At 51.1% G+C, this 69,716-nt stretch overlaps 2 protein-coding genes and 1 long non-coding RNA gene across 3 annotated transcripts; 1 reads left to right on the forward strand and 2 right to left on the reverse strand.

Moving 5' to 3' along the window:
• Positions 1-314: 314 nt before the first annotated feature.
• On the reverse strand, positions 315-13,733 carry SASH3 (SAM and SH3 domain containing 3). The gene is made up of 8 exons (XM_021685815.1): positions 13,537-13,733; positions 6,704-6,799; positions 5,891-6,037; positions 4,337-4,478; positions 3,019-3,167; positions 2,659-2,868; positions 2,370-2,520; positions 315-1,803 (listed from the first exon to the last, which is right to left on the reverse strand). Exons 1-8 carry the CDS (start codon positions 13,591-13,593, stop codon positions 1,613-1,615), a joined length of 1,143 nt encoding a protein of 380 aa, XP_021541490.1. The 5' UTR covers positions 13,594-13,733; the 3' UTR covers positions 315-1,612.
• Positions 13,734-23,186: 9,453 nt separating this feature from the next.
• XPNPEP2 (X-prolyl aminopeptidase 2) lies at positions 23,187-48,482 on the reverse strand. The gene is made up of 21 exons (XM_021685828.1): positions 48,361-48,482; positions 46,055-46,131; positions 44,201-44,311; positions 42,992-43,055; positions 42,003-42,107; positions 41,671-41,757; positions 40,622-40,768; positions 37,830-37,931; positions 37,111-37,192; positions 36,595-36,790; positions 35,746-35,835; positions 34,463-34,572; positions 33,692-33,769; positions 32,483-32,554; positions 30,419-30,479; positions 29,070-29,139; positions 28,449-28,553; positions 27,959-28,018; positions 27,407-27,483; positions 24,033-24,122; positions 23,187-23,419 (listed from the first exon to the last, which is right to left on the reverse strand). Exons 1-21 carry the CDS (start codon positions 48,407-48,409, stop codon positions 23,225-23,227), a joined length of 2,028 nt encoding a protein of 675 aa, XP_021541503.1. The 5' UTR covers positions 48,410-48,482; the 3' UTR covers positions 23,187-23,224.
• A 5,275-nt stretch (positions 48,483-53,757) lies between these two features.
• On the forward strand, positions 53,758-63,920 carry LOC110576623. The gene is made up of 3 exons (XR_002480066.1): positions 53,758-53,840; positions 58,941-59,048; positions 63,442-63,920. It is a non-coding gene; the product is annotated as an uncharacterized LOC110576623 (long non-coding RNA).
• Positions 63,921-69,716: the final 5,796 nt, after the last annotated feature.

Below are 69,716 nucleotides of genomic sequence, written 5' to 3' on the forward strand. Positions count from 1 at the left end.
GGAGGCCCTCAAGGCTCTTCTTAAATAATCATTCTAGGAAGAGACCACTCTCAGAGCCCAGCAAGGCCTGTGGCCCTGGGAGCCTGTACTCAGGGGACAGCTGGTTAGTGGGAAGAGCAGAGACCATTAGCGCTTCAAACTGGAGCTTTAGGTCAGCAGGATCAAGGGCACTGGGCATCTGCAGGGAAGGGGTAGATGGCCCTGAAAGGATAATGGAGGTCATTTTGCCAAGTCCAGCTTCGAAGGATATTGGTCTGACCCTCCCCCAGCCCTCTCTCCATAGGAAAGATAACTGGAGACTGTAATTAGTTCTACCTATGTTTATTGTTGCCAACTTATCCCCCTCCATCCCCTCATATGTACACCCAAACCCTTCCCCCAAGCTAGCTTTTACCAAAGTTCCTCGTAGTAGGTCCAGAAGTGTGTTCACTAAGCAGGCAGTCCTAGATGTAGTGGGCACTGTCCCCAGGCCAGCTGGGCCCTGGGGAAGGGTTACTCTGCAAATTCAGGGCACAGACTTGGTACTGAGGTCAAGGGAGGCCCCCACCAACAGATACACTTCCTCCCTTTCTGGAGCTCAGGGTACATCAAAACCTTTTGCAAAGCAAAGTTGGGGTAACAGACTCCCCAGTGTCAAGCTTTGTGCTTTCTTTGCTTGTAAGAACCCATACAGGTGGCCAAGTCTGAGTTCAGACTTGCATGTGACTTCCGAGGGGCAGTTCTGTCCTTGGAAGCCAGATCTGACCATCTGCCATCAGCGTTCAGGGGAAGTGTCATTGGACGGGGCCAGGAGTGGAAGGGGGGAGTGCATGTTGCATGAGGTCTGGGCATTGTTTTAAGCTGGGGGGAGCTGCAGCTTGGCTTGAGTTATGTGGGGAGGTATGGAATGAATGAGCGGGAGGAGCCATTTCACTTGGGAGCCCAAGGCCCCTTCAGCTCCCTCAGTCAACCCCACTGGTGTCCTGGGCCACAGGTAACAGGAGAGCAGACATTTAATGTCCCAGAATGTCAGAGCTGGCAAGGCCCCCAGCAGTATCCATTCTAATCCCCACCAGTTAGTGGCCAAACCTCCAAAAAGGTTAAGGAGAAGGAATGTGGGAAAGGTACATGCAGCTTTCCTCAAGCCTTATTTGGGGAAATCTGTACCTACCCATGATCCGTTAGGGTCCTTTTAAAGGGCCAGCTTCCCTAGGGTTTTGAAACCGTCCCGAAACACTGACTTGGCCTCCCTTTCAGGAGCAGTGTGCCAGGGGAAAGTGGTGTGGGGCTGAGGAGGATTTGGGGGCCTCGGTGGTGAGGGACATGGGTAGGGCGGCCCCTCAGTGTCCCACTTGCTGTGGCTGGGAGCAGGTGGGGCCTGGAAGTTCTGTGCTGTCAGTAGCTGGTGGAGGGAGGGGGCTGCGCGGGTGGGATGTGCCTTGGGTGGCTCCCCATCCACTCCAGCCAAGCCTACGGTGCCCCGGCTGACCCCTGCCGCCCTGGGCGCGCCTAGGGGAGCAGGGCCCGGCTCAGCACCAGTCCTCCAGGGAGTGCGCCACCGTGGGAGTCCGGGCCCGTCCCTGCAGTCTTTGCTGCTGGGGCCCCGACCTCGGCCCGCGCCTCCACCTCTGCCTCAAGGCGCCCCAGCCAGGGAGAGGCCTTGCAGCTGCTCCTCAGCGCCTGCCAACTCGGCCTCATCACGTCCGCTCTCTGAGCCTTCGAAGCAGCCAGAGTCTCGAGGAATGTCCACCTTGGGTCCAGACACTGTGTTTGCAGCTGGCTCCTGGCTGCTTTCCGCACCCTCTTCCGCCTCCTCGCTGCCGGCTGCCGGGCCAAAGGAGGGGATGGAATATGGGTGGGGGGGGTGTTGGGCCTTAGCTGGGAGGGGGCTCAGAGGCCCCAGGGGGCCCCTGTGTGTGGGGGGGGGGGGGGTAGGGACTCTGGGAAGTCCACTGTGGGCAGTCTTTCCCTCTGGGCACCCACTACCACCCCTGCCCCTCTCACCCTTCCCAGCTTAGAACCAGGTGGCGTGGTTTCCAAGCCAGCAACCCAGCCCCGGAGCCAACTTCTTTAGCAGCCAGCTAGGGGCCGGGAAACCTGCGCTTGATTGCTGGCTCTGCTATGACCCAGCTTGGAGGCTGCGAGTATATGCTTTACCTTCTCCGGCCTTAAGTCTCCCCTTTCATCCCAAAGGGAGTTGGACCCCATCATCCCTAAGGCCCTTCTGTCCGCAAACTTTGCCTGAGACTGGAATTCAAGTGTGGAAAGTGCCTTCCCGCTGCAGAGGGGTGCCGGGGCTGAGTGTGGTCATTGGGCCGGGCTGGGGCAGGCCTTCCCTCCCCGGAATACCTGGAGGCACCCCCCCAAACCCGGCTCCTAAACCCACTCACTGTCGTAGTCCAGCAGCAGCTCGGCGGCCGTGAGCAGCTTGGCCCGGTGCTGTGGGTCCATGATGTTCAGCTCATTGAGGTGTGTTTCCCGCAGCTCTTTGAAGTCCTCCAGTGTCTGGTAGCCATTGAGCAGCAGGGTGGATGTGTGTTCCTGCGGGCAAAGGCAGACCCCCAGTGGGGCCACTTACAAGCCACCCCCGCTTGGGATCCCTCCCTTCCCACATAGCTGACCATGCCCTAGCCTCCATCCCTGGGGCAAGTGTGCCTCCCTGGAGGTCCCAGCTCCAACCTCCAGGCCTATGCGCTCCAGCAGCTCATGCAGAGTCTTGGGCTTGGGCCTCTTGCCCTTGCTTTGTCGGCGACTGGGGCGGGCGGGCCCTGCAGCCTCCTCAGGCAGCACATCCACGTAGATGAACTTGAAAGATCCCAGCCTGCCATTGAGCAGGCCCAGCCACGTGCCCACAGGTGGCTTTTCAATGATCTGGATCACATCTCCTTTCTGTGGGAGGACAGGAGAGCAGAGTGGAGCAGGGGAGAGGAGAAGGGTATTCCCTTGGCTTCCATGGACACCGTCTTATCCTGGCTCAGTACAGCCTTCTTTATGGGCCCAGCCTGCCAGGCTCAGGAGAGGCCTAGACGCCAACCTTACCTGCAGTTTCAGCGAGTCACGGTCGTAGGGGCTGGGAGTAAAGTCGGTGTGGACTCGTGCCCTGCCACAGAAGGGCCCTGTGTACTGGGGGGCAGGTGGTTCCTCTCCGAAGCTGCTAGAACCTGGGCTGGGGCTGCAGAGCTCACTGCCTGCAGGAGATGGGGCAGGGAGGAGGGTCACCTTTGTCGCAAGACAGCTGGGGGAGTACCCAGCAGGTAGCTGCCAGGGGCTGTGGCTCGAAATCCCAAGGCCACCCTGCAGGAGCCCAGCTTCACCTTTGGGGCCTCAGACATGAAAACAGTTGACCACAGAAGGAGAAAGGGCTCACAGACCAAAGAATGAGCAAATTGGGAGGACCTCTACAGACCAACTGGGCCCAATGAACAGATAGGGAAAACTGAAGCCAGACAGGCCAACTGGGCACCCAAGACCTCTCACCTTATAATTGGTAGCCCTGGGTCCATTTGACTCCAGGTCTCCTGACTCCCAGTCCAGTGCTCCTGGAAGCCACCTTCCACACAGGAAACCACACCCTAAACTAGTATTTTACTTTCTGTATGTAATAAGACTCAGCATCTAGTTACAACATCACATGAAAACTCAGAAGGGCTCTTTCTCTCTGGGAAGGGCGGGATGAAGGGCATTATAAGTGGCTTTCAGTGGGGGCAGGGAGGTGTCTGTGGAGCCAGAGAAAGAGCACGGAACTTAGAACTAGCCTGAGGGGTGAGAAGGCCAGTGCCTCCGTGGGTCTGCTGCTCAGAGCCTGCAGGAGGGGCTGCTGGAACCTCCTGTCCAACCTCATAGGCACCTAGAAGATGCCAAATGGCGCCCTGAGCCCAGCAAACCAAGGGCTGCAGTCTAAGAGGCTGAGACTTCCCCGCGGGAGACCCTCTAGCCCCACCCCCAGTCTGGGATGTCAGAGGCCCAGGTGGCTGGAGCCTCCAGCTCCCCTTGGAAGGGTGGCGTTGGGCTAGTCCAAGAGTGCAGTGGGGCTCATCGTCTCCCTTGGGCCCCTCCAGGGCCTGGCGACAGCAAGTGGCAGCCCCTCCAGGGTAGACCTCAGTTCAAGACTGGGTCATCTTGGGCAAAGTGAAAAACCTCCCTGAGTCTCAGTTTTCACATCAATAAAGTGGGGATGATAGTGCCAGCACCGTGAAGTTATTGTGAAAATGTAATGTGAAGACGGCCGGGAAAGTTCCCCGAAGGCAAACTGCTAAGGTTCATTCCTCTTACCTTCCTCCCACACAGCCAGCTTCGAGGCCCTAACCCAGTCCTTTTCTCCAGACTCAGCAGATGTCCCCTTCGGTCGCCTACTCACCCGTGGAGGCCTGGCGGCTAAGTGCCGGGAGCTCACGCTCCTCCTGCTCAGAAAAGGCCAGTGCCATCTTCTCGGGGCCGGGGCTGTCCAGGCTGCAGTCTGGAGATGTCGGGGAGGCGGAGCCCTCCTCCAGAGTGTCTCCCTGCAGGGGACGGAAGGCAGGGGACCCTGAGCAGCCCTGGCTGGGACGCCCAGGGGCGCAGAGGAAATGGGCCTGGGCTCTCCGGGGGGTGGGGGGGGGGGGGGCTCCGAGGCTGCGCAAGCTCCCGCTTCGCTGATGTGGGAATGACCGTCCTCAGGCGGCGACCTCCTGCAGCAGGAATGTGCGGGGTCCGCGTGGAGAGGGCTGCGGCGCCCCAGCTGGGGCTCAGAGGGGCCGCCAGGGCCTAGCTACCTTCGGCCGTGCTCCTGCGTGCCAGGCGGGCCTGTCAGGTCCTTGCACCCTCACAGTGACACTTCAGGGTAAGCGCTCTGATGGTCCCCAGTTCACAGAGGAGCAGTCACGGAGGAATGTCCCCAAGGCCGCACAGGAACCCACAACCGAGCTGAGCTGGCCTGACTCCAGAGCTCCTCCGCCTCACCACACACCTCAGGGCGGGGGCTGCCCTTTCACAAGCGGCCCGGCTCTCTAGGAACCAAAGGCCCGATTCCTGCGTCGTACAGACTCCCCTCCGTGGAGTCGCTCACCGAGCCGCACACCCTGGGGGCCAATTCCGCCGCACGGAGACTACAGAGGCAAATAACCTCAAGAGCCCAGAGAACAGTGAAAGGTAGTATAAGATTCAGGAAATTATGAGTTTTGAAGGTTGCCCGTAGTCTCTTTATTTTCAATAGAACTTACTTAATTCTAAGTTTATAGAATGTAATTTTTGGTAATGGTTGGGTTTCACCCCTGGCTCACCAAATTCCTCAAAATTTGACCAATTGCTGTCCTGAGCTGGTAGGAGCCAGTAAGAGCTGACTCGGGCACTCCCCCTCCCCTCCCCCCCCCCCCCCCCCCCCCCCCTCCCCCGGGCCCCCCCCCCCCCCCCCCCCCCCCACCGCCGCGAACCTTCGGTCAGAGCCATGGCCACAGCCAACTCACTGTGTGACATCAGCTACTTGCACGTGCCTGCCCCACAGCTGTCTGTCCCACCCTCTCTCCCTGGGCCCAAGCCAGCCTTCTCTATTTTCTCTCCTAGGGGCCCCTCTTCCAATCCAGTCTTCCCAATCCCAGAGGCTAGTTCCAAGCAAAACTTTGAGGTGGATGAATTTGCTTCAGGCAATTGCATCTCCCTTTCAAGCGCCGCCCCTCCTCCTCAGGCCAGGCTTCCTCGGAAGCTTCTGTTACCCAGACTTTCATCCCTCCTCAGACCCCACTCCTGCTCCCTCAGGACCATGCCTTGCTGCCAGGCTCATGGCTGAGTGAGCTCTCTTCCCTTATGACCTTCCTTCTCATAGTGAATCAGGCCCTCAGGCACAGTACCCGAGCTATGGCCTTCAAGGTGGCTATGCTCACAGGCGGCCAGAGCACTGCCTGCCCTCCCTGCCCCCCACCCCTCCCGCAGGCCTCACCATCTCTTCTGACAGCGCCTTCACCATCATCTTGCCCATCTTCCTGTTCATGGTTCTGGAAATCACGGCCCTCCACTTTTTCCCCAGCTTTTTGCCACTCTTCCCAGCATCTTCTGCGGTAAGGACACCTGACTCATCTTCTGGAATCTGTGACAACAAAGGAGGAGGTCCGGGATTTAGGGGCAGAAGGAGGCCTTCAGGTCCTGGCAGAGGATGGGGGTGAGAATGAGAGGCTCCCATCCCCTTCCCTCCTAGCCCCAGTCCCGTACTCAGCCCCATTAATCTGTAATTAATTTGACAATTACAGTTGACCCTTGAACAACGTGCGGGTTAGTGGCGCCAACTACCCCCGCCCCACGCAGATGAAAATCCACGTATAACATTTGACTCCCCCAAAACGTAACTATTCATAGCCAACTGTTGACCAGAAGGCTTACTGATAACAGGGGGTTAATACATATTTTGTGTGTATATGTACTATATTCTTACTATAAAGTAAGCTAGAGAAAAGAAAACATTACTAAGAAAATTATAAGGAGGAGAAAATACATTTACAGTCCTGTACTGTATTTATTGAAAAAAAATAAATCTGCGTGTAAGTGGACCCATGCTGTTCAAACCCGTGTTGTTCAAGGGTCAACTGTAATTTGTAATTGAAAACAATGTGGGTGATTTCTAGGGGGCCCAGAATTTTGACGGGTGGGAGGGTTGGCCTTCTGTGTGTAAGCAGGCTTTCCTCAATAATCCCCAGATCTCCTCTTCCCCCCACCCAGGGCCTGCAGCCAGACCCCCCTGGGAGGCTCTGCAACTCACATTATCATCCAGATTAAATTCCTTCTCGCTCACCACGGGGGAGCTGGGTTTGGATTTGGCAAAATCCTTGAAGCTGCTGGAGCGCTGAAGTGAGATCTGGAAGAAGCAGAGGTGTGGCCCTCAGTGGCTGGAAAATGGCTGGCGGAGTGAGGAGCCAGGAGTTGTCCCCGGCTCCGGGCACAGGCACACCCCCCAGGGCTAGGCAGCACGCAGGTGCCCTGTGGAGCCAGGGCAACTGAGCGGAAGTGTCAAGGTGTCCTTGGAGCCACCTGGCTTCCTGCTCTCCTTCAGCAGAGGGTAGCCCCTAATGCGGGCCCCAGAGCAAGCTCCGGACCTCAGGAGCCTCCAACCTCAGCCAGGCCTCACACGAAGCCCACATGACCACCAGCACCTGCAGTTTGGTCCCCAGAATTCTGGAGGCAAAGAGTAAACTAGTCTGAGCAAAAGCATATCTCCTACTAGAGACGTACCTCAGCAGGACGATAGCATCACCTTTACCTAATAGAGCAAACCTTCTCCAACCCCGCCGCCGCCTCTTTGCTCTGGACCTGAGGCAAGCATGGTGTCCCTGTCGCGGTGATAGAGCTGAACACACTGAGGTCGCCAGCCTGATGAATCTGTGTCCCCAGAAGAGCAAGGCAATCCCCCCAGGAGTCAGTAAGACCTGGCATTCTGCTTTCTGGAAACCCTCGGGAGAAGCTTATTAAGAGAAGGTGCCAACAGATTTGGGACATGAATGACTGGGGCTCATTTCATAAAAGAAAGTTGCTGTTTTAAATTCCTCCATCTCGGCTTTTAACCTTAGCCACTAACGTGATGAGCTGGCTACTGCTGATGACATGTGCCAGAGCTTGGACTTTTAAACCCCGCCGATTGTTTGCGCTGATGAGACTGTTTTCAAGAAATGAGCTTTCTTAACTGCATATGCATGCGCATGGCAAGATAGCAGCCAGAAGCCAGGGCCCGGCAGGTAAGGAGTCAGGCTTTACACGCAAGAGGTAAGGCTGAGCCTGCATCAAGATCAGCAGTGAAGACCAGAGAGAGATACACACAGGAACCAGGGTTCACAGATGGCCAGACAGATAGAGCGGGATAGACTGCAGACACCAGAGATAAGGGCTTGAGGAACCGAAGCCCCAAAGCCACACAAAGCTGAAAGTTTCACATCCTCTTTCCTATGAAAGGGGGGTCCAGTGACAACCCCCCAGGGCCGGGGCAATATCACCTGCCCCCCAACACGCACACAATTGGCCCCAACTCCTGGGGACTCTGGTGGGGACTCCTGGGGACTTTGGTTCTCCTGGTGGGTCTTGACCAAGGCAAGTCAGCACTCAGGGTCAGGGGCTACACTTTCCTAGAGGTTGCGGCAAGCTAGTGGGCCCAAAACTAGGTCAGCGGTCAGGCCATCAGATGCTGCTGCCACAGGGGCCTCCCGGATGGGGCACCTACGGCCTCCGTCAGAAAGCCTCTTCTGTGCTACACTGGGGAGTTGGAGAAGGGGAGGCCATGAGTGGGCATAGGCAGGGGAGAGCATGACCGTGGGGCGACCGCTCGGATTCTCATGCGTCTCCTCCATCCTCCTTCCTTGGTTTTCCCCACCCACTATTCTTTCCTCTTTTTCCCCCTTTCTCTCCCCTTCTTTCCTCCACCTTTTGTTTATTTCCTCCTCTTGAATGGCTAGGATGCAGCTGCCTGGGTAACTTCCTCCTCTTATTGCCTGGAAAAGAGAGAGGGTGGGCACCAGGCTGGCCTGGGCCCAAGGAGGGCAGGTTGGGCTGCTATTTATAGACCGATGGGACCTATTACGGCCTTCCCTTCACCGCCCCTCAGCTTGGTCTGCAGACTGGGAGGCTGGGAGTCGCCCCAGAAGCCCCAGGGACTCCGAGCCTGGAAAGTATGCAAGAGGGCAGGCCCGGCACTGGAAGTGGGCTTTGTTGGGGAGAGTAAACTCACCACCGGGCCCCAGTTCTTTCCTTTTCCTGTCATTAATCTGCAGGCTGGGGGCTGGGAGGGGGGCCTTTGGCCCCCAGGGACCTTATGTCAGGGCCCCTCTGTCCCAGCTTTCGCTCAAAGCGGGAGGAAACAATCCAAAATGCCGTGGGGGTGGCGCTGGGACTTGGGCCCTGCTGGCCACTCCTCGGCCCAGGGTTATGGAAAGGACTAGACATGTGCTTCGGGTGACAAGGGTTGGGGCCAGCCAGGGTGGCCTTTTGCCCGGCCTACCTCCAACCTCGGGGCCAACCCCAAATATCCTGAAGGTCTTTGGTGACCCTGAAATGATCCCCCTCCCAGGTATGAGTTAAAATCCTTGGGTCCCCTTGGATTTTCCACCTGGTTTCCCTTTGGAGCCAGGCCTTCCTGGGGGTCCTGCACAAGGCAGCAGGTAGTACCCTACACTGTTGGCCCCTTTTCCATGTCCAAAGGGGGTATGTGGGCCTCTTGGAAAGAGCTACTTTTCTGGCATCAGACGTTGGTGAGTTCAACTTTGGGATATGTGACCTTCGGGGAGTTATTTAACCTCCTGACCTTCAGTGTCTATGAGCTGACAGGTGGTCACATCTTGGTTCTGCCATTGACCAGCTGTGTAAAGTGGGGAGAGTTCCACAACTTCTCTGGGCTTCCATTTCCTCATGGGTAAAACGAAGACAAAGGCAGCTACCTCGTTGGTTGCTGTGAGGATAGAAGGCCCGACTGCTAACACAGCAACCCCTCAACGAATGTCCGTGTGTGCTTAGCCTTTCCTCTGACCCCCTCCAGACTCTTACCCAGGGCATGCCCCACCTGGAACACGCCACCCTTCTCTGTCAACCATAGTTTCTCCCTTCCTTCAAAATCCAATGGAACTGGAAACAGCCCACGTGCCCACCAACTGTAGAATGGATATAGGAATTGTAGCAGTCGTTGAAGGGAATAGTACATAGCGATGAGCTTGTACAGCTTTCCCTAACAATATGGATGAATCTTGCAGATACACTGTTGAGCAGAAGGAGCCAGCCACCAGAGTACATTATATGGTTCCTTGTATAGAAAGTTCAAAACCCGGCAAAACTAAGTTATGCCATTGGAAGTCAAGATAGTGGTTACCCTTAGGGAAAGGGAGCATGTAGTGACCAGCAGGGGCATGAGAGAAGCTTCTGGAGTGTTGGGAGTGCTTTTTTTTTTTTTTTTTTTAAGTAAGCGCTATGCCCAACATGGGGCTTGAACTCATCACCCTGAGATCAAGAGTTGCGTGCTATACCAACTGAAGCAGCCAGGTCCTCCAAAGTGCTTTGTTTCTTGATCTGGGTGTTGCCTATGAGGGAATGTTCGCCTTATGGAAACTCATTGAGTGGAACACTTGTAATTTATCCACTTCTTTGGACAGATATTATACATCCAGAGAAAGGCTTTCCAAATCCAGTTTCAAAGGTGCTGCCTCCTGTAGGAAGCCTCCCCTGATCACCCCCTCAGAGCCTCACACTGCCCGCCGTTGGCATCTTCTTCCCCTGCTTCCTAAGCAAGCTTGGCTTTCACCGGGTGTCTCTGCAACTAGCCCCCCAGCTCCTTCAGCGGACCAGTCACATACCCGGCACCCTCTGGGCTCCAGGCACTGGCCTGTGCATGTGTGGGGATCCGGGAAGAAAGGGGTTAAACACCTCCCATGTGCCCTGCACCCTGTCCACCCCTTTGTGTGTGCCAGCTCACTCCAGCCTCACTCCAGCCCCGTCTTAACACCCTTCCTGCCCAGCTGAGGAGCCTGAGACTCAGAAATGAAGTGTCTGAGGCAGAGTTACACAGCGGGCAGCAGCAAGAGCAGGGGTTTGAACCCCGTTCTGTGACTCTGGAAGCCTGTGTGTGTTGCTGTGCTCAGAGCTCACTAAGTTGTCTCCAGTATAGAAATGCACTGAGTGTAATGGAAACTGTGGGTGGTGTTTGGAGGGAGCCTCCTGGAGAGTGAGCGGGAGCATGGAGGAGGAAGGGCTCAGGAGGGCTTCAAGGAGGAGGAGACACATTTAAGCTGGGCTAAGCAAGGGAGCCAGGATTTCTCTGGGAGGAACTGGGAAGGGTTTAAACAAGAATCAGAGTTAGAAACAATCTAAGCATAGTCGGTGTGGTGTGAGGTGGAGCAGAAAAGGCCATGGAAGGCCCTGGCCAGCCATGCTGAGGACCTTGGGCATTAGCCTGCGGGCAACAAGGAGCCACTGGAAATGCAACGTGTATGCTGGTGGGGGTGTCACGTAGAGGTGTGCTTTCCTACTCATGGGTTGAGTCTCTTATGTTCATCAGATTCTTCTAGTGCTTCTGGGATCAGTAGGGGGACAAGAGAGTAGAGGAAGAAAGGGTTAAGACTCTGGAGACTGATAAGTCTTGGCTTGGATCCCTGCTCTGCAGCTTACTAGCTGTGTGAACTTGGGTGAGTCACTTCACCTCTCTGAGACTTGGGCATAAAATAGAGGCAATATCTGCCCCTGCTTCACAAGGTTCTCATGAGGAGCCAAAGAGCTCCAATACAGGTAGAGTGCGTGGCACCTGGCGCCTGACGAGTCCTCCCTTAGTGCAGGCTCTTAGTGCTTTTAAGTCTCATTTCCTCCACCTCAGGGCTGGGACCCAGGCTTGGTCTTCTCTGCAGTGCGCGCCCCGCGCCCGCCCACGCCTACAGCATGCACCCTACTCGTGTGCACATGCCTGCTTGTGAGGGAGCACTCTCATGTTTATTGTCCCAGGCCATCTGCACAACCTCCTGAGATGGGCAGATCAAGAGCTAGCCTCTTTTTCCATGGTGAAGGAACCGAGGCCCAAAGAAGGTCAATGAACTGTCCAAGGTCCTACTGCTAGAATCCATAGGCTTTCACTCCCCTGTCTTGCCTCCCGCTCAGCACATTCATCCTGGCAGACCTGGGAGGAGGAGCAGGGGCAGGTGAGAGAGGCCTCACTTGCCTTTGTGCTTTCCCTCCACTGTGTCACCTCAGCCACTGAGAAGAAGGGACTTGCCCAAGGTCACGGTGCTGGAGCTAGGCTGCTGTCTCTGGGCGTGGGGAAGATGCTATCTCTACCTTCTGGAAGCTTGGCTTCTCCAAGGCCATTTCCACAGTATTGGGGCTTGGAGAGTGGCTCTTGAGGCTGGCCCAGACTCAGGCGGGGGGGGGGGGGGGGGGGTTTGCCTGGATGATCCTCCCTGGAGGGAGGGACATGGACCTCAGAGTGCCACACGGGCTTTGCTTCTCCTGGGAGAAGCCTGGGGGGACAATCCCAGAGGCCTAGCCACCAAATACAGAATCCAGATAAAGGAAGTCAGGGAAGAAGACAGGGACTTCCGGCTTCTGTGTGCCCCTGGGCACCTCCGCCTGAGATGGCACAGGGTCCCAGTGTCAAAGTGTCAGCTCTTTCTCAGGCTCTTTCCCCCACTCAGCTCCCCTGTGGTTTGGGGCCCAGCAATGTCTACAGTAGTCTCTGCTTCCCACCCCCATCAGCCAGAGAGCAAGGGGAAGTGGGACCTGCTCACCCCGGAGTGGCAGCCAATGGTAAATCTGCTGGGCCTAGCACCAAGCAGGGCTTAGATGGGGGTGACGAAGCCCGTGTGAAGACTCATGAATCTCTACCCCCCTCTGCCCACCTCCACTGCAACTTAGAGAAGCATCTGGGGTGGGGAGAGTACAGCCGGAAGTGGCAGCCACCCCAGGACCTGAGATGGGGCAGGATGCACACCCCAGTGCCCAGGGGCTCAGCCTTTCAGCTGGCTTGGCCTCCGTCTGGGAGCTGCTCCCCTGACAAAGGGGCTCCCCCACAGGGCACCTGGGCTGAGCTCCCGGGGAAAACAGCAGGACACACTGAGGGCCTGGAGGTCCCCCGAGTGTGGCCTGGGGCTAGGCCTAGGTCTCTTGGACCCGGTTCAGGCCTGCTTGGGGATGGTCCTAGGATCCTGCTGGATGTGTGGAATGTACTTAGCTGGTGTCCTGGGAGAGTCCTATAATCAATTCAAAGAATAAGTCTAGAAATTCTCAAACCCAACTAGAGAAATCTAGATCTGGCAGTCTTCAAGGAATCTTCTGGTCTGGTCTCTGCTCCAGGAAGAGGAATATTTCAGCTGTCCACGATAGCTGCTTTTCCTCTTGGTCTTTAGAGTCCCTCCACTGAATTTTTCCTCCTCAGTCCTTATTTCCCATCTCGCCAGCTTCATTTCTCATTCTTCACAAATAATTTCTCCCCGCCTGGGGAGAACCTGCATGCCCCCTGCATCCCGCTGCAGGTTTGGAGAGCCTTTTCCTGAGTCTAGAAATCCCCTGGGCCCCCTCTCCAGGTTGGCCACCTCTCCAGGAGGGCCTGGGGAGCTGCAACAGAGCTGAGCCAAGTGGGCAGAGTCTGGCTATGGCTAGAGGGCAGAGGCCCCAGGAGCATCATGGCGTCTATCTGGGTGGCCCAGCAGGTCCCTTTGAGTGAGATGTCTCCTGAGAGGCCGTGCTTGGGCAGAAGCAGTGGCAGGACTGGCGTAGGGGAGAGAGAATTGAGTACAGTCTTGGGATGCAACTCGAGAAGTATATTTTGTGATTCCTGAATTCTAGTCTAGGATTCTACCCCCTGATTTTAGATCTCTATCCCATCATTGTAGGGTTGAATTCTGTAACTCTAGACTTCTAAGGGTCTGGAACCCTGACTCTCTAGATTTTGAAAGTCTCTTCTGTACTTTTGTTACTCCAGTAAACTTTGGGGCCCTGTCCCAATGCCCTTGGGAGAATGGCCCTTGCCTACAGACACAACGTCCGGCCTTTGGCTCTTCCCACTTCTAAGAGTCCCGGAGGGGGTGGGTTGAGAGAGCAGAGGGAAGGAAGACGCGAATTCCCAGAGATGCTCCTCACCTTTCTCTTCTGAGTGGGCTCCTTATCGCTGGCGTTGGAGGGTTTGCGGCGCAACATGGTCCTCTGCCCTGGTGACACTCCGTCCCCGCAATCTTAGGTGTCGAGATGCCGAGGCCTCTTGCTCAGCCTCACGAGCACCGTCCAGGGGGCACGGCATGGACCGAGCCTCTGGCTGCCACTCTGCGTGCTGGAGTGGCAGCTTGGGGGCACGGGCCATGGACACCCAGCGGCAGCAGCATACAGGAAGCCCAGCCACGTGACCTGCTCTTACAGCAATCGCAGCCCCTGCCGGCCCCGAGGGAGGAAGGAAGTCCCAACTTCAGTCTCCAGAGATTCTGATACAGACGGCTCTTAGGTTGAACAAGCAGAGAAAAGTCCCTACCCTGCCGTCTCGTGTCAATCATTACCTGCCCTGCTCCATCTCCTTGGAGGTGGCCCATCGACTTGACATGATATGGCCTACTCGAGCCTCTTCTCCCGCCGACCAGAAGCCAGAAGCCAGAAGCGGGGCCATCTCTGCCTGTTAGGCCAATGCTCCTGGTCGTCTTGCATCACCAAGGTCATCACTATCACCGCTACCACCCCTACAACCATGACCCTACAGTCATCCCCTACAGCCTGTCGTCACGACAGCAAGCACCCTACAGCCAGCAGCCTCGGATGTCACCCCCACAGTCATCATCATTGCTGCTAGCACCCTCACAATCAGCAGCCTCATGGCTGTCACCCTTATGGACATTCCAGCTAGTCACCGACAGTGATCTGACCCCTACAACCATCAGCCCTACAGTCATCATCCTTACAGCCATCACGACATCCTTGCAGGGGTCACTGGGGCAGTCATCCCCACTGCCACCAGCATGCCCATAGCCATTCTTACCAGAGCAGTCATGCTTGCAGTCAAAACACCTTGGCTCCCCCGCGCCCCCCCCCCGTATATTTATCATCACAACAGCCGTCACCACGATAAAGGCATGTTCTCGCAAGCAACTGCATACCATCAGCAAATGTCCCAGGCAAGAGGCATTTCTTAAATGCATGTGTGGTTTAGAATGTTCGCTTTGTGGGTTATCTGTAACAGATATTTTAATAACTTCAATGATCTTATTACAGAAGCAATTCATATTCATAACATAATTTAGCAAACACAAATACACAAAAAGAAGAAAATTAAAATTTTCTCCATAATTATACTGTTTGGATAAATATCTTTTTCTATTTTTTAACATTTAACTACCCCTCCTCTCTATTTTACAAAAATCATACTGTGCAGAAAGCAGACCTGCGGTTTGAGAGGTCAGAAAGGGCACAAGGACCCTTTCGGGGGTGATAGATATGTTCACTATCTTGGTTGCCATGATGGTTTCATGGGTGCATACGTATGTTAAAACAAATCATACATTTTAAAAATGTGCAGTTTCTTGTAGGCCAATTACACCTAAACAGAACCATTTTTAAATTTTTAAAAATTAAAAAAAGTCATACTTCACAAACTGTGTTGATATCCACTTGTCAAACTGAATACAGTATCATTGAGATTTTCTCACGCTGTGAGCTATTTGTCAACTAATGCCAATCGTAATGGCTGCCGAGCAGCCCACGGCACACGGGTACCATGATGATTTCAACAGGCCCCCACCGATGAACTTAGGATGGCTTCATTTTTTTTTTTTTTTTTTTTACTCTTCGTGGTACATCCTTAAGGCAAATATTCACATCCACATTTTTTTCCTTTGGATAGATTTCCAGAAGGGGAATCCTGGGGTAAAAGTTGTGCATCTTTTTAAGGCTTTCCTTTCTGTGGCACTTGTGAAATCCTGGGCTGGCCCGCCCCTGTTCCCAAGATGTTCTTGTGACTTCCTCCCCGCTGTCCCCCAGCCTGCCCCACGCCCTTTGAACATCCATCCCTCGGGCTGAGCTCAGGGAAGACAAGGTCCTTCTCCCCCAAGCTGAAGCCATACTTCTTTGGCTCTGTCCTCCTCAGCCGGCCAGGCCGGGGGTGCCAGCACCCCAGTTCGCTCCCCCACGGGCCACGCTCCCCTCGTTGGCAGCCGGGGGTAGGGGCTGGCGCCAGGGCTCCCACTGCCCGGGCTTGGAGGCCTGGGAAGGAGCCTGCCCAGGTTGGGGACGAGGTGGCGGGAGCAGGGGCGGGAGGGTGACCCCGCGGGAGGCGAGGGGCGGGCACAGGGCTGCAGCGGCTCTGGGCACTCGGGGCTCGGGCAGCGGGAGCGGTCGGAGCCGGAGCCCCCCACAGAACCTTCTGGGCCTGCGCCGTGACGGCACGTCCGTGGACCGGCGTGCAGGATGTGCCCCGCTTCCTGTTTGCTCAGCCCCGGCCGCGGGCGCAGCTCACACGCTAACCGCAGAGCCTTCAAAGGCAGCCAGCTAACCAGGGTGCTGGGCGGCCACCTCGCCCAGGCCTGGGAAAAGGCGGCAGGGCTGGAGAGGAACCTCTAGTAAAGTACAGAGAGGTCCCCAACGCCCCCAGGACAGAAGGGAGCGAGTGTGTTCAGCGCTGCCCTTCTGTCTCCTTTTCAGATGTGCCTCCTCCCCATCCCCGCTCTGGGGGTCCAGGGGCTCCCCCATTTGGACTGGCCTTCCCCCAACTTATCCCTCCCAGCACATTGCCCTGGCCTGAGTCCCTTGAGGTCAGGCCCCAGCTGGCTAATGGGCCTTAAACACGTTTTAAACAGGTTCCCCTTCCGGGCCACACATCAACATTTTATAGGTCACTTCCCAGGTACACAGAGCCCTCAGCTAAAGAGGTGATTCAGATCAGTAGTGCAGTGAACGAGGCCACCTCAAACTTGATAATGGGCTGGTAGACAGGACCTAGGAGTAGCTCTGGGCAGAGCCTTGTGCTAAGCACTATGAAGAGATGCAAAATAAATAGTTGTCCAAGTCCCTTGCACCTGGGAGCTTCCGTCTCGGCAGGGAGGCAAGCTTACATTTGCGCAGCATTGTTCTTTGCCAAGCACTACGTTAATCCCAACACAACCCCCTGAGGTAAGCAGTTTAAATTGGGATTATTATCGCAAAGATGTGTCCAGTATAAATGTGGGACGGCAAAGCTTTGATTTAGCAGCAATATTGCTATTGTGTGTTTTGGGGTGCAAGGTGCCACAGATAAGTGAGATCCGTCTGAACCCTCAGAGGGTAGACAATAGGGCTGCCAAAGACACAACGGTTATCGTAGGCTGCATTCACACAGAGCAGCCCCTCACTTGCACCCCTGAAGAGATTCTAATTTGGTAGAAGATCATGGGTGGGATATTTGGGGCAGTTGGGACCCAGATATGTGTGAAAGTGTCCTTCACTCTCCGAATGGGTACAATCCTGGTTTGAGAGAGTAAGAGTTTGGCTATCGAGGGATCTATATTTGGATAATCCTCCCAAATGATTCTTATTCTCACCTCTCCCAGCCACACACGCACATCCCGTGGAAAATAATACACTGTGGCAGGCGGTGGGAATGAAGAGAAAGGGGAGGGCATCTGGAAGTCTGATCCCATGCACAGAAGCTGAATAGCTAGGGCTGTGTGTGTGTGTGTGTGTGTGTGTGTGTGTGTGATCTGTAGGGGAGCCCCACCAACCTGAGGAGTACTCGACACCTGTAGTATTTGGCTTAGAGGGTTGGGGTGGGGAAGCAAGTTGACTTTGAAGAGCTGTCATAGAGAGGAAGGGATGTATTCTGGTGGCCAGGACTGACGGGAAACATAAATGGAAGGTTTGGGTCCCTTCCTAGGAAGACATTTTATATATATACATATATATATATATTTTTTTTTTTTTTGAGAAAGAGACAGAGAGTGAGTGGGAGGGGGAGGGGCAGAGGGAAGGAGAGAGAATCTTAAGCAGGCTCCACACCCATTGTGGAGCCCCACACAGGGCTCAACGCAGGGCTCGACGCGGGGCTTGATCTCACAACCCTGAGTTCGTGACCTGAGCAAGTAGCAAGAGTCGGAGGTTTAACTGAGCCACCCAGGTGCCCGGACACTTTTGATATTTAGATGGTACTAGTTCAGCCCTGGTTAAGTAGTAGAACTTCCTGTCTCTGGAAACGTTCAAGCAGAGACCACACAGTCGCTTGGAAACACTTGGGCATTTCCGAGGTGAAGTCCACTTTGGAAGGCCCAGCCCATTAGCAGATTTCATGGTGGTAGTCTTAGGCAGGGAGGACGAGAAGAGTAAAAGCGCAGGTAGGAGAAGGGCAGAGGAGGGCAAGAACCTGGGCGGGAAGCACCCATTCCTCGGGCACACAGTACATGCAGAACGCTCAGCTCTAGGAGCATTGGGGAGTCCCTGGCAGCAGGGGCTGATGGGAGGGAAAGTCATCTCTGAATCTCTGAACCCGTGATAAGGTCTTGGTTTAAAAACAAAGAACACCTGCAGGCAGCTATGGCAATGACCGCAAAGAAGAGGTCGGGCTTTAGTGCTCAGATAAAAACCCTCACTACTCACTGCAGGGCCTTTCTATGGAGACTGGGAGGACCAGGCTGCTCTGCCTAGGACTGTGTCCCAAGGTTACAAGGACAAAGGTCGCTGAGCAGTCTAGGGGACAAGTGTCTAGGGAAGAGGAAGGGCAGGAGACCGCTCCCAGAAATCAGGTCAGGTAGAACTGGATTCAAATCACCATATATCACTTAGAGGCTGCGTGACCTTGGGCAAGTGACCTTGAGCAATGAGCTCTTGTGGAGACAGTGATAATGTGGGCCTCGTTTGGGGAGAGTGTGTGTGTGTGTATGTGTGTGTGTAAGTAACCAGAGTTACCCAGATGACATGTTAGACAGAATGCTGTCAGTCCAGTGCACAGCTCATGCAAAATGCTTGGTACCTGGTGGGGGACTATATCCGTTCACTCCAGGCTCCACCCACAGTGTCTCCTCTTACCTTGGCACCTGCTTCTACATCTCATCTGGACCCCATCTGAATCTCTGCTACGTGACTCTGTCCCATATGCTGTGTGTCTCCACCTCGCCAGGACAGGGTCCCTCAGCCCAAGCTATTCTAGAACATGGAAGGTGTGACAAGCGAGAGAATCTAGAACTACTCAGGACCCGCTGGGAGGGAAATTAACTTTTCAGCTTCATGGCCTTGCTATGGACCACTGGGGTTTTCTCAACCACCCATCCTACCCTACTTGAGCTGCTTGCTCAGTTCCTGTTTCACAAAGAAACAAGGAAGTGAGGAGGTGGGCCAGCCTGAGGGCAAGGGCAGGCTGGGTGTGGTCGGGGAGCGCCTCCCACTTCCAGCTAAGAGAGCCTTGGAGGGCAGAGATGCACGCGGGGGAAACAGTTGCTACTGATTCTTTCATATTTCCAGATATTTTTTGGCACCAAGAGCGCCCAACCACTGCTTTGAGGAAGTGCGCGGTGAGTTGGTAAACTGCACTGCTGACGTGGTTTGGGGGGCTGAAGGCAGCCAGCTCCAGCCCTCCTGTGGCCCCAGCTCATGAAGCCCCCGAGCCAGCTGGCTGGCAAATGAGAGAGGACTGGCTTCGTTGTCGTTTTAAAAACGAACCATTTAGACTCTTTGTGTATATACGTAAGTATGTATGTATGATCTCACCCAGGCTCTTTCCTATTCCAAAAAGGATTTAAAGCATCAAAAAAATGTAGCTCAAGCCCATCATCCCCGCTGTTACCGTGGCCATGTGACTGGCAACGGGTCCCCTTGGGCTTCAGTTTGCTCCTTCGAGGCAGTAGGGAGTGACAGAACACACTGAAAGCAAGAGAGGAGTCCGCACAGTTGAATCAGGATGCTGGGGATTCAATCCTCGCTTTGGCCCCAACGGGCTGTGTGACCTTGGACCAGTCCCTCCTTTTTCTGGGCTGCTGTGGCGTTTCCCCATCTGTACATCAAAGCATGAAACCCGTTTTTTTCTTAGTTTTTGTTTTGTTTTGGTTTGGTTTGGTTTGGTTTTGGTTTTGGTTTTGGTCATGGAGCTCCTAGTGCAGGCTGGCTATGGGATTTGTGGGACCTGGTACAAAGTGAAAAGGCAGGGCCCCTTGTTCAAACATTTTTAAAAATTTCAAAACGGTGACAGCGGAGCTCTTCTTTTTTTAAAGATTTTATTTATTTATTAGCAAGAGAGAGAGCGCGCACGAGTGGGGGGGAGGGGCAGAGGCCGAGGGAGCTGCAGACTCCCCACTGAGCCGGGAGCCCAGGGCCCCAGGATCATGACCTGAGCCAAAGGCAGACGCTTAATCGACTGAGCCACCCAGGCGCCCCTGTACGGGGCTCTTCTAAGCACCAGGCCCTGCGAGACTGCACAGGCCCATCACCCGGAAGTTGGCCTTGCAACTACTTCCCATACAATTTTATGGGAAGCCCATGCAGGCTGCTTCTGGCTGGAGCTCTGCTTTTCATGGCAGTCCTTGTGGTATTTCTAAGGAGCCTCGGGCTCTTAGGAAGCACAGCTGGAAAAACACAAATTAGATACTTGGTCAAAAGCCTGTGTAGTTTCGATGATGTATATATAAAATTTGGATCCCCCGTTTTTTCCTTACCTACCTCCAAAGGTGAGGCAAGAGTTGAACTCGTGCTGAGCGGATAATAGCATTATCATCTCCTGTCTGTGTGGCTTCCTGGCTCACAGAGTGCTGTCACATCCGGATCTTAGGAGCCTCTCACTGTCACCTCATGCGGAAGGTGGTACAGGTAGTTTACAGAAGAGGTAACTGAAGACCAGAGAGGTGAAGTGACTTGCCTATAGACACAAGCTGGCCCAGCTGGAACTGGAACCCCAGAATCCGAACTCCTGGGAAAAGAGGCTTTTCCAAGGGGGCATTCATTTATCTTCAGTTCCTACTGACGTCTCCAAGTGCTCCTGCGTGGGTTCGCCTTGCTGTGTATGCTTGAATGTTGCCCTGCCTGGTGCAGAGTGGAACCCTTCAAGAGGGCTGCTCAGTGTGCCGATGATCTGGGCCCCAAGGAGGGAGGAGCTGAGGTGGCAGCCCCCCCTCCCCCCTGCAGCCATGCTGTCAACCCCACCCCGTGCTGGTGGATTGGAAGGGGTAGTTAAGGGAAGCGATGAGGCAGAGCCCTGGGTCTTGCACCGAAGGAGGAAGGGGGATCACGTGAGCTGCCCTGGGCTGAGAGGCCTGTGAGCAGGTCCTGGTCAGGTTATGGCCTGCCTGAACCCCAGGAGCAAGCATCAGGGATCAAAGGGAAAGACCTGGGTGGGCAGGCCCTGGGGAAGCAGGCTGGTGTGGAGAACAACAGCCGGGTCTGAGGCCCAGCTCACCGGCTGTGTGATCCTAGCCGAGCCTCAGTTTTCTGAGGTAAGTGAGAGCCGTACCACCTGCCCTTTTCTGAGAGGGCGGGTTCTGGAATCATCGGACTGGTTTGAGTCCCGCTTTTATCATTTCCTTGAGGAGTGACCTTGAGCGAGTTGGCTAATCTCTATGAGCCTCACTCATTTTCTTCACTTGCAAAACGGGAACAGTAAAAGTACCTTCTCAGAGGTTGTGGAGATTAAGTGGGAAAATGCAATAATGTATTGTACACTTAACAATGTATGAGAGGGTAGATCTCATGTTTACTGTTCTTATCACAATAAAATAAAAAATATATATATATTTTTAAAGATTTTATTTATTTATTTGACAGAAAGAGACACAGCAAGAGAGGGAACACAAGCAGGGGGAGTGGGAGAGGGAGAAGCAGACTTCCTGCCAAGCAGAGAGCCCGATGTGGGGCTTGATCCCAGGACCCTGGGATCATGACCTGAGCCGAAGGCAGACGCTTAACGACTGAGCCACCCAGGTGCCCCTAAAAAATATTTTTAAAGTGCATATGAAGCACAGTGCCTCAAATATATGAAACACTCAGTGAATGGCAGTGATGATGATGATCGTGATGATGATGACGGTGATAACTTTAATTTTATTGTTAGTAGCTGTCTTTGTGGGGTGACCAGGTGAGAGAGTAAATGAATCAGCAAGTTGAGGCCCATTGCTGGGTGCCATAGGCTCGCAGTGAGGATGGCTCAGAGCAGGGGCCTTTGGATACAAGCCCCAGTGGTGATAACTGTCACAGGTCACCCTCACTCAGCCAACCAGGCCTGGTGGTCCCAGGCCGGGGGGGGGGGGGGGGAACTCCTCTGCCTGGCGCCTCTCCCCAGCACTCTACCTCGGAGGCTTGGTTCTCTCCTCTCCCTGACCCTGCTCAGCAGAGCACAGGTGCTGCTTCCAACTTTCCTGGACTACACTGGACAAGTCCCACGGCATGGGGCTCCCTTCCATGCTCTCCAGAAGGCTGTGACCTTCAGCACGGGCGCTGGTTGGCTGGGCGTGGCATGCACGCGAATACGTGAATGTTCACACACGTACACGCACGCATGCTCACATGCCCATTCTCAAGCACATGTGCTCCCCAGCCGAGCTTCTGGGAGCCTCACATCCCTCCCCCCATCTCACCCCCTCCCCTTTCTCCCCCACCACAAAAGCCACAGGTAACAGCAGTCCCCAGCAACACAGAAGACACAATGCAAAACCCAGAGGCAGGCTTCGTTGCCATGCTGTTTTAAGCATCTAGCAGGATGTGAGCCCAGGTGGCTAACGGCAGGGCTGACCAAAGAAAGCTCCCTCCCTCCCCTCCGCCCTGCCCCCAACAGCAGGCTCACTGAACTTGGAAGGGGCTGGGAGGTACGCTAAGGGATTTCACATGGGGCCAAAGGGCAAAATAGCTGGACTGCAAGCCCATTCTGGCCCCGCCACATCCCAACCGAACACTGTGTGTTCTTGGAGAGGAACCCCCGGTCTGGAGCTCAGTTTTCCTATCTGTAAAATGGGGAAAGCAGAGTCACACAAGTTAAACCAGCCCACATAGGTTCAAGCCCATCCGAAGATGCTGGAGGATTCGACAGCATTGTCACCGTAGCTGCACTTTGGAGAGTTTAAAGGGCTACCCACGTGCTGGGAAGTCTGGGATGGTGATTGGGCACTGCTGCTGAGGTTGTTCCCAACTTTGGGTAGGGTCATATTCCAGAATGCTCCCCACATTCCCTCCTCCCCCACGGCCAAATTCCTATGGCTGAACTCCCTGTCCTATCCATTGGCGTGGAACCCACCCAGGGTTCACATGGCGGGCAGGCTGGCGTACGTGCCCCTTTCTGGCTGGCCGTCCTGGTTGCAGAAGCCTCGGCCACCTTCCCTTCCTCTCCCTCCACAGGCTCAGCAGGGAGCCTAGAGGCAGCCCTCCTTCCTCCAGCCTGTGGGTGCAGCCCGGAGGGCCTGGTAGGGCCAGGGGCAAGTTGCGGTGGTCGGAAGCAGCTTCGAGGGTGTGGAAAGACCAAGTCAGGAGCCCGAGGGGGTGGGAAGAGCTCTGACTACATCCAGCAGGTGGCGATAGGGTGGGGCTCTCCGGGGGGCCATGGCGCCCCTGGGGGTAGGGTACCGCCTCATACTGGTCGTGGCGGGCGGGGCAGTGGTAGGAGGCTCTGCCAGCTAACAGGTTGGGCCTCCTGGGCTCACAGGAGGAAAGGGACTAGCTGGCCCAGGGTGCGGTGTACAGGCCCAGAGGGGGCCAGCCCGGGGCCAAGAAGCCCTGTGTCCCTGGGGCTTAGTCCTGGAGAAGGAAGCTGAGGCAATGGTCTCCAGGCAATGGGCCGGCAGGGGCTGTGGGGGCGCGGGTGGTGCAGGGTGAGGGGAGCCGAGCTCAAGGGTTGGCCGGGGAGTCTGAGCGTCTAGACACTCCAGCCGAGGACGGTAAGAGAGGCGACTGCCCACAGACAGGCCAAGGAGGCCATACGCGGTGCCCTTGCGGGCAGGGGCTTGGTGTGCTCCCACAGCCACTCGAGCTCCTCCAGCAGCTGGCGCTGCCGCAGCTCCGGGCCCACCTTCTCGCGGATGGTCTGGTGATAGCGGTTCAGGTGCTGGAGCTGCCAAGGGAAGGAGGGGTGAGGGCCTCCCCCGGCCAAGCTGCCACGAGGTGAGGTCTTGGTGCCAGCCAGTCCCCGGCGATGGTACTCCGGCTGCTGCCCTGGCACAGGGGCCCACGGGTACCCCACAGATACCCACAGCTCCCCAGCCATCATCAGGCCACAGGCGTATGCCCTGGGGGCTTTTCAGAGGCAGCTCACCACAGTGGCCGTTTAGTGTCACAGTGACACTTCCGTGGGGTGCGTGGGGGACGGGAGCGCAATGAAAGTTGGGCAAGCATCATTATCCCCATTTTGCAGAAGAAGGGACTGAGGCTTATATTAGGACTTGAGGTGGCAGAGTCCAGAGACTCAGACTCCCCAGGAGTTCACTACCTGGGGTTGGGCAGGTTGGTCTGACCAGAAAGTTCTAGAAGCTTTGGAGTCTCTGGTGAGGTCAGGGAGGGATACCCCAGTGTGTGCCTATAAGCCAACAGCGTGGACCTTCCCAGGGGAGCGGAAGTGGCAGAGGGTCTTGGAGTAGGGGGAGCAGAGGCGAGAGAGGCCCAGGGTTGGGAAGAAGGCAGTCAGTGGTTCACGGGCCGAAAGATGGACGGTGCTGAGGGTCACTTACGTGCTCGGGAGACAGCAGGCTGACATCAATGAGGTTCCGGTCATAGGGCACCAAGGACACCACTTCAAAGGTCAGGTAGGACCCTGGGTACTGGGATGCCACAGGAAAGGCGGGAAAGCAGGACAATGAGTGAGGAGAAGGGGCCTGGCTGAAGGGCGGGAGGCAGCGCTCCACTCAGAAGCCACGGGCACAGGGAACTGGCCCTTGTCAAGGCCGAGACTCCAGGTAGGCTGAACGTCCTACAGTCCCCTTGTCCACCCCCCCACCCCGGTCTGCCAGTCAGCACCTCACCTTTGGTGCTTATTAGGTCTGTATTTCTCAAAGTGCGTGCATCCATGGCACTGCGGGGGCCTTGTTAAATATGTAGATTCCCAGGTCCACCCCCCAGACCACTGGAGTGAGAACTTCTAGCACAGGGCTGGGAACACACATTTTCATAATTTTAAGATAAGTTATTAGGTTTTTATATCATCTATCTATCTATCTATCTATCTATCATCTAATCTGTATCTTTATATATCTCTATCCAAATCTCTTTGTATCTCTCGATTGACCTACCCATAGAAATAAGTATAAAGAAGACAAAATAGTCCATAATTCCCGTTTCCCAGGGATCCCTTGCATGGGTATGCTTAGAAAATTCAAACTACAAAAAGATACACAATAAAAATGGAAAGTCTCCTCCCTGCCCAGGTTCCTTCCTAAAAACATTTAAGACATATACAGTAATTAATCCATTAATTAATTATTTTAACCCACACAAAATGGATCCTACCACATGCTTTTCTGCACCTCTCTCCACCCTGTTAATAGTAAATGTAGGAGAGCGCTGCATATTAGCACAAGAATATCTACCTCACTCTTTTTTAAGGGCTGTGTAACGGTCCATAGTATGCATGATGATTTATTTAATCAGTGGGATACGTAGGCTGTTTCCACTTCTTTTTTTACTGTGACTATTGATGCTACAAAACACATCAATGTATAAAACATCTTGGTGACCTTTTGGGAGTAGATCCAGAAGACATGTATCTGGCAGAGGGATTGCTGAGACAAAAGGTATAGGCATTTTATTTTATGTTATTTTTATTTTATTTTTTAAAGATTTTATTTATTTGCGAAAGTGAGTGAGAGAGAGAGAGAAGAAGCAGGGGAAGGGGCAGAGGGAGAAGGAGAAGCAGACTCCCCACTGAGTAGGGAGCCCAGATGTGGGGCTTGGGGCTCGATCCCCAGACTCCAGGATCATGACCTGAGCGGAAGGCAGATGCTTAACCAACTGAGCCCCCCAGGTGCCCCAAGGCCTTTTGAATAGATATTTTGATAGATATTGTCAAACTGCCCTCTAGAAAGATTGTATCACTTTGTGCTTCCTCCAACAGTGTGTGAGAGGGCCCATTCCCTCATAGATTCACCAGTACTGGGTATCATTAAAATCTCTCATTGTTTGCCAATCAGATCGGTGAAACATGGTAATCTATTGTTTTGATTTGTGCTTAAGAATAAAGTCGAGGGCGCCTGGGTGGCTCAGTTGGTTAAGCGACTGCCTTCGGCTCAGGTCATGATCCTGGAGTCCCGGGATCGAGTCCCACATCGGGCTCCCTGCTCGGCAGGGAGTCTGCTTCTCCCTCTGACCTTCCTCCCTCTCGTGCTCTCTGTCTCTCATTCTCTCTGTCTCAAATAAATAAATAAAATCTTAAAAAAAAAAAAAAGAATAAAGTCGAGCATCTTTGCATGCTTATGGATCATTTGTGTTGATCTTAGAGAGTTGCCTCTTCATGTCCTTTGCCTGTTTTTTTGTTTTCCCTATTTTTGTCTTATTGATTTGTAAAAAGCTCATGGGGCAAAAGAAGGAAATGCGTGCTTTCCCTGTTGTATGTGCTCTATTTGTCATACATCTTTTGACTTTGTTTATGGTATTGTTTCCATATAGACAGGTTTTTTTTTAAGATTTTACTTATTTGAGAGAGAGAGAGAGAGAGCACAAGAGCATGAGCAGGGGGAGGGGCAGGGGAGAAGCAGACTCCCTGCTGAGCAGGGAGCCCAATGCGGGGCTTGATCTCAGGACCCTGGGACCATGACCTGAGCTGAAGGCAGACAGTTAACTGACTGAGCCACCCAGGTGTCCCTCCATATAGACAGTTTTACATTTAATTTATCAATCTTTTTCTTCACAGCTTCTGGGTCTTGCATAGAAAGGCTCATTTCCACCCTGGGATTATAAATGAATTTATATAGATTTTCTTCCAGATCTTTTATGGTTTTACCTTTAAATCTTGATCCATTCAGAATTTTATTTTGGGGTAACAGTAAGGTTCTTCACTTTAATAGCCCCCCAAATGATTAGCCATTTGCCCCCCCCCCATTTATTAAATCTCTCTTGTCTTTACTGTTTTGAAACACCAGCTTTATTATAAATTAAATTCCCATTTTGTTTATAGAAATTAGAGGGGCGCCTGGGTGGCTCAGTCGGTTAAGCATTGCACTCTTGATTTGGGCTCAGGTCATGATCTCAGGGTCGTGAGATTGCCCACGTCAGGTTCTACCCCCAGCATGGAGCCTGCTTAAGATTCTCTCTCTCTCTCACCCTCTGCCCCACCCCCCCCAAGAAAATAATAAATTAGAGGGTGTATTTCTGGATTAGCTGTTCTATTCCACTGTTACATCTATCTCTCCCATCTCTGGTGCCATACTGTTTTGTTACAGTAGCTTCATCATATGTGCTAATATCTGAAAAGGCTAGTTTCCCTTATTGCTCTTCTTTTCCAGAATTTTCCTAGCTACCTAGCTATTTTTGCCTGTTTATTTCTACAAACTTTACTACCATTTTGTGAAGTTACAAAAGCATCCAGTTAGCACTGAAATTGAGGTTGTCTTGAATTTATAGATAAATTTCCAGAGAAATGACATCTCCATAATATTGAGGCTTCTTTGCAGAGAGCACCATTTACTTAAATCTTTTTTTATGTCCCTCAGTAGAGATTTTCTCCATATAAGTCTTTTTAAGTTTTTATGTAGGTATTTTATCCTGTTGGTTGCTATTATAGGGCATCTTCGTATCTAATAAGCTCCCCTGGTGATTATTATGGGCATCAAAGACCAATGATTTAGAGCAGGGATACTGATTCATTTGGTCTAGAGTGGGACCTGGGCATTGGCATTAAAACCAAAAAGCTCTTCTGATGATGCTGATACTCTAATGTGCAAACAGGCTTGAGAAACTGAGTTATGGAATTTTTCTGGAGCAGAGGAAAACTCCAAATCAATTCACGTCTGCCTATTAAATGCCCTTCTCCTTGGACCTTCCTCATACCCCATACAGCCCAAAGTCACCGCCATGCTGTCTACAGCTCTAGCCTGTCCCAGCAGCACTTTACCTTGGTCTTTGCTTCTACCACAAGGGCCACATCTTCAAGACGTATCCCGAATTCTCCATCCTGATAGTAACCAGGTTCTAGGAGACACAGAGATGCTGGTGGTATTAAGCAGGAGGAGGACCCAAGCCCGTTGTTTCCTGTACCAGTCGAGGAGTGGCTGGAGGCCCAGCTGCCTGGCTGCCCCAGGCTTGGGCAGACCCACCACTGACCATGGGGGAGGCCAGGCCTTGTGGCCTAGCAGGGAAGACATAAAGGCTCACTTGGATCCTGGAGGCACTCCCATCTCCTGGTGTGCTACTATCTTGTTACCCCAGCGTTTGACTGAAGACTCCAGAGTTTGGATGTACAGCCAGGAACCAACTCCCATAGGCAAAATGAGGGTTTGAGCCGAAGGGTTTTAGGATTAGGGTGGGACAATGCATTTGGGGCTGGGAGTGCTGGAGCCCAGGGGGCCTGTGCCTGGCATGCTCCCTGAAGGCTGGTGCTCCCTAGACTGCAGTCCTGGGCTGGTCTTAGGGTGGGGAGGGGGGTAGAAGAGCCCAAGAGCCATACCGATGGAAGTGAACATGCCCTTGGCCATGGGGATATTGCCAGACTGGAATCCCACTGGCCCTGGAAAAAGAGATGTAGGCATGGTGTCAACTCTCCCATACTCACCAGCTTGGAAACTAGCAGGCTCTGGGGAGGGGCAGGTAACTGGGGGAACCCTGGGGCATCTCTAGCAGCACTTGTCCACCACATCATTGTCTACCTGGGGCTGGTATGGAGACCCAATTGGCTCTGCTTTTGTCTATGCCAGCCAACCGCTAGGCCTTGACCTGCCACTCTTCCCTCTGAGGCCCTCCCTGATGCCAAGCAGGCAGCAGGAAGGGCCAGGTGCTACCATTTCTCGCTTACCTTGTGGAGCATCACCTCCCACAAGCTGGGTAACCCTGGGTGGGTCACTTCATCTCTGCAGGTCTTAGTCATTTCCATACCTGTGAAATGCTCTACCTCCTTCATAAGAGGGGGGACCCCAGGGAAGTGTAGAAGAGACACTTACACTCGTGCACACCCAGGAAGTTGCCAATGCCATGGCCTGTCCCGTGACCATAATTGAGCCCAACATCCCACAAGGCTCTGCGGGCAAAGATCTCCATCATTCTCCCTGGAAGAGAGATGGGCCTAATCAGTCGGCTGGACCCCAGACAGTCTGCTTTGCCCCTTCCTGCTCTCTTGTTCCAGAGCCAACTACCAAGATGGTACCTGTGGAGAGTCGCTCCTGAGAGGCAGGTTAGCAAGCACTTTTTCTAGCATATTCTACATCGTACCTACATTACCTGCACTGATGACTCTACTATAGTTTCTCCCCATCTATCAGGATACCTGCTTCCCCCAGAAATCCTCCCATGACTGCTATAACCCACAGTGACCTCCCCCTCCCCAGTGAGCTATAGTATTAGATTAGGAGGCAGGAGGCCTGGGTTCAAGGCTTGGCTCTCCCAGTGACCCCTCTGTGTGACCTTGGACAAGTTGCTTTCACTCTCTGGGCTGGATTTTCTCATCTATATAATGGATGGGATGATGATATAATCCCTGCCCCACTAGCCTCCCAGGGTGGCTGTCTGGGTCCAGTGAAATCAGGGCCTGAGTCTCTGGGTCCAGCCTGGCTTCTAAAACCCACCTGATGTACTAGCAGGAAAGACGAGTCTGGACAGATCGATATTTCCTATCAACACGCGGGTATATGCCTCCTGATGGGGAAAGGGAGAGGTAACATGCTGCGTAAGAGGAGGATCTTGGGAGTTTCCAGCTCCCAGGCCTACAGGGGGGCTGTGTTGGGGGGGAGGTGCATGGCCATGTGTGGTCATCCAGGTTCTGGAAAATGGTCAGAGGCAGCTGAGGGGTACCTGTTGAAAGCTGGAGTTTGGTCCATGTGATTCTCTTTGGCTGGTCCACAAGGGATGCTTATATATGGTGGTGGGCTGAGGCCTGACAGAAGGGAGTTGGGAGGCAAACTCCCTGAGCTAGAATCCTGACTTGGCCACTCACAAACTCTGAGACCTTGGGTAAGCAACTTTAACCGCTCTGTGCCTCAGTTTCCTCATTTGTAATGGAATTCTCACAGTACCAGCTCATAAGGCTGTTGGGAGGAGTAGGTAGACTCATGCACATAAGGTGCTTCAAACAGAGTAAATGTTCAAATAGAGGTCAGCGCCCTTATTACTGTTACGATCATCCTTCCGTTTTCTTAAGGCCTTATGTTTGGGTTGGGGCCTCATAATCTGGCAGGTCAGCCTTGCTTACTTGGGCTGGTTCACCTTGTGGATAAAGGGAGGGAGGTGGGCTGACAGCGACCTCTTCACTCCTTGTGGCAATGTGGTCAGTCCCTTTCATCACACACACACACACACACACACAGAGGCTTGTCATCCTGTGCAGGACAGCCTGGAGACTCAACCCACTAAATTGTGAGCTCCTCGAGGCCTGGCCAGCTTTTGTTTTTTCTCTCTTTCCAGCACCACGTCTGAGCCACAGTCTGCTTGCTGAATGCACGAATGCGGCCCCCTGCTCCTCACCCACCCAGAGGCCCCCGGTGCACACAGAGGATGTCCCAGCCTCAGCGCCAGGTGGACCAGCCCTCGCTGCTTTCTGAAAACCTCCAGCACCTTTCCACCTCCACGTCTGAGCCTGCCTGTGCTGTTTCTCTCTGCCCGGAACGCCTGTTTCCCTCCTTCCTGCTGCGCACAGGGCTAGGTACGCAGACAGCAGCAAGTATTTGTTCACTGATTTACTGAAATGGGGTGATGAAGAGCTTCAGCTGAGCCCTGCTGGAGGGCTGAAAGATCTCTGGGGAAGTAGCCAGGAGCATTGAGTTTTCTGGTTCTAACTTGCTGTGTGACTCCGGGCAAACTACTTAACCTCTCTGGGCCTCCGTTTTAGCCTCTGTAAAATGAAAGGCTCTTGCTGGAGTGATTGCTTGGATGTCCCTTGGGTAAAGGTGGGTAGGGGAATTCTGGGTCCAATGCTTACCTTTTGGAAAGCAGAGGGGGTACCCCAGTGGACTGTTCTGGTGATGTCTGTGGTTCCATCCCTGCGGGCAAGGAAAATCAACATATACAGCTCTGCTGAATACTTGGGGGTTGGGGTTGTGACTGTGCTTCCCGTGTGCTTTCCACTGGGGTTCGAGTGGCAGGAGTGGGGTGGGGGTGAGGTGGGTTAGGGATAAAGGAAGAACATAGATGCTACCATCAAGTTCCCATCTTCCGCATCTGTGCATAAAGGGACTCTGCAAAGCTATTAAGTTCAAAATCGCTGTGTTGTCTGACAATCCTGATCCCCCACATGCATACTCCACCCCCATACCACTTATTTTGGCTGTTTTATAAATCTGAGTTTCTTGGGTCAGCCTGGCTTTCAAAGCAAAGTTTCTTCCAGGCTTTCAGGGAGGCAGGAGGGAGGGGAACGTCCCATTTTTACCAGTGGAGAAACTGAGGTTCAGAGAGATCATCACACTCTTACACATTCATATATTTACCATTTCTAGAACACTTTTGCAGCTCCCTGGGAAGGGTAGCAGAAGAGGCCACATTATCCTCATTTCCCAGATGAGGCAATCGAGGCCATGAGCCATCTCCCTTTCTGAGCCTCAGTGAAGCCAGGCCTGGAGCAAACAATGACTCTCCCCACAGTCCTCTCCTTGTAAACATGGATCTCACCCAAGGACTTGCTCAGAGTCCTAGGGAACTGAAGCCAGAAGCCAGAAAGTCTGACTCCCAACCACCAGCGGCAGCTGTGCCCCCAGATGGCCCCTGTGGCCACCACCAGGGAGGGGGAGGGGAGAAATGGTCCCAGGGCCCTGGGGATTCCTCCCTGGGAACAGGTCACAGGGCGTGGCAGACTTCTTAAAGAAGGAGAGAAGAGGAAGTGAGGTGACCATTTCCCTGGCCTTACCCTGCTCAGAGCGTGCCCCAATCCAGCAACGCCCCACAAATCCACTTCCTCTTTGCACACTGGCCATCTCAAGTACGCAGTATGCACAACGCCAGACTGCAGAGGCTGCTAGGCTAAGCTCTCACGTTAGCTCCCAGAGCTGCGCTCAGAACAAGTGAAGAGCTGTTGTCATTAGCACATTGACCATCTCCGCGGGATAGAGAAGGGGAACTGGTTTGAAAGGACTCCTTGCTCCTCCATCAGTTCAGCACACCCCTTCCTCCCCCCACCAGCCCCGCCCAAGCTTTCGGCGGTCCACTTGCTTCCTAGCTGAGAAGGGGAAAAAGAGAATCTACTGTCTCATCTCATCTCAACTTCTATGTGAACCATTGGTCACACATTTGGAAAAATTGGGGTTAGCCTATTCTGCATGGCTGTCCTGTCTAGGTGTTCAGACTGTGCACTGTACAAGGGTAGCACAGGCACTTCGTGGTTATATAGGAATGCCAATGAGGGCACACGGGTGCACACATAGATCGTGGGGTCTCGGAGCAGGGGGAGAGGGCCCTCCTACATAACCCGGCATGGTCACGCACACACTCACGCATATCTACTCACAGACGCACGCCCGTGCGGCTAGGTGTGCCCTGTTCCGGCTGGGCTCCAGGCATCCCCTGAGACTGCTTGCTGCTCTCAGAGGCCTGATCTTGCCCCCCCACCCCAAGCCGATGTGGTCACCTGGTCTGTGTGGTGCGGGGAGAACGCCTGCTGCTGGTGGTGTGGGGACCATGTCCGGGGTGCGTGTGAGTAGGTGAGAATGTGCGTGCGGCCCCTGTGGGGCCAGGCAGGGCTGCTAAGCATGGCCGCTCGGACTGTGTCATGATATGCGGGCTCCAAGAACATTTTACTTGAGCAAGGAGAGGTGTTTCTTGATTCACACAGAGCTGCTGCACGGGCAGCCCCACCGTTTTGGCTTCTGTGTGTTTCCCACTGCGCAGGGGTCCCCGGGTGCGCAAATGGGAACAATGCTCAGGCTCATTCCACCAGGGCTCTCCGTTCTCAGACAGAGGATTCACACCCAGGAAGGGGAGCTGCGCCGGCTCTTGGGAAGCCCCGGATGTCTGAGCTGAGGTAGTTGGCCAGGGCAGGGTGGGGAATACATACCAGTATTGCCCCCCAGAATCCAGCAGGTACATCTCATCTGAAGACAGCTTCTGGTGCTGCTCCTTGGTCGGACTAGGAAGGGGAGAGCCACTGAGAAGGGGGCAGCCTAAGCCTGCACTGTGCAGGGTAGGGGGCCCTGAGTGGAAGCAGGGGAACCCTTCATCCCTTATTTCCCTAAGGGCCCTGGGGGAGTACTCGGTTGATGCCGCAAACGTACTCAGTGCACAACTGTTGATCTGGTACCTCACCGAGCAAGGATCCCGGGAAGGGGAGAAAGGAAGGAGCCCGGAATGCGGGAGGCTGGAGAGCCTCAGAGAGCATCCAAGGCTGCCATCTTCCCCTACGTAAGGAGCCGCAGGCCTGCAGAGGCTCGGGGGCTTGTAGGGGGCTGTGTGGTAAAGCTGGGAAGGAGCTGGGCCTGGACCCAGATGCTCAATCCAGTGCTCTCTCTCTAACTTTCTGTGGCCCCTGAGAGCAGAGGGCCCTGAGAAGCCAAGACACAGGAAGGGGAAGGGGGGTCCTCGAGGGTGGGGCTGGAGAGCAAGAGTTGGTAGGGCCAAGGAGTTCCTCCCCTGCTACTCTCTAGGAGGCAAAACGGGCTGGGCCAACGCAGCTGTAGGCTTGGGAGACTCTAGGGGAGGGAATTCTGGGAGAGGCCAGACTGGCCCATGGAGGGCATCTGATCTCCTCCTGCTGTGCTTGTGCCAGGCTGAGGCATTCTGGTCAGCTTGGGTCCCCAAATTCCATCAGGCAGGCCTGCAGGTGTTTGTTTTCTATGGAGCCAAACATCTGGTTAGCCCACCTCTGGGCCCACCTCTGGGCCCACCTTCGTTGGCCCAGGCTGAGTAAACAGGCCTTTCTCCCTGTGTATTCGAGAGCTTTAAGAATTAGCTAATATAAATAACTCACAGGAAGCCAAGGAAAACCAACAGCAGCCCTGCCTCCCTTCCAGATCCCTCAGCCCTGTGTGCTCACAAAGTCTCAGCCTTTTGTGGTAGAAAACTGCTTGGGCCTTTTCATTTCCAGAAGACTCCTGATCCCTGACTGAGCTCTACTGCCCACCAGTAGCCCCCACAGTACTGAAGGCCTCAGACCTTACATGTGGACTTGGGTCCCCGAGCATTCCCTCCTTCACACCCCCCTACCCCCCTGCACATACCCCAGGATCCCGCCCCACAGGGCCCTAGAAGATTCCTTCTCCTGAAGTACCTGTAGTGGGCCAAGGCAGCGTTCAGGCCACTAGCAGAGATGGTTTCAAAACTGGGTCCTGAGGAGTATGCTTCCTCTCTAGAAAGTACAAGGCAGGAACGGTCAACAGATGGGCTCAGAAGCTAGGCTGGGCCCAGGATATCGAACCAGGGCAAATGAAGGTCATGGCTGCCTCTACCTCAGCCAGACTCCGTTTGGCGCTGCCAGCGCCACCTCCCGGTGCCATCTTCCCAGGCTCCAGTCTGTCGGTGACGGAGCCTTCAAGATCAGAGAAGGAGGGACTGTAGACACCAATTATCCCCCTCCACCTCCATTTCTCAGATGGGGAAGCCAAGGCCCATTGTCCCACAGCAAGTTCGTGGTAAAGCCAGAGTAAAGAAACCTAACTCCTCGTGTCTGAAAGCTTCCCCAGCCCCAGAGCAGCATCCTGCGCCTCAAACCTACACTATGCTTATGGCCTGGGCCAAGCGTGCCCTCCGGGAACGTCCCTCCCCAACTTGATATTTTCAGGTGGTCCAGGAGCCCCACTTGGCCTGACCCAGCCTCCACGCAACCCCCCCCCCCGCCACCCGGGAGAGGGTCTGTGCCTGAAGCAGACACTAGGGGGCACTGATGGGTTGTGGCCCTTCTAGTTGTCCCGCTTTCAGCAGGGGGCCAGGGACTGTCGCGGAACACGCGCTGTCCAGCTGCCCTACTACCCAAGGACCTATTACTCCTTGTTCCAGAGGGGCCCCCCCCCGAGCCCCGCAATACAAGGAGGTGGTTCTTCACCTGCGGAACTGGTCCAGCAGCTCTGCCCCTGAGAACTCATCCACCGTGCCCTTGGGCACGTTCTTCTCCAGCCAGACCAAGTAGCGGATCACAGCCACCGCGTCCCGTACCTGAGCAGGCGAGCAGGGCAGAGGGGCGGGCTGAGTGCTCGCAGCCGGGGCTCCAGGATCAAGGGGATCAGCTGGCTGCCCCGGGAGCTGAGCTCCACACACTCGAGGGTGTCCCCGACTGTTTGATGATGTTAAGGGATTCTTGGGCAAGTTTATATATGATCATAATGTGATTAGGTTTTGAAGAGTTCTTATCTTTCAGAGATACTTACTGAAGTGCTATCTTTTAGAGATGCTAAAGTGTCGACAGAAGAAACCTTCTGATACCTGGGATTTGCTTTAAAACCATCCAGCGACAGAGGCTGGGCGTGTAGGCAAGGAATGTGGCCTTACGTGGGCCAACCGGCCACAAGCCGCAAAGCCAGTGAGGGGGTGGGCGATCATTAGGCTGGTTTCTCTACTTTCGTATATGTTTACACTTTTCTATAAGAAAAAGTTTGGTAAAGTGAGGCGATTTCTTCTCGTTTCAACAGGAATATCCAAAAGAGCAAGCCATCCTCTTGCCAGGGTGGGGAAATCAGGACAGCAAACACTTACTTAACACTCGGAATGTGCCAGGCAGTGATCAAAGCAATATGTGTGTGTATATATATATATATATATATATATATATATATATATATATATATAATTCAATATGATTATACTTACATAAGTATATAATTCTGTTTATATGTATATAGTTATACATTTATAAACTCATTATATACTTATATAAGTACATATTTCTATTTATATGTATATAGTTATTATATGTATTAAAATATTAATATTACTTATATATTTTATAGATATTATATATTATATAACATGTATGTTTATCTATCAATTTAATCCTCACCACAACCCTACGCTGTAGATTCCCGTTACGATACTCATTTCGCAGATGAAGTAACTGAGGCCCAGGGAGGTGAAGCAACTTGCCCAAAGCCACCCAGCTGGGAGGTGGGTAGAGGAGCTGGGATTCGAATTCAGACACTCTAGCTTTGGGGCCCAGGCTCTAGACCACGGTACCAGGCTAGGAATAAGGAGGTGAAGCCCAGGTGGGTGCTCAGGAGTCTGGTGTCCACTTCTCTGTTTCATAGAGCTTCTTCGGGTTTCTTGGCAGGGTCTCCTTTCTAACTCATCAGACCAGGAGTTCCCAACAGGCTAGGCCGCCTGCCCGTGACTTACATGGCTGGCCCTGAGGAGGGCCTGCTCCTTGCTGTTTTTCACCGCCTTGGTCACCATCACTGGGGAGTAGGTGTCTCCTATGAGCTTCTCCTGTCATGGGCAGAGAGGAGGAGGTCGGGGAGCATCTCCAGGACACAGTGGGGTTTGAAAAGGATTGGCCGGAAGGCCCAGCTAAGGCGAGGCTTACCATTCCCTACAGTGGCAATGACCTTTCCTTCCTGTGCTTTCTGGCTGCCTAGGTCTCTCCCTGTCTCTGTGTCCAGCTGAATCTTACCTCCCTCCCTCCCTCCCTGCCCCTGGATCCCAGCAGCGCTCTGGGATGGATCAGAGCCTAGCCCCTGCCACTCAGTGGGCTATTCTAACAACGTGAGTTTCCTACACATACCATATCATAAGAGAGAACATTTATGGAGCGTCTGCTGTGTGCCAGGCACCGGGCTTCACATGCACCATCTCCTCTAATCTCTTCAGAGCAACTCCTCTGATGTCAGGGCTCGTACTGCCATTTTGCAGGTGAGGAAACAGAGGTCCAGACTAGCTAAGTCACTTGTCCAAGGTCATGACGCAGTCAGTTCATGGCAGAACCAGGCCTCAGTCTCAGGTTTGGCGACCTCAGAGCCTCTGCCCTACAGGCTGTACTCCGTCTAGTCTCCTTGACAACCTCTGAGCTCTCTGTGGATAGACACCTGCTTCCTCTTTTTCCATCTCTTCCCAGGGTGGCCTAGAAGGGGCCTGACCAACTGCCTGAATGGCCGAGGGGCTGTGGCCCCACTTTAGGTTGAGACTTACCAGGGCTGGAGTGGGGGCGGGGGGTGATGCCTGGCCCAGGCGGGGGCCTGGCAAACCTACCGTAGGTATCACTTCGTAGAGCCCGTATGTAGTATAGCTGGTCCCGATCCAGATCTTCACGTCTCCGGAGGCGTAGGTCTGGACATTGCTGCGGGCCTGGCTGTAATCTTCGAGTTGCACACACATGGAGCCCGTGCAGCTGGAGTTCAGGTACTTCCGGGTCTCAGAGTCAAGGCAACTCTTGTTTACAAATAACCTGGGTGGGGAGGAGAGACCGGGGGGGGGGGGGGGGGGGAGCTCCTGAGGGTCTCTCAGGACGGTGCAAAGGACAAGGATCCCTTCGTTCTTGGAGGTCAGAGGAACCCCACCAAAGAGCCAAGCAGACCAGATTTGGAGTGGGTGGGAACAGAGGTCAAGGGGTCAGGAGAAGCCGACTGGAAGCTTCCCTGCTTGGGGGCAGGCGGCAGGCAGCAGGCTCCTTGGGAGGGCTGCATGTTAGGGCAGGGTAAGCGGTGGGGCAGGTGAGGGGCGGAAGTTGGGGGAAGTCCTGGAGAGCAAGCCGAGGAAGAGCCGTACCTGATAGAGGAGTCCGTGAGCAGTGTGTAGGAATAGAAGAAGGGGTTATAAGGGATGTCACTGCCACGGAGGTTGAAGAGCCCTGGGGAAGAGAATTGATAGGCATTTTTTGAGGCTGATCTGCCTGAGGCAAGTCCATGTCCCACCTTTGGCCCACCGTTTGCTCTGGTCCCCCAAAGATTCCCAGCAGTAAGCCTGCACATCTGCCTCTGAATGTTTCTCAGGTATTTTTTTTGGCGGGGGGAGGTCTCTGAGGCGCTGATGAGAGTTACAGACCCTTCCTCCCAGAAAAATGAAGATACCCAGCCAGCAGTCAGCATAGTTTCAGTGGGTTCCCAGCAAATCTGAAGCCCAGAACTGGGGTCAGGTCAGAAGCCCTGAGCCACACTGCGACAGAATCGGGCGGCACTGGCTGCTAAAGCTGGGGGTATGAACGCCCCGGGCTGGTGGCCAGGCTGATGGCAGGTGTCAGCTGGGCCCCTTTCCCTTCGTGAGACAGCTTTTGCTGCTGTGGTCAGCTTGCTCCGGGCCTCCTGGTTTTCTTATTCCACAGACGTGATCTCCTGCCTCCTAGCTTTCTCAGTTCCCACAGGCCATGGCCACAGAGCGAAGCCGGGGTATATGGTGACTGGGGGCGGAGTCCTGGGCTGCAGGGCCCAGGAGGCATGGGGGTTGGGGGGACCCAGGTGCCCACCCCGTGTCCACGAGTCCATACTCACAGGCTGTCTCATCGAGTGCCGACAGAAGGACGGCAGTTGGGCCCTTGCGATGCTTCTGCATCTGGCTGCGGATGCCAGCTACCTTCTCCTGCCAGGGGCTCCCTGGAAGCAAAAGAGCCCAAAGAAAGCATAAGCGACGTACTTTCCCTTTGGCGCGCTGTTCCTGAGAGGGCTTCCTTAGGGCAACCGTTTTCCATGTCTTTCAAAGCAACAGAAAACTTCCTCCAAACAAACTCTCACTGTGTAGCTGTTAAGGACATGGACTCTCTGGACCGACTGTCTGCATTCCAGTTCTGGCCCTGCCATTACTAGCTGTGCGACCTTGGACAAATTACTTAACCTCTCTGTGTCCTATTTTGCATGCCTGTAAAATGAGGATGGATCGTCATATGATAGTATCTGGTCAATAGGGTTGTTATGGGGATCAAATGCATTAGTATTTGTAATGCACACAGAACGGTGTCTTGGTGTATGGTAAGCCCGGTGTAACTTTCTGATCAATAAATAAGCATGCAGAACAGAGATCAAGAGAGCAGCCTTAGTTGAAGGGCGAAGGGATCAGGCTAGGTCATGTTCAAGCCTCTTTTCTGAAATAACCTGGTGCCTAATTAGCCACAGGTCCTTGAACATGGTTTTAATCCCTCTTTGACCCATTTTATAGATATTAAGACTTTGGGAAGGAAAAGTGACTCGTCTAGGTTTTCGTAGCTAGCAAGGGGTAGAGCTGAGATTTCCACACGGGTCTGTTTGACTACATGGCCCACCCTCTTACTCTATATGGACTCTGGACTCCCTTGCTAACACAGTCAGTCCCCAGACTTGTCCTGAAACTCTGTGTCACAGAGCTGTCCTTTCTAGGATGCTTGTACCCTGGTTCTAGTTTTCATCTTTTATTCCTACTCTCCGCAATGCAGATGAAGAGTCTGCCCCTAGGCAGGGCTCAGAATTTGCTGGCAGAAGGTCATAAACATTAAGGGCCCCAGTTGGGCTCAGAGATTAGGCATAAGTAACTTAACGCCATTTAAAAAAGCTTTATGCAAACAGGGAAAAACTACTCAACCAGAGCCAGAGCTTTGGGTATGATACTTTTTAAGGATTATTTTATTTTATTGTGGTAAAATACACATACAGTAAAATTTTATCATTTTAGCCATTTTAAAGTGGCTAAAATTCATTCAGTGGCTTTAAGAACATTCACACGATTGTGCAACCACCATCACTATCTAATTCCAGAACATTTTCATCATCCAGAAGGGAAACCTTGCAGCCAGAAGCAGTCACTCCCCATTCCCCTCCCCGCTCAGCCCCTGGAAACCATTCATCAGCTTTCCGTCTCTATGGATTTGCCTATACTGGATATTTCATACAAATGGAATCATATACTATGGGGGCTTCTTTGGATTCTTCTGCTTAGAATCCTGTTATCAAGTTTCATGAATCTGCAACAACAAACGAAAGCCAATTTAAATTGCCTGATGCATACAGGTATCTTTGAATAATTAACTTTTCACATTCTTCTCTTTGCCCTTTGCCCCCTTTAAAGCCTATCAGTTGCTGGAGAGAAAGTCTCACCTGTCTCTGTAAGCTTATAGACTCAAGAACTCTATGCTTGGGCTTCCAGGCCCAGTTCCAGCTCTGGATGGCTTTTCCTTGAAGACTAGCAGCCTATGAAGGCGCAGCATTCCCTCACTTGTGGGCAGTGACAAATCCCATATGAATTCTCCCTCAGTCCCTGGAAGGTTTCCCCCCTTTATCCCCTCCCCTTCCCGACATAACTTCGCCCTTTATCTGAAAGGGATGAGTTTTATTTATGATTACACAGTCTTGGATAGCAAGTTTCTTTAAAAACTTTTTCGAGATGCAGAATGATTCTGCAAGTTCTATCAGAACGGATAAAGAAAATTGGGCACAATTTTAGCGTGTTTCATCATCCTTGCTTTTTTGAAATTTCCCTCCTGCTTTCTTGACTCCTTTTCAAACAAGAAATGTGCACGGACCTGCGTGCGGAAAGGGGCCTCTCGGATTGCCCAATATTCCTAGGAATCCATGTCCGTTGGCTCTTTCGGAATTCCTGGGGAGGTAGCGGGTGGTGGTGGCCAGGATGGTGATTCATCATCAGTAGCCTGGTCCTGGTCAGGATTTTAGTTACTACTTACCAGAATCATAGAGCATGCTGTTCTTTTATGACGTTAATTAGATGGTATCAACGACGTCAAGATGAAGATTATCGATGTTAGAATTTGGGGGGGTCAGTTAACTTCCGTTTGTGGTCTGGCCAAAACCTGAACCCTAATTTGTGCCATGGATTGACCCTGAGCTTAGTGGTATACTTCCTTTGTCAGCCGGCCCACCTGACCCTAGTCATCTTACTACAGGAGGGCCGGAAGTCAAGGTTTGAATGAATCAATACAAACCGGTCCCCACTACCAGACAAGCAACTCGTACCATGTTTTTTTCTCTCTCTCTTCAAAGGGGTAGGGTTTTGTTTGTTGTTTTTTTTAATCTTGCTCCGACTCCCTTGTTTCTTCCCTTCCTGCTCCCTCTTGCTTCAAATCCTAACACTATCTATTCCAGCATTTTCTAAATATGGTCTGAGGACCTTTCGATTCAGACTCTTTGAGATGAGGGGGCCCAGACGTCTGCTTTTTAAATAAGCATCCCAGGCAATTCGGGTGCACAGGAAGGTTTGAGAGGCGCTGCTCGGGTAATTCCCAGGACAACATTTTCAGCCAAGGAGCAGCAGTGGGGACCCGTGTTGCTTCAAGCTGGGAAGAAGGAGCTTAGGGAAGCACCTGTGAATGCGTCCTGCAGGGCATAAATGGGCTGGCTTGGAACCAGAGGCTTCTGTGACCCCCACGCCAGGTCCACAAGGTTGGCTGTGATGGGCATCAGTTGTATGTTAGAGTTTTTGAGGGCCATGTCATAACTCTCCCAGGAACCTGCAGAGACAGGAAGCCGTCACTCGTCCCCTGCCTATTTACACCTCAGGAAAAACTGTGACTCCAGCAAAATTAGTCCTTGTCTGCTCTGCCTTCCACTCCACTCTTGCTACCTCAGCGGCCCAGAGCAGGCCCAAGCAGGCTGGTCCTCCTGGGGTGTGGCCTCCCAGCCGCCTCTCATTGCCTGGGGCCCACCCCAACACTGCCCACAGCCAACTGGCTAGGCCTATCTTTTCAAGTGCCAATGGCCGTGGGGCCCTCTTCTCAGGACTATCCATTTTAACTGAGCATCAGTGCCACGACCCAAAGGAATGGCGATGTTCACGTCATCAGAAAGGCTGGCAAAGAAGCCAGTTCTGAAGGGGGAGCCTTTAGGTACATATTCATGAAGACTCCACCCTTGGGGGCAGGCTGGCCAGCTGGCTGGGACCCCAGAGCTCAGGGAGCTGTATTCCTAGGGCGGGGAGGGGACCATGCTCCTTTGCTCAGAAACCCACTGAACTCCTTTGACCTTCCAAGCTGCCTTCCAGAAGAGGGCTCCCAAATGATTCCAGTGCCATAATTGGTAGAGCTCCAGAGCACAGAGGACGGTTCTGGGTTCAAGAACATCCTGGCCTATTGTTTGCTAGATCTTAACGATTCCCCAAGTCTTCTAGGTTGGGTCTCAGTACTCATGACTTTAAAAAAAAAAAAAAATCTGCATTCATTCTTTTAAATGTATTTTCATTTCACAATCCATGAACAAATTTTTGTTGCAAAATATTTGGCAACTACAGCTTCAGACACTCTATCTTTAGAGTCATCCTGTCCCTCCTTCTACCGAGGTATGCTTCTTTACATCCCAGAGGGGCTGAGTCACCCTTGTTGGTGTGGACAAATGCAGGAATGAGGGAAGAACATACCAATGGAGAAGAGAAAGGGGTCGAAGCCCACACTCCCTCCGGCAGGAACCTCAGTGAGGAGCCAGGTGGTGATGGAAGCTATGTCAACTGAGAGGAAGACAGGAAAGAACGTAGAGTCACCTCCAGAGCCAGCCCCAGGCCTTCCAGTCAGATTTCTGTCTCTGACAGTCCTACCGTATCTGTCCTTGATGTTAGCCTCAAAGGTTAGGGATGGCTTCAGATTTCCAGAGTCTCCCATAGAGGCCCATCATGGCTTTGCATGCATCCTCTTACCTGTGCCTTCTTGAACCTAGTCCAGGTTTCAGAGTTTGGGGGACACGCGACCCTTTTACCTTCTTTATGTAGCTCCCAGTTGCAGTCCATCTGCCGCTCAGCCTGGGTCCAGTAACGACTGTCGGTCCAGAGACCTGCCTTCCCCATGGTCACCACTGCAGTTCCTGGGGCAGAACAGAGAAACTTGGAGGTGAGGATGAAGGTGGGGAAGGTGGTAATGCATGGGCAATATGGTGCTGGCTCTGAGAATGTCACAAGGGGCCTCTGGAAAGAACTTCTCTCCTCCGTTGCAAAGAAGTGAGGCAGGTGACATTAAGGGGAGCCCTGGGGGAAGCCAGCCTGGGCATCTCTGCTTTGTGTTGAGGGCCTCTCCTAAGGAGGGACGGGTGGGGTCCGCTTCTGGCAGTCCCAAAGAGTCAATGCTGCATGTAGGTGCTCTCAGGAAAGATGGTGTGGTAGCTAGTATCAAGACTCGGTGGCTGATAGGGCCACTAAACCAGGGGCTTAGCTGAAGACAGGCAGAGGAGCCAAACCCAGGGATTTTGGCAAGGATGGGTAAGGCAAGGGAGCGTGAAGCCCAGGGGAAGAATGTTTAAGGATCAGCAAGGGAAGCTTGGATTTCATTCAAGGGGCCGGGATCAGGCTGGAAGGCTCCTTCAGAAACTGGGACCCCATAAAGGGCCTCTGTGTTTGCGTCTCATTTGGCTACAGGAGGTGTCCCCAAGTGAGCCATGTGTGAAGGGAATCAGCGGGCCCCTAGTGGCTGGATGTGGACATAGCATCTGTTCCAGAAATGGCGCCCAGGGTGTGCTAAGCTAGGCCTGGCTGCCGCAGGGATAGTAAGCGCAGGAACAAAGCCGGGAGGGCCATCTGCCTCGTGCAGAAGTGTGACTGGTGGGCTATGATGTGTGCCCTGGCAACCCTTTTCAGAGGTGGAGGGACACTAGGTCCTGGCGTCCTGGCTTCTGAGAACCGGCCATATCAGAGCCTCTGTGACCACGTCTGGGTCTACCCACAGAAGCAAGAAGGGCTGGGAAATGGCTCTCACCTGCAGACCCTGTAAAGCCCGTAATCCACGCACGCCTCTTGTCGCGATTGCCGATGTACTCACTCTAGGAAATCAATAACACCATCGTTAGCTGTTTTCATGGCGTTAGACCCCCCCCGCACCCCATGGAAGACTCCCCCAACCACATCCCAGTTCTTTCTGTCTGGTTGAATCCAAGCCCAGGCACACTGGGCACCTCTTCCAGGAAGTCCTCTGTCACTTCCGGACCTCAGATCTCCCCTTCCTTTGGACAGCTGTATTTCTCAGAGTCTAAATCCCATAGTCCGGCACTGGGCAGAACAGCCAAAGAATCTCATCTCCCTGGCCAGAACGCAAATTCTGTGCAGTCTGAGATCATGTCTTCTGGTTCTTCTGGGTTCTCCCCTCCAGCTGTCCCGCCCCTCCCCAGTACAGTACACTGGGTACATCATCAAGAACTTCTACAGAGGGCTTCACACATTATTGTATTTTGATCATCATCATCCTTCGAGACAGATCTCAATATTTCCATTTTGCAGAAGAGGAAACTGAGGCTCAGAGACGTTGAGACAGGTGGGAAACAGAGAAGCTTCCCGAGGTGGGAAAACAAACTCAAACAATCTTATTAACACTGACAATGCCTTCTCTTCCCAACAGGCTAGTGCTGGGAAGGTGGATGGGATGGAGGTGGGAGCAGTGGTGGGGAAAGGGTGGGTTGGGTGCGCAGGGGCGCTGCTTGGGGGAAAGCAGTTCTTACTCAGACAATCTTGTTTCCTGCCTGCCCCCCTCCCCCAACCTACACCTCAAACTCGTGTAGCCCGGGCCTCTGGATCATTCCAATGCTCCATCCATCAGGTTATGGGAAGGTTCGAATTCCTCCAGTCCAATTCCTAGCCCACACTCTAACCTCCTAGGGCCAGAGTACCCTAAACATTCATTCTGGATCTGCCATCTAAGAATTGATCAAAATCGATTCTGAACTTGTTGGCAGTTTCATTGCCCGAAGTCAAGGAGATTTGGCAGTGTCTTCTCTCCCATGTAAAGGAATACATTCTCTCAGCTGCCTTAAAGCTCCCATGTCCAAGCCACCTCCTTCCTTCCCTTTGCCTTTTGAATCCTTTCTCTGCCTTCATCTTCTGAGACTTAAGGGCCTCTGGTTTGTGACCTGTTCTCATTGGTGGTCGACCCAGGATAGCAGAGGGCAAGGGTGGGGGAGGAGCTGTCCCTCACCATGTGGGCATCTGTTTCGGGGATGATGTAGGCAGAAAGATTCTGGACGTGCATCTGCTGGCGGAGGGCTGTGAGCTGCGCCGTGGTATTGACCGCAGTAACTGGAAGGTACTGACAGGTGACAGGAAGACACCAAGACACACACTGTTTAGAGAGAATCATGCCCAGGCCCCAGCGTGTGGAGGGGCTGCCACCTTCTCCTTAGGCAGGTGCTGGGGGTAGGTAGGCTGGGCCAGCCTGGAGGGGAACGGGGCGGCAGCTGATGTTACGGGTTAGTCTAGATTAAGGGGCCTGGGCTGAGCGGAGATGGAGGTGTTGAAGAACTTGGAGAGGAACTCCTTGTGACAAAAAAGGGACCTGAGTCTGGGATGGGGGCATGGCTGAGAACTGTGGGAAGCCGAGCCCTGGCACTGGGCCAGGTTAGAGGGACGGTCTTTCTCGGGATACCTTGGAGGCAGAGGTGCCAATTTAGTAAATCAAAATACAGGATATCCATCCGGTCACATTTGAATTTCAGATAAGCAACATACAATGTTTTAGAATAAGTATGTCCCATGTGCTATTTGGGGCATACTTAAACTAAAACACATATTCATTATTTGAAATTCAGATGTAACTGGGCTCCCTGTATTTCATCTGGCAATCCTACGTTGGGGACTTTTTCGAGTTTCCACTCACTGGTCCCAAATGGCAGAGGGGAGTGAATGAGTACCCCCAGGAGTTTGGGACATTATCCAGAAAGATCCCCCTCTAAGCCAGACATTTCTTTAAAGGTTGGTTTATCTTTAAAATGAAAAATGTGTGGGGCGCCTGGGTGGTTCAGTCGTTAAGCGTCTGCCTTTGGCTCGGGTCATGATCCCGGGGTCCTGGGATGGAGCCCGGCATCAGGCTCCCTGCTCAGCGGGAAGTCTGCTTCTCCCTCTCCCGCCCCCCTTGCTTGTGTTCCCTCTCTTGTTGTGTCTCTCTGTCAAATAAAGAAATAAAATCTTAAAAAAAATTAAAAAATTATTTTTTAAAATTTATTTTTTAGAATTTTTTACTTTTAATTTTTTTTATTTTTAAAAAATTTAAAAAATTTTTAAAATTTAATTAAAAAAAGAAAAGTGTGGGTTTTTTGTTTTGTTTTACCTTCTGCTCAATGACATAGCCATGTTTGTTTTCATATAAAAGCCTACCCACCTGCCTGCCCCAGTGGTCTCATAAAGTTGACGCTGCAAGCAGATGTACCCCATTGGGCCTGAGGCTTAGGGGACTGCTGGCAGCCCACCAGCTTTCACCTCTGGCCTGCCCCGGCCTGAGGAAGCTCTTTCGCCCTAATCTGGTTGTGGAATCTTCTGGTCTCCAGGTAGGAAGCTGCTGACCTTTCAGCTCCAATATGCTTGGCCTTCTCCCCAGTCACACCCTAGGCCTCGCTCTCCTCCTTTCCACCGGCTTTTCTAGTTCTCTGTCTTCCTCCCTCCTCCCTTCTGTGCCTCCCTCTGCGCTGTTCCTTTAGAACTTTTGTTTTCTTTCCTCCCATCCTCCCGCTTGCCTCTGCCTAGCCTCCGCCAAAGGCGAGTTAGGGGCCTCCACCCTCCTTCCCGCCCTCCCCCCACAGTGGGGCGGCCCAGGCCAGGACGGAAGTAGATAACCTGCTGAGGGATAGGTGGGTGGGTAGGAGGGAGGGATGGGGGATGTCAGACACCTGAGAATGTGCTGCTCGCCCTGAGGGATGTTAATCAGAAACAGGGGCCCCAGAATCCGGAAGTCAGGAGAAAGGCTCGTAGAGGGAAAGGCCAGCAACTGAGCCAAGGGGCGTTGGGAGGAGATGGGAGCTGAGGGGCGGGGCCGGGGCGGGGCCGGGCGGGGCCTTACCGGAGGGCTGAGGGAACAGTTTCTCACATCCTCTCCTCTCAGGTCCACTTGTTTTGGGTAGCCCCAGGCACCCAAAGCTAGAAACCGGGGGAAAAAATTCAGGGTCACTTGGGAGACCAGTTAGCTTCTAGAGAGCACAGGGACTTGGTCTCCTAAATCGCACTCCCCGTCCCCACCGGGCCTCCATCCTTTTAAACAAGCAGTGCTGTCCAACTCGAGGATAAAAATAATCACATTTCATAGGAAATTAGGCGGAATGGGTTGGCACCCTGGGTCACAATCAAGGAAACCTGTTTCATCGACAAGTGATTGCCACTTTTGCAGGGGTTTTAGTGCTCATTAAATCAGTTTTTCCCTTCTAATCTAATTGGGTCTTTTCGGGGTTTACCGAACTGTTGTGTGTAAATTAAATTGTTGTAATCAAATTTTCTTTGAAATGCTCTAGAGGATCTCGCTAAATAATCACCCCACCTTCATTTTACCCTTCTATAAATCTAATTTTATATATATTGGGTTTACTTAAATTCAAGGCCCACTTGTGCCATTTATTACAATCCAAATCTCTGGCTCTCATTCCAGGCCCATTTTAAATACATAAAACAGCTGATCCCAGTCTGACACCGTCGCCTGGTGGAGAAAGGTAGGTTAGCATTTAAAGATCTTCTACTATGTGCCAGAGCTCGGTAATTTATCTATAGTATCTTATTCTATCCTTGCAACAAGCCCGTGAGGTGGGCATTACCGTCTGTTTTCTATAGAGGAGGAGGCTAAAGCCCAGATAGGTTTGGTAACTCGTCCCAGTTTTGCCACAGTGAGTCCGTGGTAAAGCAGGGATTTGAACCCGGGCCATCTGAGTACAAAAAGTCAACCCTTCCACAGAAAGGACAGAGTATATGAAGACTTAGTTTCCAATTTGGGCTCTGCCCCCAATTCGGTGTGACCCAAGGAGAGTCACCCAGCCTTCACTGGCAAACATTTCCTGAGTACCTACTGTGTGTCAGACACTGGGCTAAGTCCTACAGGCTCGGGGCCTTCCAGCCCCAGAAGTCCTGTGGTCTCTGCTTGTCCTTCCCTCCAGCCCCCGCCTCTGGGGGGGATCTCCTCAGAGCGTAATGGGGGCCTGGGTATGGGGAGACACTGTACTTTTACCTTCTGAGTGGGCTGAGCTACGGAGAGGAGGGTGGCTAGCATCTAACACCATAAATACCCTGCCCGGCTGTCTTGGTCTCATAAACTCAGCGGGGAGATGAGACCCATACTGTTGATCTAAGAAAATGAGCCCGTTTCTGTAGGAACAGATCTTTGGCAAAATGGTGATGCTGAGATGCCAACACGAGAAGCAAGACTCCGCCAACCTGTGTCCCTCGGGACACCCAGATTGCTGTTCTCTGAGGCCGGGGCTGTGGCTCCCGAGGGCAGGCTGTGCAGCTGAATCTCTCTGTGCTCTCTGACACAGGGCCTGGCATTGGGGAGGTGCTCAGGAATTGGGTGCTGACTGAATGAGCTGGGTCCTGCTGACGGAGAAGGAAGGGAAGGGAGGCCTCCCTAAGGCTGGGGGTGGAGTGGGTGTGGAGGGCACTGAGCTGGGCATCTCGTTGTGACCAAAGAGGAAAACAGGGCACCAGAGGAGTTAGCCTCCTTCGAGCCTCTTCTTTACTTGGATTTGACTTGGTCCATGTCCATCCTGTCCTTGCTGGGCCTGCGTCACCCAGTCCTCAATAAGAATCTTGCTAAGCCAGTTTAGAGACAATCCCCCACCCTTAATATCTGATCACCTTTGCTATCTGATCAAATTCCTCATCCTTCACCCTTCGTATCTGTTCACCCTGGCCTGCCTCCAGCAAGAATCCTATTAAGTTGGCTTAGTGAGAACCCCCCCACCCCTGATGTCTCCTCTTAGTAATTTTCCATCCACTGTCCCCCTCCCTCTGTTCATTGGCTGTAAGTCCTCAGCCATCTATGCTGTGTTCAGAGTTGAGCCCGATCTTTCTCTCCTATTGCAGTGCCCTTATTGCAATAGTTTTGAATAAAGTCTTCCTTACTCTTAACAAGTACCAGAATCATCTTTTCTTTAACAGGTAGGAATGCAAAAGTGCCAAGCCAGACTTGACCTGAGTCTGGAGGGCCCCAAGGACTGGCCCCGGGGTTCCTCTTTCTCAAGACAGAGGAGGACCAAGAGAGAAAGAGAGAACCTGCGCCCCAGCCCTTCCCCCAACCCTTTCTGAGCCCAGAGGGGAGAGGCCAGAGCTGCTCTCCAGCTGGACCTGCCCTCCCGGCGTGGGAGGGAGGGACCAGGATGCACATACCACAGAGGAGGACAAGCCAGGGGCAGCAGCCCCAGCGAGCCCGGGCCATGGGATCTCCAGATGCTGGTGCTGGGTGGATGGAGGGACGGGGGAGAAGGGGCAGGGCTGTTTCCCTGGCCTCTTCCTCCAGGCCTTCCCAGGACAGGAGCAGCCAGGGGTTTGGGGCTGGCGATGGGGAGGAGGCGTCCGGCCAGGGGATGGAGAGTCCTGCTCTGGTCTCCTGTATCTGAGGGCTCCGGGGAGTGGGCATCGGGAGTCCAGGAGTCCGGGTGGGTGGGGAAGCTTGAGCTCTCCGAGCCCGCCCTGTGCGAGGTCCAAAGATCCCCAGGGCAGAAGAGCAGCCGCTGGTCTCCATCAGCCTGCTCCTCCCCCCTGCCCCCTCTTCAGCAGCCCGCCCCCGTCATTCCCGAATTCTGTCCCCCTCCTTCCAGCAAGCTGTTTCCCATTAGCTCCCCCACCCCAGGCTCTGGCTCCGGGAGGAATGTTTATCCTTCCTCCTCCCCTGAGCTGGCCTGTCTCAGAAAAAGCCAGTGTCCTCTCTCCCTAGTGTTTGGGAAGCCCCACTGCACGCCTCGGGGAAGCTGGTTACAGCTGGGGAGCTACTTTCTTCAGCTGGGGTGAGTCCCCTCAGGAGAGCCCACTCTGTAAAAGAGCCGCCAGCCACTGGCCGAGGAAGCCCGCCCTTCTCCCGGGATGGCTGGGATGGGGGGGCGCCCACTCACCACTCAGCCCTTGGAGCCATTCCTACGTGGGAGGGAATGAAGGCCCCATTTGGAGGGATCAGGGCATGCCACTGACGAGGGGGAAAGACTCAAAAAGGGGAGTTTGGGGGCTCCCAGAAGATGCATTTGGTGAACTGGACATGTCCTTTCTGCCACAGCTTCTAGAACAAGGCTTTGGTTCCCCTGAAGTATGGATCACTCCTAACCAGCATGAGTCCCTACAGGGGAAGTGGGGAATACGGGGCCAGCTTTGTCTCCACACCCAGGGCACGAGCGGGCAGCTCGCTGCACCAGCGCCTATAGGCAGCTCCCAGCAAATGCCCTCTAGAACACTCAGCCAGAAAGCAATACTTCCGAGAGCCAAACACACCCAATGGACAGGTACTTACCTAGCCATTGGTAAGGTCCCAATGAGGGGCCCCAGAGGCAAACTTTTGATTTTATTTTTAATGTATTTACACTCCGCTCCCATCCACAAGTTTAAGGTGGCTTTCAAGTAATCCATCCAAATACAATAAAATAGATCCATTTGGAAGAGGGGAAGGGGGTCTTCATGGGACTCCCTGAAGGAGGGGAATTGAAATGAGTGAGGAGCTTCAGTGAACTCCACCTCCAGGAGTAAAGGCAGAGGGCACAGCCTTAGAGGATAGGCCAGGGACGAGGACTGTGAGAACCCTGTGTGGCTCTGGGACCGCTGACCCTCCCGCTGTCTTTTCTCTCTCCCCCTCAGCCCCGTTCCAGGACTGGGAACGACATGATTCCTAGAGACCAGAGGACGGGGGAAATGTCCCCCCAGACGCCCTAGAGCCCCTTGTGCACTGTGATAGCCATCCTGAAGGGCGAGCAGGTGGACTTGATGGGGCCATGCCGAGGAGGGACCCCGAAGACAGCCTTTTAGGTCAGACAGCCCTGCCTTCCCCAGTGGAGCCAGACTGCCGGGGTTTCAGTCCCAGCTCTGTCACCCAGCTGGGGGAGTGGCAGGGAGAGGGAGAAGCAGGCTCCCTGCAGGGCAGGGGGAGCCCGATGCGGGGCTCGATCCCAGGACCCCGGGATCATGACCTGAGCCGAAGGCAGTCGCTTAACCAACTGAGCCACCCAGGCGCCCCTTAGGACTAATTTCTTAGCAAGATGATGAGGACTAAATGAGTTCATGTTTGTGAAGATCTCAGAACATGCTTGCCATAAAGAGTCAATGCGGTATGAGGGTGGGTGAAGTCAAATAGGTAACTACAGCGAAAACGGGTGTCGTCTGTACCTTGACCTCTCTGCCCCTGGCATCCAGCACTGCTGAAATGGCAGTTAATATAGCAAAGATCAGCTGGATTGAAGTGTCAACCCTGGAAGCAAATAAACCAAGCAGGCACCCCTCCCCCATCTTCTGGACTCTGCCCCGGGGAGGGTGTGTGCGGGCGCATGTGTATAAATATAGGGGCGGTCACAGGGGATGGAGGCATGAGTCAGTTTCATAGAAGCTGGTCTTTGCCATGATGAGACCCAGAACCTCACCCCCCAGCTGGCCAGGCAGCAGGAAGGAGGTTTATCCCCTCAGAGCGCGGGTTGGGCTTCCCTTTGCCGTGATTAGAGGATGCAGTGGGCAGCTCCCTTCCAGCAGGAGGCTCCTTCTCCTCACGGAATAAGGTGGTGGTTATGGTCCAGGAACTTTGTTAGCGAGGCACAGTGCGCCTGGCTGGAGCCCCTTGTGAGCCAGTTAGTTTGGTTTGGTTCTGTGGGCACAGAGTGGGTCAGATCCTGAGCCCTGGCTGAGCGCTAAGCTCTGTTAGTCATGGTGCAAACCTATGCTGCCTCCTCAGAGGCCTTGCACTACGTGTGGTTAGAGTACCACCGTGGCTCACCAAGGTTCCAGTCAATTCCACGTAAGCCTCTATTTGGTGGTCCTTGGGCACTCTCCCAACCATCTGTCTTTGGTAGCCTGATCCCTTTTTACTTCTCTGTCAGCTTATGGCTCTCTCCTCACTGGGCCCATGTCAACCACACTGCCCTTCCGTCAGTCTCGAATATTCATCATGCCCCATCTAGCCACAGGGCCTTTGCTTGTTCTTTTTTCTCCACCTGGAATTCCCTTCCTTCCTCTCTTGCCCCGTGAACTCCTTCTCCTTCAAGTCTCACCTCCAGTGTCACTTCATCTGGGAAGCTTGCCCTGACCCCCTTGCTAGGTTGAATTTCCCTATCAGTCCTCTTACTGCCTTTGTCACAGATCCCACCATCTGCCTCCCAACACTTCCTCAGTTGTGGAGAGGATCGTGGCTCATGGCTGCCTCTTCCCCTCACGTCTGCTGTTACCCTGCGTGACATCAAGTTTCCTTTCAACAATCTGCCCGATGTCCTGGTTCTTCAAGTTCAAGCCCCTCACTTCAAAGCCTTTCTCCTCCACTTCTCCTCAACCTCCCACACCAAAAGCAGCATCTTGAGCCTTGTCATTGCTTGGGATTGCCATTCTCTGATACAGTGAACTCCAGCTTCCCATTCTCTGGCAATAGTCCTCTCTTCCTTACTCCTATCAGACCTGCTTTTTTTACCTCACCAAAATTTCCTGTCACTTACCTTACGCTCTTCCTATCCATTTATCAGCATCCCCAGTCTCACTTCCCTCCCTATTTGGTCCAGGTAACATAATCCATCACTCCAACTTCCCTTTAATTAGCACATTTAACTTTTCTGTACCTCTGTCCTTCCACTACATCCATCCTGCCAATCTCCATCTTCAAGTAAACCACACTCCTACCCCAAGGCCTTTGCACACACTGTTCCCACTAATAGGAATGCTCTTTTTCCAGATATCAACGTGGCTCACTTTACTTCCTTCAGACCTCTATTCAAATGTTACCTCTACGGAAAGACCTTCCCTGATCTTATTTGAACAGTGCCTCTGTCATTCTTTAGCTTCTTATTCTGCTTTATTTACCTTCAGAGCATTTACCTGACAATATATTATTATCTGTTTGCCTATTTCTCTCTCACTAGTATGCAAGCTCCATGAAAGTAGGGACTGTTTATTTTGTTCACTGGTGTATCCCAGAGCCTAGAAACACTGCCTGGCACTTAGTAGGCACTTGTAAATATTTGTTGAATGAATGAATAAACCCCAGGGCATTTGAACTATTTGTCTTCTTCATAGGAGAAAATATCACACCTCTGTGGGTTGGAGTCACTCCAGATTCATGGTGCCCCATGTCAGCAGGCCTCTTGATGCTACCCGGCAATCCTTTTACTTGTCCTGGGTCAGCTCCCTTTCCTGCTGCCCTCGTAGGCAATTCCAGACTTTTACCCTGGTCCTCAGATCCCTAACCTGCCTGCATTCCATGACCGATGGATCTTCTAGTTGTTTCTGACTTTGCATTATTTCAAACAAGTGCACTGAAAATCTTTGCACACGTAGAAAGATTTCTCTAGGAGCCACATCTAGAAGTAGAAAGTATGCATTTCTCATGTCAGTAGATTCTATCAAACTGCCATCCAAGAAAAGCTATGCCAGGTCACATTCATACCAACAGGGTATGAAAATAACTGTTTCCACAACCTAATCAACACGGATGTCATCAATTTTAAAAGATTTTTTTCAACTTGATGGGTGAAAATTGGTTTCTTGTTGTTTTATTTGTATTTACCCTATTGCTACTAAAGGTTGACTATGTTGCTGTATGTTTTATTTGTCTTTTATTTTTACATCTCTGAACACCTGTTCCTTTCCTTAGCCCATTTTCTTGTTGGGTTGTTTGTCTTTCTTATTGGTTTAAAAAGATCTTCATATATTTTACATATTTCTCCATTATACGTTTGACATATTACAAATATTCATATGCCACAAATATTTTCTCCCTTTTAGCTTTGTCTTTTAAAGACATAGTTTTTTATGTAGTAAAAAAAAAAAATCTATCAAGGTATTATTTTATGATTTCTAGGATTTGTGATCTACTTGAAAAGGAAATATTATCCCACATTTTCTTATAGAGTTTTTTATTTGTGTGCATGTGTGTGTGTGTGTGTGTGAGAGAGAGAGAGAAAGAGAGAGAGTGCATGTGTATTTAGCTCATTATTTCATCTAGAATTCATATTTGGATATGGTAAGAGGTACAGGTCCAACGTGATTTGGGGTTTCTTTTTCTAATTTGGACAATTAATCATCCCAACATCACTTATTGACTAGTACAGCTTTCTCACCGATTTACAATATGCCTTCACGGGGCTATACTAGACTCTATTTTGTCCAATGGATTGATTTGTGCCAACATCCCACTGTTTTAATTAATATAGTCTATGTTTTGTTTTGAGAGCTGCTAGTACAAGCCTTCCTCCCCCTTTAGAAGTACTTCTTTGTCAGGGCGCCTGGGTGGCTCAGCCGGGTGAGCATCAAACTCTTGGTTTTGAGATCGAGCCCCACCTTGGGCTCCATGGAGCCTGCTTAAAGATTCTCTCTCTCTCCCTCTCCCTCTGCCCCTCCCCGCTCTCTCTCTTTAAAAAAGAAAAAAAAGTCCTCTAGTCACGTTTTAGAAATAAACAAATGGTCAAAAAAAACCCCTAAACCCAAAACAAACAAACAAAAACCCAAATATTACTTTGTCATAATTGCAGTTTTTTCTTTAGGTGATCTCAAGATCAGCTCCTCAAGCCCAACAAAATTCTGTTATTGATTCAAGTTGAGATTGTATTAAATGCATGAATTAATCTGGAGAGAATGTCTATCTTTCTAAGACTGGGCCTTCTTATTCTGGAACATACCATGTCTCTTCATTGATTCAGGTATTTTATGCCTTTCTGTCAAGTTTTCCACCCTCACCCTCACCCACCGTGGCCTGATTTCAGCCCCTATGACTCCACCACAGGTGCTCTTGTTAGAGTCAGCAATGACCTTTGAGGTGTTCTCCCCTTGGGAGTGGGGGACTATGTCTACTCCCTTTGAAGCTGGGTGGATTTTTGTGACGGTTTTGACCAATAATGTATGGTGAAAGTGACACCATGTGGCTTCTGAGGCTAGATCAGAAAAGTCGGTACGGCTCCTGCCTTGCTTGCCAAAATACTCCTTTTTCTTAAAAAAAAAAAGAGGTGAAATTTACATAACATAAAATCAGCCATTTTAAAGTGAACAATTCAGTGACATTTAATATATTCACAGTGTTGTGCAATCACCACCCCTGTGTAGTTCCAAAACATTTCCATCACTCCACAATGAAACCCCGTACTCATTTCCTCCCCCTTCTCCCTGCCCCTGGCAGCAACTAATCTACCTTCTGTCTCTGTAGAATTACCTATTCTGGACATTTCCGAATACGTGGAATCATACACTATGTGACCTTTCCTTTCTGGCTTCTTTCACTTGGCATAATGTCTTCAAGGTTCACCCATGTTTCAGTACTTCATTCTTTTTATGGCTGAAATCATATGCCGTTGTATGGATATATCACAATTTGTTCACCCATTCATCCACTGATGGAAATTTGGGCTGTTTCCACCTTTTGGCCATTGTGAAGAGTGCTGCTATGAACATTCATGTATGAGTTTTTGTTTTAACATCTGTTTTCAATTCTTTGGAGTATATACCTAGACGTGGAATTGCTGGGTCATAGGGTAATTCTATGTTTAACTTTTTGAAGAATCACTGAACTATTTTCCACACCATTTTAAATTCCTCCCAGCAATGTACAAGGGCTTCAATTTCTCCATGCCCTTGCTAATGCTTGTTCTTTTCCTTTTTTTTTTTTAAACGATAGCCATACTAATAGGTATGAAGTGGTATCTCATGGTTATGATTTGAGTTTTCCTAAGGATTAATAATGCTGAGCATCTTTTCATGCCCTTTTTGGCCATTTGGATATCTTCTTTGGAGAAATGTTTATTCAAGTCCCTTGCCCATTTTAAAATTGGTTTGATTTGTGAGTTATTTATATATCCTGGACACTAGGCCCTTATCGGAGACATGGTTTTCAAATATCTTTTCCCATTCTGTAGGTTATCTTTTCACTTTCTTGATAATGCCCTTTGATGAACAAAAGTTTATCATTTTGATGAAATCCAGTTTATCTATTTTTTGTTCTTTCGTTGCTTGGCTTTTGGTGTCATATCCAAGAACCCTTTGCCAAATCCAAGGTCATAAAGATTTACCTCCATGCTTTCTTCTAAGGGTTTTATAATTTTTTTCTCTTATATTTAGGTCATTGGCTCATTTTGAGTTAATTTTTGTATAATGACCTGAGCACCCTTGTCAGAAATCAATTGGCCATAAGTGTTAGTGTTTATTTCTGGACTCTGTTCTATTCCATTGGCTTTTCTGTCTGTCTTTATTCCAGTACCACACTGTTTTGGTTACTGTAGCTTTGTGGTAAGCTTTGAAACCAGAAAGTGTGAGTCCTACAGCATTATTCTTCTTTTTCAAGATTGTTTGGGCCATCAAACCCCCTTGTAATTTCACATGAATTAGATGCTCAACTTCCTTTTCTGCACAAAAAGGCCATTGGAATTTTGATAGGGATTGCATTGAATTTTTAGCTCACTTTGGGCAATACTACCATCTTCACAATATTAAGTCTTCCAGTCCATGAGCAAAGGATGTCTTTCCAAGGCCTTCTTTCATTTGTTTTGGTAAGCGATGTTCTGTACTTTTCAGTATATAAGAATTTCACTTCCTTGTTTATATATTTATTGATAGAGATCTTCTTCTCATGCTATTATAAATGAAATTGTTTTCTTAAGTTCTTTGTGGCTTGTTTGTTGTTGGTATATGGAAACCTACCCTGAGACCTCTAGGCTATGAGGAAGCTCAAAGTAGCCCATTCTGGAGGCATTTTGGAGAGGCTCTGAGACCATCTGGAGAGAGAGAGAGAGAGATTGATGCTCAGGCAGCTTCCAGCTGCTCCAGCCACCTCCCTCCCCATAGTGTTCCAGCTCAGGCCACTCTCACAACTGTGTGAGAGACCCTGAGCCAGACTGTTTAGTCCCCCAAATTCCTAACCCGTAAAAACCATGAGAGATAATAGAATAATACACAGATTTTTGTTGTTTGAAGCCACTAGGTTTTAAGGTGACTTTTTTTTTATATATATATAGCAATAGATAAACAGAACCGTCTTCTAATGACAAAATCTAAAGGACCATTTTTTTTTTAAAGATTTTATTTATTTATTTGACAGAGACAGAGATAGCGAGAGCAGGAACACAAGCAGCGGGAGTGGGAGAGGGAGAGCAGGCTTCCTGCCAAGGAGGGAGCCCGATGTGGGACTCGATCCCAGGACCCTGGGATCATGACCTGAGCCGAAGGCAGACGCTTAACAACTGAGCCACCCAGGCGCCCTAAAGGACCATTTTGAGTACACTGACCTCTCTGTGGTAGATGATCTGGTAGGACTGTTCCCTCCTTGAAACTTTCTCTTTCACTGACTTCCTTCACAGTTTTTCCTGGTTTTCTTCCTCTATCCATGGCGCTGCTTCTTAGTCCCCTACCTACACTCCTTTTATTCTACCTTCCCCTCAAATGTGAATGCTTTTACCTCGGCCTTCTTTTTTTCCTGTTGCATCTCACTCTCCCTGGAAAATCTCCCATCTACAAGGTGATGCCAACCCGGACCTCTTTCCTGAGCTCTCGACTTGTAAAACCAAACGCCCACTGACCACCTCCACCTGGATATCTCACACTCACCATGGCCAAAAAGGATCTCTTCATTTCTCCCGCAGCCTATCACGTTCCTCATCCAATCATCTCCACTGTTCCTATCTCAGTGATGGGCGTCCCTATCCACCCAGTTGTCTGAGCCAGAATCCTGAGAGTTATTTCAGACCCTTCCCTCTCTCCTGTCTTCACTTGCAATTGATCGATATATTTTGTCATATCCACCTCATAAGTACATCTAAAGGTCATTGTGGGTGTCTTCCACACCTGCATGCTCCCCCTAATCAACACAAGTGCACACGCAGTCTTTCCCATTCAGACTCACCATACCGAAGCACAGCTGGTGTGGTCCATGAGTGTGGAGCTGTCGGCTTCGCTGAAGAAGGTGAGCTGCTCGAGCCAGCCAGATCCCTCTAGCTCCAGAGTCTACGTCTTCACCACTGGCCACGGTGCGGGGGCTAGTTTTGTAACAGAACGGAGGCAGACAAACCAACCAGCGTCTGTGACAACTGCCACATCTCTGCCACTCACTAGCTTTGTGACCTTAAGCAAGACATTCACTTCTCTGAGTCTCAGTTCATCTGTAAGATGGGGATAATAATAATTTTCCCTACTTGCAAGGCCGTTGCCAGGATTCAGTAAGATAATGCACGTGCAACACTTAGCATAGCGCCCTGCACACAGCAAACGCTCAATAAATGGTTGGGGAATGTTTAAGAAGAAGACTTAGAATCTGGCTGGCTCTAGCAGCTCACCTTCTTTGCTGAAGACGACAGCTCCACACTCACAGACCACACCAGCTGTGGCTTTTATATGTTGGGTCTGAATAGGGACGACTGTGTGTGTATTTGTGTTGATTAGGGCAGAGTGTGGGTGGTGCAGAAGACACCGCCTTTTATCCCTAAGGTCAGGGAGGCAGATAGGGGCTGGAGAAACTGGTAGGTGCATGGATGCCGACTTAACCTAACTGGAGCCAGCACATCTGGATCCAGACAGCAGAGGGCAGCAGAGGTTGATGTGATTGCAGTTCCCTGGGTTGGCGTGGGGGTGGGGGTGGGGAAGAGAAACCTAAAGGAAGAACTTGGGGTCCTAATTCCAAATGCAGGGTGGGCTAGGGAAGCTGTCCAGAGCAGAGGAGTACTCTTCGGCTTCCTCTCCCTTGGGGTCTAGGATGAAGATGATTAAGGAAGTAGGGCGGCTTGGGAAGGGCAGAAGGGGCTAGAATTTAGGGGTGATAGCTGACTGAGTTGTGATATTTACAAAGTATATTAAAGAAAATACATCTATCCTAGTCTTGTATGTGTTTGGGCCTTCTCACTTTTCTTGGAGTCCCAATGGTCCTTCTAAGGGCAGAGTTATCAACTGGGGACCCTAGAGGGTGGGTACCCTTATGTGTGTTAGATGATGAATTTGTGATACAGGTAAGGAATATGTCCCTAAGGTCCGAATGAAAAAAGCCTCAGGCTCAGGAGGAATCCAAGGCCCAGGGGAGGAGAAATGACTTGCCTAAGGTCATATAGTTAGGATTCAAAGTAAAAGTTAGCACTTACTGAAACCTTATGGGTACTGCTGAACACATTCCATACATTACCCCGACTTAGTCCTCACAATAACCTTATGGGGCAGAATCGGATGTTGTATCAACACATTTTACAAATGAGGAAACGGCAGCTCAGAAAGGCTAAGCCACTTGTCCAAGGTGCACGAGGATGTAAACCCAGCCGTACCCTCTGCTACTAGCCTAGACCCAAGATTAGGTCTCTGGACTCCCAAATCAGGTTGTTTTTGTTTTTTTAAAATCACTATTGTACTTTATGTTGGATGGAAACACAGTTTCAGTAGGTCAAATCCTGGTCCCAAATTATATATAAAAGCAAGGCAGTTTGCTACTTCAAATGGATTCTCAGTTAATTCTCTTGTAAGGTAAATATCCCCATTTGAAAAAAACCTCCTCTCATCCATAATTTACCCGCTTTGGGGTGTTCCTGTATTGTGTGAACTATCCGGGGGATGAGCTTCCTACAGAGCATTCATGCCTATCTGTGTTCTGCTTTAGGGGTCATCTTTCCCAGCCTGCTCTGGCTCTTTTCCGGGCTGCCTTCCTACCCCAGACTGTCAGTGTAGGTCCAGGGACAGTGAAAGAAAGTTAAGGCAATGAGATTTCAGGGGCAGTCCTCTATTTTGTTTTTCTTGTACTATTGCTTATTGTTGACCGAGCAACCATTCTTATTCTTATGCAGTGTTTGTCTGCATGGAGGCATGTGTGAATACATTCATTCAGCACTCCCTGAGCACCTACTATGTGTCAAACACGATGCTAAATCCTGGTGGACGCAAGGATGAACAAGGTATGCACAGTTTGAGTCTAGAAGGAAAGTGCATCAATTGCAAATCATTGCCTCTCAGGTGTTCCTTCGTGCAATCTCCTGTCTTCTCCATCCCTGTTGCTTTAGCTCGCGCTCTCACCATCTGTCCCTTCCTTGGGTCACTGCAGCTGGTCTGCCAGTCTCTGCCTCCTCCCAATCCCCCACCCTAGCCTGCACATAGCAGACAGCAGCACACTGACTCCACCTTTGAAAACATCCCTTTCAACATGTCACATCCTTCCCCTGCTCAACCTGCTCAGAATCCTTCAATGACTCTCCATTTCCTGTCAAATGTGCCCCAAATTCCTTCACCATCTGGCTAGAGCCAAGCAATTCCATGAGCCCATCCTGCCCTATCTTCCCCTCCCTACCCTTATTTCCTACCTGTCTCTCTGCTTTAGTAGGGAGGGTCTTCCTACTCTTCCTATACACTGCCGTCTCATTCTTAATCTGTACTTCAGTTCCATCTCCTCAAGTCCTACCTGTCCTTCAGAAGATCCAACTAGAATACCACCTCCTGCTGGAAGCTTTCCAGTAAAGACTGCCCCCTTCCTCCACTCTTCCTTCCCTATAACCGTGGGCCCAAATCCTGGCTGGTGTGAGGGTCAAACAAGATACCATCATGGGCAAATGCTTTGTATCACATAATGAAGTTGTCTTCATCTCGATTCTCATATCTACCTTTTACTACCATTACTATCTCTGCCAGATAGTGGGGATCAATGGTTTACAGACATGGAATCCTCATAACACTCTACGGAATAGATAATATCTATTATTCGGTCCATCATTCAGATGAGGAACTGCAGCTCAGAGAAGTTAGATATCTGGCCCAAGATCACACTTATAAATAGGTCCATCTGGGGAGCCTGTGTTCTTTCAGGAGATGGTCCATTGGACTGAGCTAGGTTAAATCTCAATTCTGCTTTTGTTTTTTGGGTTGTTTTGCTTTGTTTTGTTTAGATCCCCGTAGTTCACCTCTATATGGCCTTTGAGGTTTTTTCACACTTGATTTTTAAAGGTTCTATTGATATTTCTCCTGGTCATGACTCTCTGTTTCTATTTTATCGTTTTTTATTGTTGTAAGCCACTTCCAAGCTTTTGGGAAACGAGGCGAAAGTAATTAAACACATGCACATAAAATGCCCTTCTTCTATCTTCCATCCGAGCGTCCAAGAGAGAAGTGGGTGCTGGTGCTAGGCAACCATCCCCTAACCCTGAGCTCTGTGAGGCCTTGAGGAAAAAGGCAAAATCCAAGTCAGAAGCCAAAGGCCACTTCCTTCTGTGAAATAAAAGAGCACACAGTCTGTGCCAGGTCCTCTAGCAAAATGCCAAACTGTGGCATGGACTTTATTTCCTTCCAAGGCTGTATTTTTATTTTTAAGGAGCCATCAGGTGGTAACGGATGATTCATGCTTTACTTACTCTTCTTGTTTATTTCCCTTCCGCGACCTTCAGATTTTTTCCCCCTTAATGTTTGTTCCGGGTTTTAACAAAACACTGAGGTACTAGACTTGCCTTGGTAACTTTTCTTTTCTTTGGTCTAATGTCTTCTTAGGGAAAAAAAATGAAAGGAAGTGACAGTATTCCAAAACCATCTTTTATTCCATCAGTAGACAGATTGCACCTGCTGCATCTAAGGTCACTCTCCGATCATTTCCTTTTTCAGTAAAACCTCATTTAGAAGACACTCCATGAGTACCGTGAGTAGTCTTGGGCCCTACCCGGCCCTACTTTGCCCACCCTTGGCAGAAAGAGCCATCTGAATAAATGGACTCCATGCACTGTATTTCCATACTCTAGGCAACAAATCTTATCACTCCTTTGGAAGCACCATTTGCATACAACTGATTGATGCTGGGGATTCTTTTTTTTTTTTTTTTTTTCCATTAAGGCAAGTCTCGATTAGGCTACAATTTGTTAGCCTACTTGGAGTAACTGTGAATTATTCAAAGCAATAAAACTTCATTTCTTTACAAGTAACCTACAATACAAATGGCTCACTAATTTGAAGGGTTACCTCCATTAGTTTGAGTAAGTGAGATTGGACTACATTCAATAACAATTTATTGATTTCTTTCATCATTCAAATCATTCTCCCTAGGCAAGAATTCTTTTTAACATCCCCAGCACTCTAGGAAGACTGGAGCAGTGGACTCTCCCTCGGAGATAAAAATGTGCTGTCCACTCACCTGTCCTTGAGTTGGAACCTTAGACTTAGGGATCCCTTTGCACTTTACATCCACATGCTTGCAGTCTGTCCTCTGTGGCTAAAAAACATGGGCTGAAGGTTCATGGTCAGGATATGGCTGGACTGGAGGACTGCTTCTGTGTGATGCAGCCCAAGTTGCTTTATCTCTCTAGGTTTGAGTTGCCTCATCCTGCAATCATATACTCAGCCCGTGAAAAAGATTAAGGACAGTCAGAGACCAGGGTCAGGGCTCCGACTCGGAATGAAGAACTAAGTGAAGGGGCTTTCCATTTCTAATCCTGACTGTCTTGACTGCTTATAGGTAGCCCTGTGCTCTACCCACTGAGCTAAAGACATGAGACACTAGACAACTAGAGAAGACTAGAATTATAGGACAAAGACATTGAGGAAGGTAGGGAAAGATACTGGGTCATTCATATTCCCCACCCAGTACTTCTACACTTTCTGTAAAGAAGGCAAGAAGGAGAAGCTCGCTTCCAGAGCCACTGGTGTAGCAAGGCATTCTCGGATTCCGAATAGATAGCTGAAAGGGATGTCTTTCTTTGCTGTGAATTTCTCTCTGGGAGACTCTGGCCATGACATGTGGGTGAGTATGTTTCAGTGAAGTGTCTCTTCTTTTCTTATACTAAGGGCAGGGAGGAAAGGAGATGGGCTGGGCCACCTTGGCCATGTTTGAGTTACCAAACGACAATAGAATTCCTGCTTAGACTGCTAGGGAAATGGGTTTCTCTGATCTCCTGGGAGGAATTGTAATCACAAGTTTTGAAAAGCCTAGGGAATCTGTAACTGAAGGCTGTCTTTCATTTGGGACAGGAAGAGACGACACGGAGGGTGAGACTGATAAGTGCAAGGGCGTGAAGCACCACTTCCCTCCGCAGGACACTGAAGCTGGCCTAGAGAAGAGGAGGTGGTGGTGGGGCTGGGAGAATCTACCCTATTTGACCTAAAGGCTTGCAACCACCCTATGAGGTCATTGCCATTATTATCCCTGTGTTACAGGTCAGGAAACTGAGGCACAGAAAAAAAGAGAGGTCACAGGGCTAGTGAATTGCAGAGCTGCAATTTGAACCCCAGATTGTCTGACTCCAGAGCCTCCAGTTATGTTTATTTGGAAATATACCCGGGATAACAGGGAGAGATGGAGAAGAAGAGGTGGAGGGGGTTATGGTAACACGACCCCTCAAGGGCCCTGAGGTGGCCTCAATGCCAGGAGGTAGCTTAGTGTAGTGGTTAAGACCATACATCAGGGGTCCAACAGTGTAAGTTAACAGTCTGGGTTCAAATCCCAGATCTACCACTTCCTGACTGTGTGACCTTGGGCCAGTTATTTGACCTCTCCATGCCTCAGCTTCCTCATCTGTGAAATAGGGAAATAGGGGTAATCATTGTACCCACTTCATAGGGTTCTTGTGAAGATTGAATGAATCAGTGCAAGAGGATGTTTAGGTACCACCCAACACTCAGTGAATGCGACTTACTTATTTAATATCTAACGTAGCGATGAAGTGCGCAAGTGGTAGGTCTGTGGTTGCCTGGGAGCTCTGTGAGCCTCAGTTCCTCCCTGAAACCTGCTTGAGGGTTCCTGTGGGACGTTGAGGTGATGTCTGAAGAGAAGAGCACACAGTGAGTACTAGATTCCCAACGCCATTTTGCACTATTACATCAGCCCCGTGCAACTAACCCTAGGGAAGAGTCCACATTCTCCTGTTGGCCTAGGATCTGGGAGTTTAGATACTAGATGAGTGGGTCATTGGCAAGGGGTGGGGTACACCTTGTGCTATGCAAGGAATTCCATTTTTAATGCACGTGACCTTAGGTCCTGCTGACAGACAGTGAAGAGGGCAAGAGGCCATGGCCTCAGATATCCCTGGGCCCAGGTCGAGAGCCTCAAGAATCCAAGCCCTGCAAGGTGGTAGAGCCGATGGGGAAGAGCCCAGCCTCCAGAGCCAGACCTACCTGGGCTCAGTCCCAGCTCTAGCACATATTGTGCGACCTTGGGCAGGGCATTTTGTCTCTCCGTGCCTCAGTTTCCCCACATGAGAAATGGAGATCATAGTCGTACCTTCTTCACCGTGGTGTTATCAGGATTAAGCATGTGAACACGTGTAGAGAGCTTAGAGTAGTGCCTGGCACGTAGGATGATTATTGTTGATTTATTTCCAGAGAAACCGGAAGATGAATGAAAAAATGAAGGAAAGCTGTGGCACTCCTCCCCACCCTCTCCCCTTCCCCACCCCCGGCTGGAAGACGCTCCTGTCCAAATGGGAAATTGAAGCTAAAATAGCACAATAAAGGAAAGGAAGCAGATGGGCTCCCACTCGCTGTCCCGAGGAATGTGCTGACTGTTCAGGAACAGGCCTTTGGCAGTCACTTAACACAATCACGAAGCAAAAGGAAATGATCAAGTCTGTCATCAGGGTCAGTGCCAATTTATTTAAGAAAGTGGCAAGGCTGAAGAGGAGGATGTGGGGAATGGGAGGCCCCATACATTCCTGGAGCTCATTCACAAAACCCCCCGGGGTGGCAGTGCCAGGTGAATGTGGCTGGAGAAGCATCCCCCCGCCCCATTTCATCCTTTCCAACGTCCCTGAGCGAGCAGCCTTGACCAGAGGCTGGGACTGGGGACTTTGAGCCAGGCACGATATGAGGATTGGTGGTCTGCATGGGTGTGTGTGGGGGAGTCCAGTTGGGGCCCCCGTGCTTCCTTGATTCGATTTGGCAAACTTGTAGCAAGCGCCTTCTCTGCCCCGTAGTGGGCTAGGAGCCATGGGGGATGCTGGGAAGAGTGGTACAGGTAAGGTCTTTGGCCTGGAAGAACTCAGAGAGGATAGAAACACGGAGTGGGGGTGGGGGGGCGCCTGGGTGGCTCAGTCGTTAAGCGTCTGCCTTCGGCTCAGGTCATGATCCCAGGGTCCTGGGATCAAGCCCCACGTCGGGCTCCCTGCTCCACAGGAAACCTGCTTCTCCCTCTCCCACCCCCCCTGCTTGTGTTCCCTCTCTCACTGTCTCTTTCTCTGTCAAATAAATAAATTTAAAAAAAAAAAAAGAAAAAAGAAACACGGAGGGGTCAGGGACCAAACTGTTACTCCTTTGCTAGGGAGTTTACATGGAAAAAAGAGAACGTCTGGAAAGGATAATGCTTAACATGAAATAACCTCTGTTGGTGGAATTAGTGCGGAGGTGTTATTTCCTGGTGGGTAGAGGGACCTGACAGACTGTAAATTCATTAAAGGAAAGGTTTCTGCCTCTGTCTATCCCTTGACCAGTCACTAGCTAGCTTTACACTTAAAGAGACTTCTAGGCAGGGCATTTAGAATTAGATCCCACCAGCTCTGACTGAGAACTCTGTGCCAGGCACAATGCCACGTGCTCTCCCACGCTTGACTATCATAGAAAATATGTCTGAGGTAGATTAACGTACATATTGAGTGATTTGGCATGAATCATAGAAAGGCCTGTAGCTGAAATATGGCCCAGTGGTCCTCACAGTGTGGTCTCTGGACAAGTGACATCAACTTCACCTGGGAACTTGTTAGAAATGCAGATTCTCAGCCCCATCCCATATGCACAAAATCAGAAACCCCGGGGGTGGGCCCAACAATCTGGCCCTCCAGGGGATGCTGGTGCAGGCTCAAGACAGGACCACTGCCCTAACCCGGTGATCTTTAAAACCCTTTAGGATGGAATCAGAGAGGGAGGCGACTCATAAGAGACCCTTAGAAACAAACTGAGGGTTTCAGAGGGGAGAGGGCTTGGGGGAGGGGGTAACCGGGTGAGGGGCATTAAGGAGGGCATGTGATGTGCAGAGCACTGGGTGTGATATGCAACTGATGAATCGCTGAACTCAACCTCTGAAACTAATAATATGCTATATGTTAATTCATTGAATTTAAATTTAAAAAAACCCCTTAACCCAGCGATCTGAGGTGCCATGAAGGTTCTGGGGAAACCCCTGGGGAGGGGAAGGGGCTTGAACAACTCTGTTTTCATCTGCCTCACATGTTGAGCTGCCACCTCAGGCCTGGTTTCAAGAAAGTGCTCCAAACGGAAAAAGTTTGAAAACTGTAACTTCACTCTACCTATCCTGCCTCTTCACCAATACGGATGCGGACACTGAAGCCCAGAAAGGGGAAGGCTCCAGGAAGCAAGGATGGGACTAGAATCCAGGCCTCCTAACTTTTGGCCCAGGGTGCTTTGAGGCATCTCGGGCAGCCCCCACATGAGAGAAGAAACAGGAAGACAAGCCTTTGAGCTATATTTCATTAAGATCCCGGGGGCAGCCTGCTTCTCTTTCTAGTTATACCGGGAAGGGCCAGAGGCTTCTAAGGTTCTTGGAGGTAGCCCTTTTGGTTTCCTCTCTCCTCCTGTGGCCCGGGGCTTGAAGTCCCAGACCACCTCCCAGCCAGCCTGACTCCCCCCACCAACCACCACCATTCATCTCAAGGTGGAACATCGTGGAGGTCTGCCTGAACTCCCACCTGGCCTCTCGTGCCCACCTGATGTCTGAGGCTCTGCCCAAGTCTACAGTGCCCTGGTCTCCATTCTTTACCCAACTCCATGCCAGGCAATGCTCAGTCATTGTTATCACACCAGGACCTGGGATCATCGTGAACCTCTCTTGGGGGGGTGGGTATCCTTGCCTTCTGTACCAGGTCTCCTCCCTTCCCAGCCCCCAACACTCTGTCAAGCCTATGGTTCCAGCAGGTGGCTCACAGGGCTCAGCAAGTGAGCAGGGGAGACGTCGGCGGGATTAAGGTCTGCGGGATTGAAGTCTGTACCGCCCGCTGCCAATTCTGCCCAAGGCCCAAAGTCTCAGCTAATCGGACTTCCCCTACTGCTGCCTATGCTTTTTCAGATGCTGGGTATCACCTTTGACCTCAGACTTGAGCTGCTGCCAACCTCTTGTGGTTGTTTTCCCCAGGGCAACAGCACTCAGTCCAGCCATCTCCACATGGAGGGGAAAATGCAGTGGCTTCTCTGGGTGCCAAATGACAGTGCTGAGGCTAGTGGGGGTCTCCAGAGGCTGAGCCTACGTGAACAAAGTCAGGGCAACTGTGGTGTAGTGTGTGAGTCAGCTGCTTGGCTCTTCACTTGAGGGAGAGAGAGGGAGGGGGCAGGGGGAGGGAGACAGGGAGAGAGACAGGGAGACAGAGAGAGACAGAGAGATCGAGAGAGTGCGCACGTGCGCACATGCACACACGGTGGAGGAGATGGATTTCTGGAGGACAGAGCGAATGAAAAGAAATTGAAAACATGACCACTAAAAGGCTAACATTTGCAGGCCAAGCCAGCTCATCCCTCCTGCAAAAGAGTGTTTGAAACCCTAGCCAGGTCCCCCCTGTCTGACTTCTTGGCCTCTGTGGACTGACAAAGCAGGAATTTCACAGCTGATGGAAGCGAGCAGTGTGAGGGAGAAAGCCGGGCCTCTGGAGTCAGATGCATGGACATTCCACTCTGGGCTCAGCCACTCACTAGATAATCAAACGTATGTGAGGGACTTCACCTTGAACCTCGGTTTCCTCAGCTCCAAAAAAGGAATGGTAATATCAGGTTGAACCATACAAAAATGCTATTTTATAAGTTAAGAAAGTTTGAATATTGCCAATTTCCTATTGGTTCAACCCAACAGCATCTTTCTCCCAGGGGTCTTGTGCAGGTTAAATGAGGTAATATAAAGAAGTGTCAGCACCTGACACATAACAAGGACCCACTAAAGGGTAGATGATGACGATGGTGATGACAGTGGGTATCTAACAAAGGCTGGCCATCTCACAAATACAGGTCCTGGGCCACCTGAAAAACGTCACTGACATCATCTGAGGGGTTAAAATGGACCCTTGGCCAAATACTCCTCCTCTCTGGACTGGGTCAGCTCTTAAAATTTCTTGCTTAGAGGTCACTCTTTGTGGTGAAGACACTGTCCAACAAAGCCTCCCACTGAAGAGTCACAAAAGGGAACAGATTCAGTCATTGGCTCACTGATCCACTCACTCATTCAGCAGCTTGTATTGAGAGTCTAGGCGAGAGAGGCACTGTGCTAGGTGCTGGGTTGAAGAAGGTATGGTCTCTGCCCTGGAGGAATTTGCAATTTGGTATGGGAAAAACCCCAAGACAGGTGCTGAAAGTCCATTGTTGACAAGTGTCATAGTCATAAAAACTGTGTCCCAAGACTTGTGGCGGTACCGGGGAGGGATCATCCAGCACTGTTTGGGGGTTAGGGAAGGCTCCACAGAAAAAAGTGACATAGCAGATGGACCTTGAAAGAATTCCTTGGATGGAGAAGACGTGGCTCTAGAAGAACATTTCAAGGGGCGCCTGGGTGGCTCAGTCATTAAGCGTCTGCCTTCGGCTCAGGTCATGATCCCAGGGTCCTGGGATCGAGCCCCACATCGGGCTCCCTGCTCTATGGGAAGCCTGCTTCTCCCTCTCCCACTCCCCCTGCTTGTGTTCCCTCTCTCGCTGTGTCTCTCTCTGTCAAATAAATAAATAAAATCTTATTAAAAAAAGAAGAACATTTAAAGCAGGGGAAATCTAATATGTAGAGGCACAGATTTGCAAAGGAGAGTGATTGGGATTGGTTCAAAGTTCAGTGATAGGGATTGGTTTGAAGTTCAGTGTGTCTGGAGTATGGGGCAGGAAAAGGAGTATCAGGAGCTGAGGCTGATGGGATAGGTCAGGATTGAGTTAGGAAGTGCACAGTATGCCAACCTAAGGGACTTGGACATGATCCTATAGGTAAATGAGAACCAAAGATAAGGGTTTCCCAGAGTATCCAGACAAAAAACAACCTGATTTTATCTGAAGTGGGTCTTGGGAATCTGAGATAGAGGGTTTTTTTTTTATTGTTAGTAATTATTCTCAGCTTTATTGAGGTATAATTTACATATAATAAAGTGAACCTATTGTAAGTGTACAGTTCAATGAGTTTTGACAAATACATATACTTAGGTATTAGGTAATTTTCAGATTAGGTAATCAGTATCACCTTAGGCCTGGGCAAATGGAGCTCCTGCCCTGTGGCCTACATCTGGGCGTGGGGGTGGGGGTGTGTGTGTCCTGTGCTTTGTAACGCCTTCCTTAAAATTGTCAAAGTTCCCTTTTAGTTCCTGGGAGCAGACAGGGCCAGCAACACCATCAGGGTGGGCTGCCAAGAGTACAGAGTGGGTCCCAGGTTGACAAGGGGACATGATCCATGTTTCTTCCCTTCAAGGCGCTCTTTGAACCTCTAGACTCCTCCCCCACCATGCTTGGGGCCCACCAGCTGTTCCAGATAACTCCAGGACTCTCACCTATGGGACTCCTGGTTGGTACCTAGTTCCAAGAGGGCTGTGTGGCAATGTAGTATTTCTTAGACACAATTGCATGAAGTTGGGTCACCAGAATGATACTGACACACTGATTGTGGATGATTCAAATATTGCCTACAGACAAGGGCCACCTAAAGTGCATTTTCCCAGGTTCTGAGCCCTACGAGTGGCTGTGTACGTAAGACCACCCGTGCAGTCGATTTACACCATGTGCCTCATGGTGAAAAGTTACCTTGAAGGGTCTTGCAGCCAGTTTTACTCCCATGCCCCACCCTTGACTACCACCGTCTTGCTTTCTTTCACTATTAGGTTAGTTTTACCTATTTTAGAATTTCAAATAAATGAAATATTACAGTATCTAGCCTTTTGTGTCTGGTTTCTTTCAATTAGCATAACGCTTTTGAGGTTCTCCATGTATCAGTAGTTTGTTCCTCTTTATTGCAACATACCATAGTATATGTTGCATATTGATACAGACTATATTGTATATTAATATACCATTGGTCCATTATATGGATATACCACAATTTGTTTATCTATTCACCCGTTGCTGGACACTGGGGCTATTTCTAGTTTGGGGTTTTTATAAATAAAACTGCTCTGAATATTTTTGTACAAAGCTTTTTATGGGCGTATGTTTTCATTTCTCTTGGGTAAAAATACCTGGGAGTGGAATTACTGAGCCAAAACTGGCTTATATTTAATTTTATGAGAAACTATGGCCTGATTTCCACAATGATTGTACCATTTTATACTCCCATCAGCAATTTAAGAGCGTTCCTATTGCTTCATATCTACTTGATATTGTTATTTTTTAAAATTTCAGGTATTCTTGTGGGTGTGTACTAGTATCTCATGATAGTTTTAATTTGCATGTCACTGATGACTAATGATGTTGAGCATCTTTTCATGTGTTTAGTGGCCATTCGTATGTCATCCTTTGTGAAGTGTCCATTCTTTGGGTATAATTTACAGACAATAAAATGCACCCATTAAAAGTGTGCAATTCAATGAATTTAGTCTTTTCAAAGCACCAGCTTTTGGTTTCACTGATTTTGTCTCTCTCTCTCTCTCTTTTTTTTTTTTTTTTGCTATTTCATTGATTTCTGCTCTTACATTTATTATTCCCTT

Source organism: Neomonachus schauinslandi, chromosome X (genome assembly GCF_002201575.2).
Source record: "Neomonachus schauinslandi chromosome X, ASM220157v2, whole genome shotgun sequence".
In the NCBI taxonomy this organism is placed as follows: Eukaryota; Metazoa; Chordata; class Mammalia; order Carnivora; family Phocidae; genus Neomonachus; species Neomonachus schauinslandi.

Bases quoted from the DNA above. Each gene is read 5' to 3' on its own strand.
- XPNPEP2 (XM_021685828.1), bottom strand. From the start codon at position 48,409: ATGGCCCGGGCTCGCTGGGGCTGCTGCCCCTGGCTTGTCCTCCTCTGT. The intron at 44,312-46,054 runs GTAAGGCCCCGC...GTCACCTGTCAG, and splicing joins ACTGTTCCCTCAGCCCTCCG to TACCTTCCAGTTACTGCGGT. The intron at 35,836-36,594 runs GTAGGTTTGCCA...TGCCCATGACAG, and splicing joins TCTACGAAGTGATACCTACG to GAGAAGCTCATAGGAGACAC.
- SASH3 (XM_021685815.1), bottom strand. From the start codon at position 13,593: ATGTTGCGCCGCAAACCCTCCAACGCCAGCGATAAGGAGCCCACTCAG. The intron at 6,038-6,703 runs GTGAGTTGCAGA...TTGTTGTCACAG, and splicing joins AATTTAATCTGGATGATAAT to ATTCCAGAAGATGAGTCAGG. The intron at 1,804-2,369 runs GTGAGTGGGTTT...TTGGCCCGGCAG, and splicing joins GCTGCTGCTGGACTACGACA to CCGGCAGCGAGGAGGCGGAA.